The following is a 72,089-nucleotide window of genomic DNA, read 5'->3' as shown; positions in this document are numbered from 1 at the left end:
GAGGCATTATCTGTTAGGGAAAAACAAAGTACTCCAATGAAGCGTTCAAAATTGAGACATGTTGGAACCTTTGGTCGCTTAGAACCTCTCTGAAAACAATTCAAAGACAACATAATATTGTAAAGAGACCGCCTCTGTGACAGCTCCTCAGATATATAATTGAATCATCAATATGCTAAGATGGCTTCGGTTTTCAAAACTCCCAAAAGTAGTGGTTCGTACTTTAAAATGCGCATGTACATTCGTTTACTATAAACATGTAAATGTGTACAACATCCGGATTCAGTGTGCGGTATTCCCATTATTGAGTGCCTCCATTTGTCACTCAAGTCTCAACAATGCATTGGCAATCATGTTTTCAAGACCTGCCCCGTCACAATTTTCGAATTGAATGGCTGTTACAACAGGCTCCAAGTTAACAGTTCAGCACTTCTGTCCTTAAATGTCACCAAAAGATTCTCAGACACCTTGCTGGTAATCGCCTTCTGAACCTATGCCTGCTTTAGAGAATTATCCCTGTAAGAATGTTGCTTAAACGTAACTGCATCTTCTATTGCTACATTGTGCGCAATTAGGTTAGTACTTCCAAGTTAATATCTGCATATCCCCATGTAATAGTAATATCTCTTTCTAGTCATTTCAATTTTTCTCAGGAAGGTAACTCAATAATTTATCCCAATTTAGACAAAAACCTCATTGTCTACTTTAATTTGAGCAATATCCAATTTTAATCCTCTGAACTTGGTTCTTCCTTCAGTGCCGTAATCATTAACACCTTGTCTTCTTGCAATTCTTCCCTGTCAAAGTACATTTTGAGCCTATTCACATGACATACACTGTGAGATTTCTTTCTGTCTGGAGTCCTTATCAAGTAGTTGCTCTCATTCAATATCCTTTGTATTTGCTAAGCTCCACTAAACCTTACTTTTCAAGGTTCACCTATCCCTGGAAGTAACAGTAAAACCTTACACAGATTTTAAAATTGCAAAATTTTGACTTCCTGTCAGCTTCCTGTTTTATTGCATGTTGCATTACTTTTAAATGCTGTCTAGCCAACTCCCCAGCGCTATTAATTGTTCTCTAAAATTTCCGACCTAGTCCAAATGTGTGGCCTTTGCATTCTGATTTATTATTTTCTAATTAATCAATTATAATGGTCCTCTCACTTAATGCCCAGAACCTAATTTGAAATAGATTGAATTTGCTCTGGGTTAATTTGGTGCATTCGTGATCACATAAAGCATGAATGGGATTCCCTTACCCTAATCATCAGGATAACCCTGACCATAAACCCTCAACATGATCTTTAATGTTTAATGTCACCTTTGTAGCGATCCCTGCAATTTTGGATGGTACGCAGTCGATTTGAATTGCTTTATTCCTATGACAATATAGTGAGTAATTTGGATGTGAAGTTTGAACCTTGATCTCACTGTATCTCAATTAGTAGTCTGTATCTCTTTAAAAAGATTAATTCTTCTGCAATTCTTTCAGCTATGGCATCTTGGGATTGCCTCTGGAAATCTAGTTGAAGCGTCCATTACTGTTAACAAATACTGGCGTCCACTTTTTTTTTGTTTGAGGTCGGGGACCTAGTCAATCCGCAACACCTCCTTTCTGTACCCCATGGGCAATACGATTTGATGAAACTCTGCCCAATTATCATCTCCTTGAATATATGATCGTCTCTATTTCCTCATTCGGACATCATTTTTAAGGTAATAACACTCGAGGATACATGCAAAATTCCTAGTGGATGTAGTTTTTGATACAACTACTTAAACATTTTATCTTTCCACTGTAATCAATCAGCTTAGCTGAGCTAAAAATATTTGCATGATCACCTATTTGTTCCTGTTTTTTTTCAACTATCTGATGGAGCAAGTCTCTGTTAATGCCACTTAAGCTTCCTTATCTTTTCATTTTTGATCTCTCCTGTTTGAACTGGTGACATTGGGACCTTGTTACCCAACAATCAGGAAAGCTTCCACGATAAGACTCCTGCATTGCTTCAGTTGCCTGCGTCTCCACTGGCTTTTCAACCAGAGCAGGTAGCACTCGTACTAGTGAATCAGCTATATTTTTCGCAAGGACAAATTGTATTCCTGGAGCTGAGAGTTTGTCCAATTTTCCGACCACAATTTCTCCACACCTTTCTGGGCACTCTACCTTCGCTTTACATAATTTTGCACTTTTTCTCTCTCGGTGAATTTCCTTTAGCAGTACCTTTTTTTTCTGGAAATAGTCCTTCAGTCGTACATACCTCCTTATCTTTCAGCATCACAGTCTGAGAGGATACTGTGTCTCTTAATATTGCATCCTCTTTACCTGCCCTATGTGAATAAACATTCCATTTGCGGTATATTTTCAAAGCAGATCCGGCATTTCCAACATAACAAACCTCCAATCAGCTTGTACATGCTGATGCAGCTTTCTAGCTTCCACTGCGCCTTCTCTTACCACTCCAACAAAACTCCGAGGCTTATCCTCTTTTCCTGCATCTGTGTTTATTCCTGAACCTACCAACACGGTGATTCATATGATCTAATTTGTTGCAGTGAAAACACCACAACTTTTTAACTTCTTTGTCTCCTTCAAGTGTTTCCTTTTTTCCCTGTGGTAAGTTATCATTATGACCTTCACCGAGATCTACCTTTCCCTTTCCACGTGAAGATTTCTCTTTGCCTCAATTTCTATCCCTCAAGGACAGAAATTGATTCTGGAAGCTAAACAAAGTTTTAGAATGATTAATCACGAGACATACTCACATTCGTAAGCAACTTCATGTACATGCCTTGCAGTTTTAACTCTCTGCTCTTCCAAATGAGTTTGCAAAATGTCAATAAGTGAAGTTTTGAACTCCTTCAAATAAATTTTCACTCGAAGAACATCATAACTTTGCTCTCTTTTTAAAGCCTCTTATCCATCTATCAAAATTACTTTTTTGATCCTTTCAAACTCATTATGGGTTTGAACAGATTCGGCCTTAGATTCCTGAAACGTTGTCTGTAGGCTGCTGGCACAAGCTCATATGCACTTTTCCCCCTCGTCATACTCCCCAGATCTCTCCTTTAATAGTGTTGCGAATACCTCACTAGATCTACCCACAAGATCTGTTTCGATCAACACAACCCACATGCTCATTGGCCACTGCAATTGTTTAGCTACTTTTTTCAAGTGAAATGAAAAAGGTTTCCGTGAATATACCATGTATATCCTTTATTTTGGATATCCTGCTCTGTCTCCAGTGGTGCTTTTCCGTGAATATACCTAAAGTCTTTCTGTCCAGGCTTTCGACCACCATGGGTTTGCTCACCCTCACGCTGTTCCTCACTAAGCTTACCTACAGCCGTCATCTCCGTCCTTTTAAGCTGACTTTCCATTCTAAGTGTCCACCTCTAAAGCTCAAATGCTCCCTCTTTTCCTTTTTCTCCTACAAGAGCTATTTGTTATTTTTTTTTATATTTCCTTTGCTAAACCTATTCATTCTCTTTCTTTCTCTTCTGATAATGGTCATTACGTAAGCTGCTTCATCTGCGATTGAAGTTTAGTCATCTCTACAGATCCTGCTGGTGGTTCCAGCAAATTGGAATGGTGAGCCACTGTTGCAAGCATCTCATCTTTCCTCACGCAAGGAGATACCTTCAACTTCTGCTCGTCCACTAATTCCCGCAGCTTGGACTTAAAGTGCATTTTGTAAAAAGCCACAAAGTTAATTCTTCCACCTCCAAAACATACTTGGTGACTGCAAGAGCCATTGCTATCCGAAGCTCTGTTTACTCGACCAAATCAACACCCGAAGTAAGAGACACTAACACCTGCCACACGCCGACTAAATCCCACAAATGTCCCCAATCTGTGATGTACCAGGCCAGGCCCCCAAAAATATCTTTAAGCAGGTAGCCCACCAGTAATTCTGGTATTTTTTGATGTTTAGTCTATCATAGATATTCCCAGAGTGAAGTAACTGGTCAGAATGCTGGGTTTTAAGCAAACAGAATGTATTTACCAAATTACCGAATGAAAAACAAGGAACAAAATGGAATACCCGAATAACCTGTCCTATCCAAACTCGACAGGGTATCCCGACTTAAGGATACTGTTCCAAATGCTTGCAAATTCACAATAAACAAGCCCCTGAGCAAAAGGAGTAAATCTGATACAAAAAACTTACAGGTTATGCGGTCAGAAGGGCAGTAGAAGAGGGAGAGCATCCAGTTTCAACAGTTACCCTGACTCAACTAACCCCCAAACTGAACCAATCTGCCGAGCTAGAGAGATGACCGCATCCTCTTGATTATACAAGACATTTTTTACGACTTGAAAGCCCATTGCCTGAGGCATTACCTCCTAGGTATAAATAAAAGTGACCCAATGAACATTTCTAAATTCAAACATATTGGAATCTTGATTGTTTCGACCCTCTGTGACAAAAAAAAAATCAATGACTACATGACGTTGTAAAGGGACGGGCATTGTGACAACATGTCATATTTAACTTTGGACTGAATTCAAAAAATGTGAGTCTTATTCCTTTGAAGCCAATAAAGTGCATTAAAGTGTTTGTGAGTTTATATAAAATAGTGCTGACGCACATTGTGTGTTGAAGAAACAAAATTGCCTTATTAGAGCAATGAGAGTAAAGTCCAGGCAGATACACACTTCCTGAGTATGATCAGGGCAAATATGTCCACTGTAAATCTACAGATTGGTTCTAGTCCAGTAGGGATCAACATGATAACAACATCTAGATTGTGTTTTCTGGGGGTGGTGGGAGGTTCAGACAGTTACAACATTGCAAACAGACAAACACCGCAGAATAATCTTGCCTGTGATAAGAAAACAAGCATCATTCTCCCTCACAACGATCTTCACGAGATCAATTGGTGATGGGAGATGTGACCAATATCCAAGCGATACAAACATTCAATTCATTTCAGTTGTTATTGTGACATGAACTAACCACACTGAAAGGAGTAAACTGGATGTGTTTGTTCAGTGGCTGTAATTGATGTCAGTCTCCATGGATCCTAATTGTGTCACTTGATGGTTTCCTCTTCTATTAGTAAGGGGCTTCTTGCAATTTTTTGTCCCATTGTAGCAGCAGATGCACCACCTTCACATTAACAGGGATCAACAGCTGCAGAGACCGGTAGGGGAGAGATAAACATCTGAGAATAGTCTGGAATGTTCCATTAATGGATCAGAATCTGAGAACAGTAGACAGCAATGCTGTAACAATGGACAGGAGTTTATCCGATGGTCTTTTGTATCTTTCCTGGCCTTGGATGACAGTATCATATCGGATATACTGTGTACTTTTGATTCTCCAGGCAGGTTACTATCCCTTCCTCGCTATTGTTGGTGTTCCTGGTAAGTGTCCGCATCTCTATCAATTTATTAAGCCCATTAGCCATGGTGAAACCCATTGCTATTTCTGTTATCTATATCTGGCAAAGACGAAAACTATTGCCTTCAGTTTCAAATGTAACTTCTTTTCATTACCCACACATTTCAGAACCACCCACACCTCCAGCCTCACAAACATCTCAGAACAACACTGTTCACAATCCCGATGTATCGTTTTGTCCTGAATTAATTTATGTCTCAGTATTCTGTCCATCACTAAACCTATCCATGACCAGCTCGATTATACCTTGGTGTCAATGTTGATGTTTAATAAACCATTATCTATGCCTTGGTAAAATTCTGCCTTTATGGTTCCAACTCTCCTGTGAGCTTTCTTTCAGTTGCAAATATTTCGATAACCACCTTGTTCTTGTCTCAAACGTAACTCCACGATTACTACTACTGTGTCAGAGCAGTAATATTGCAAGAAATGTAATTTAGAGGCACAGGTTATTACACATAAAGACACTGTTTCATATGCTACCACAAATGATGTCAGAACATATATGTAAATGCAGGAATTGAAAATAAAAGCGAGTTTCACTAAGAACAACCATAACATCACCAACATTTTATCTATAATTTTATCTATTCACTGATATCCTTTGGTAAAGAAATCTAGCATTATTATCTGGTCTGACTCAATCCCACAGTAATGTGCTTGGCTCTATACTGCCTCAAAGAATGACATCAAAATAAAGGGCATTTGTGATGGTCAACAAATGCTGCCCTTGCCAGTGATGCAGGCATCCCATGTAATAACAACATTAACTAAAACAAAGCATGATGCTCAAGATCAGAAACAAAAACAACAAGAAATTTTCAGAGAAACTGAGGAGCATTAGCAGCTTCGGGTCGAGAGAAAAACAGAATTGACACTTCGAGTCCAATGATCACACATCAGAACTGAACATCGCTGGGAAATAGTGTAATTGATGTTGATGACAGGGACGTCTGTTGTGAAGGGCAGAAGGAGTGAGTTGAATAGATGTAGAAAGAGACACGTAGACAGAATGAAGAAAACAAATGAATTGTTGATGATCTGCTGGAATGGAAATATAAACAAGATTAACCTCATCTATTTTTCTCCTGTTTCCATATTACTGAAAATCATACCCATTTAGGGAATGCATCAAAGTCCCTGCGTAAAGTGAGTTATGTCCCTTTGTCTCTCTTTGGTAAAGTGTGATCATTTACTTTTCAATAATGGGATGTTGGTTCAGTATTAAATTCCCTTTCCTCATTATCCTTGAGAAGGTGTTGGTGAGCAACCTTTCTGACCCAATGCAGTCCGTGGACTGTAAGTTGATAGTGCTGAGGTCCATCCAGTTTCATTTATTTGAAACTTTGTAGTGAGTGATATAACTGAGTGCCTGGCTTGGCCAATGCAAACTTCAACTGAGAGTTAACCACATTGCTGTAGGTCTGGGGTCACACGTCAGCCAAACCAGGTGAAGATGGTAGATTTTCCTGAAGGGCACAAAGGTGATGATGTCGCCTATCCAGGGGACGAAACGTTTGCAACAAAAACGTTTCGGCGAACAGAACCACAACAACGAGCACCCGAGCTACAAATCTTCGCACAACTTTGGGCATAAAGGTGCCAGGTATGACAATCAACAATGGCTTCATCGTTTAATTTGATTCTTAATTCCTTATATATTATTGAATTCAAATTCCAAGATTTGCTGTGGTGGAATTCAAATCCGGGGTCTGGATCATTGTTTGGGTTCCTGGGTTAATATTCCAGAGAAAATACATCCTCCGTTGCCTCCTCAGCATTTCCAACCATCTACAATAGCAATAGTGATGTTGCTGTTGGTCTGGCTTTGCTTCATAGGGCAAAGAAATGATTTGGTAAAACATATCATCCTTCTCATTTTGTATTTATGAGAAGGTGAAATGGTCCTTGGTGATGAGTCACTGACAGAATTCATATGAAGCAGCAACTAATCAGCACAGTAAATGAGTGGTGTCCTTCATTACACAATGATTAAGTCTAAGAGTGAAGACACCATCCTGCAGTTGTAATGTATTTGGGGCACTGTGAACAGATTTTCTCTCCTTTATAATGAATGATCTCCTTGCTACAGACAGAGAGTGTAATGGAGTTTCACCAGACTCTCCTTGCAGTGGTGGTACCATGAGGAGACTGTGAAGGAAAGGACTGCTGAATCTGTATCGCTACAAAATAATAAAAACTGATTGCATTGAAACTTGAGTGTTATGAACTAACACTCAGTATTTCCAAAACCAAACGTTGATACCGTGAAATATAAAGTATTTTCTGCAATACACGTCTTCACGTTTGTACAAATATACAGATAGGAAACTTTGAGAAGGATATTGGCCAAGTGCAGGAAAACTGGGTGAGCATGGATGGACATTTTGGTCAGCATGGACCGTTTTAGGCTAATGGGGTTGTCTCCGTGGTGTTGGCCTCTATGATTCTATGTTAGTTTACATAGCTCTATGGACCCACATGTTGTTGGAGAGAGAGCTCCGGGTTCTGAATGAACTTGCACGGCCTCAATGTGCAGTTAGTTTGTGACCCTGCACTGAACGTCTTGTTGTTCACAAACCTGTCAGCAGTCACACTCTGATAGAGTTAGCCAATCCCACCAGCTTCTGACCTCCGTACAGAAAACTAGCCCGTCTTCTCTGTCACAGAGCTTTTTTTCTCAATGCTTTTCCTTGGCTCAAGGAGACTCTGTCCTTGATTGTTTTCAGAGGAGCATTAAAATGGGGCGTGACTCCGATCAGTCTGACCTCTTACAGACATGATATATGTAAGTAGATGTAACTTTCGGCCAAAGGGGTCATGTTTTAGGAGGGACGTGTATAATGAAAGGGGAGCGGTCAGATTTTGTTTTAGCTGAACGAGCTGAGCTGAGCTGAGCAGTTTTCAGTTACGTCTGGAACTGGGGAGTTCAACAGGGAACTGTGTGGAAACTCTCTCGCCTTTCTATCCTTCAACTTCAAACTGTAAGCATGTGTTCCATTTCTACTGGTTTTAAAAGGGGGCTTCATATTGGGACTATTGTGTATATTTGAAGCAGCATGATTAAGTCTAGCTGGATAGGTTGAGTTCGATAGGGGGTCCTCATTCTGTTCTTTGTGTTTCATTGTGTATTTTTGTGACTAAAGTATTTGTCTGTTTTAAAATTTAGTTGACAACCTCCCGATCTTACTCCTGCTAAACTTCATTGTACACTTACCGAAACAAATTGCAACGTCATGCCCTGGGCTGCCTGCTTAAGAATATTTTAAATGGTCTAGCTTAGTCTATAACAGATTGGGGGCTCTTTGCAGGATTTTAATCAGCAAGCGTCAGATGCTCGAATCTGTATTTCGGATTTTGGTTTTGGTGGGTAGACAAAGCTTGGCATAGCAATGGCTCTTTCAGTCGCTAAAAGTTTGTGGATGCAGTGATTGGAAGTTTTGAAGAAAATGAATAAGACCAAGTTGCATGAATTAGCAGAGAAGCTGGAATCAGAACTGCCTGCTTCTGTGTGGAAAGGAGAGTTAGTTGTAGTAGTAAGTCATCAATTAAACTTGCTAGAGAAACCATCAGAATCTATACAGATGGTAAGAATTCAATTGCAAAGGAAGCAGCTTGACTTAGCGGCGAAAGGTAGGTAATGAGCAGCAGAAATGAAACAGTTTCTGTTACGATTAAAAGCAGAACAGAGGGAAAATAGAAAGCAGAAGAAGAGAGAGAAAAAGAGAGAGCAGTAGAGGAGAAAGAAAGAGAAGCTTTTGAACAGCAAAAGCTGACACTTCAAAAGGAAAGTCAGCGTAGAAGGCAGGAGAGAAAGTTTGGGGTAGCGTTAGTGAGGAAGAGAGTGAGGATGAGCAAGCCCCAGTAGTCAGAAGCGTAGCCGATTACAAGCATTGTTTAAATTTGATGAGAAAGATGTGGAAGTCTTTTTCACTCATTTGAAAGGTGGCTAAACAAATTGCCTCTTATGGCCAGAGGCAATAAGAGTTTTGTTGATCCAAACGAAATTTGTAGGTAGGGCTAGTGAGGTATTCGCATCCCTATCAGAGGAGTTATCGGCGGAATATGAGGTGCTGGAAAAAGCCATTTTAACTGCATATGAGCTTGTACCAGAAGCCTATAGTAAACGTTTCAGGAATCGAACAGATACCCTGGTCAAACATATATTGAGTTTGAAAGGATCAAACAGAGTAATTTCGATAGAAGGATAAGAGCTTCAAAAAGCCAAGCAACCTATGATGCCTTTAGAGAGGTAATTATTTTGGAGTAATTCACAAATTCACTGCCTGAAGTTGTGCGAACTCATCTGGAAGAGCAGAGTGTGATAACATCAAGATTAGCAGCTGAAGTAACTGAGGAATATCAGCTGTTCCATAAACTCGGTTTGGCTTCCAGAATCAATTTCAGTCCATCACAAATACAAATTGGAGCAAAGAGATGTCCTCACGTGGAAAGGGAAAAGTAGATCTCAGTGAAGATCATAAGGCGAATTTACCACAAGGTCAAAAAACAACTTTTGAGGGGAACAAACAAGATAAAAGACACAAGCGTTTTCATTACAATAAAGTGAGCCACACAAAATCACAGAGTGGTTGTGCGAGGAGAAAACCAGCTGCAAGAAAACCAGAGAAGACTGTAATAAAAAGCTCAAGGGAAATTAGACAACTGCCTCAGAGTGTTCAAGATGGTCAGAGGTTGATCAAGGAGGACGTGCCAGATCTGCTTAAAATATCTACACGCAAGGGTAAAGTTTATTCACATCGACCACGAGTAATAGATATGGAGGTTCCAATATTAAGGGACACATGATCTTCTCAGTCTGTAATGCTGAGGGATGACGAGATATGTACTCCTGACAGACTATCGCCAGAAAATGTGCGGGTAGCAGGTTTCATGGTGAGACAAGAAATGCTCAGTTATGTAAAGTGAGGCTAGAGAGCCCAAAGAAGAGTGGAGAATGTGTGGTAGGAGTACTGGACCCCAAACCCTCAGCTCAAGGAATAACATTTGTCCTTGCAAATGATATAGCTGATTCAACAGTAGGCATGCTGCCTAATCTAATTGGAAGGCCAGTGGAGAACTGGAGAATGGTTATACAGGAAGTTTCCCTGATTGCGTGATCACAAGATCACAGATGCACAGTTTGAGGCAGGAGAGATCAAGAGGCACAGATAAGGGAGCTGACATAAAGTTATCCGAAACCATTTTTTTTTTTTACCAGTTAAGTGGAACAGAGAAGGAGCAAGTAAGAAAACATGCAAGTATTTTTAGCTCTGCTAGCTGAATGATTTGAAGCAGAAAGATGGGGAATTAAAACAGTAATATCAAAAGACATTTAGCAAAAAGAAAATGAATGTATTCCTGTGTGTTATTACTTAACAAATGATATCTTAATGCGGGTATGGAGATCAGCACACATTGAAGCAGATCAGACTTGGGAATAAATTCATCAAATGTTTTGCCTTTTGTGTATAGACAGGAGGTGTTGTGAGTGGCACATGAGCGACCACTTGGAGATCATTTCGGTGTGTTGGACAATGCAGATTGAGATACAAATATATTTTCACTGGCCTGGACTACACAAAGGTGTAGTTGAATTTTGCCAGACGTCTCAAACGTGTTACACAGGCAGTAATAAAACCTGCGACTTTAATAGCTATTCCAGCATTTGAGGAACCTTTCCCAAGTGTCTTGATAGATTGCGTAGCTCCCCTACATCAAACAAAAAGTGGGAACAGCAATTTATTAACAATAATGGGTGTGTCCACTAGATGTCCAGTGGCAATCCCATTATGCAGCATCACAGATAAAAGAATTATAGAAAACAATACTTACTTTTTTGACTAGATACGGACTGCCAATCGAGATCCAGGTAGATCAAGGATCAAACTCACATCCGAACTATTCAAGGCAGTGATGGATAACTTGGGAATTAAGCAATTCAAATCGACCAAATTCAGACTATTTGAATTATTTTTGGGGGCATGAAGTAAAAGGACCGTTAACATTGGTTAAGGAGCATTAATAAGTCAGAATTCAGAGACCACCCATTTGGATGATGTGTCAAATTTTAGGGAACGATTAAATAGGACTGGAGATTTGGGTTGACAGCATTTAAAAGTATCGCAGTATACAATGAAATAGGAAGTGGATCAGAAATCACAAATTCGGAATTTTGCAATTGAGAATAAGGTATTAGTGTTACTCTCAGTAACAATTAAGACTTTAAAAGCAAGTTTTAGTGTACCTTATCAAATTGGGAATAAATTCAATGAGGTAATTAACTTGATACGGACTCCAGACAGGAAGAGATCTCACAGTGTGTGTCATGTGAATATGCTCAAAAGGCATTTAGATAGGGAAGGAAAGCAAGACGATAAGATTTTAATGATTACAGCACAGAAGGAAGAACCAAGTTCAGAGGATTCTGAATTGGACATTCCTCAAATCAATTTGAACAATGAGGAAGTTGTCAAAAATTGGGATAAATTATTGAGTTACCTTCCACAAGAAAAGCAAAGCGAGCATTACTATCTCATGTGGAGATATGCGGAAATAAACTGAGAAGTACGAACGTAATTGTGCATGATTTAGATACAGGAGATGTTGTTCTGATTAAGCAACATTTTTATAGGCATGACCCTCCAAAATTGGCACAGGTTCAGAAGGAGTAGAGCGCATGCTCCAAGATGGCATAATTGATGTGAGTTACAATGACTGGACCTTGCCTATAGTCATGGTGCCAAAGCCAGATTTCACCCAACGGTCATGTGTGGACTATCACAAAGTCAACACTGTTACAAAGACTGATGCATATCCAATTCCATGTTTGGAGAACTGTGTCGAAAAAGTAGGAGAAGCTATTTATGTTACTAAGTTGGACTTGCTGAGAAGCTACTGGCAAGGACCTCTGTCAGAGAGAGCAAAGGCAATTTCGGCTTTCGTAATGCCAAATGGAGTATATCAGTTCACAGCCGTGGCATTTGCTATGGGAAACGATCCAGCCACATTTCAGAGACTGATAATAAGGTCATTGCCGAATTACCCAATTATGTGGTGTACATTGATTACCCGATGATTTTTAGTCACTCATGGAAGGAACATCTACAGCATTTTTCGGACTTTTTCCATCGACTTCAGAAGGCAGGTTTGGTGGTAAACTCAGCTACAAGTGAATTTGCGAAAGTCCAAGTCACGTTCCTGGGTCACGTTATTGGACTTGGACAAATGGACTCATGAGATACGAAAATAAACGTAGTTGGGAATGTTCCACACCGTCGACATATACAAAACACAGTACTACGGTTCCTGGGATTGACTGGATTCTACTGAAAATTTATGCCAAATGTTAAGCAGTGTGGCTGCTCCCCTCACTGAATTGTCAAGGGCAAAAGCTCTCAGTGGACAGAGAACTGTCAAATGGTAATTGACAGCCTAAAAACTGTGTTAACCATTGCCCCCAGTATGAGCTACACAGGATTACACGAAGCATTTCAAGGCGGCTATCGATGCCAGTAATGTGGGTGCCAGTCTGGTGTTCCTGCAGGAGGATGACGAGGGAATGGAAAGATCCATCGGGTGTTTTTCTAAGAAGTCGAACCTGTATCAACAGAAATGTTCAACGATGTAGAAAGAGACCTTAAGCTTGGTGTTGCCATTGAAACATCACAGTGTTTATATTACCAACAATGCATCCGAGACAATCATAGACATTGATCACAGCACATTGACGTTTGTGGAAAGATTCAAGGACAAAAATGCCAGACTGTTTAGATGTTGTTGCAGTCGTTCAATCTGACAATTGTGCATGTGGCAGGTCGCGAAAACATGTAAGCTGATGAGTTATTCAGACTGCAATGAGATACGGAGGCGTTCGGTGGAGGTCTGAATTTGCATGGGTTTGTGCATGTTTGCATGTTTAGTTAGTATAGTTTATATGTCTGGGTTTGAAGGGATAAAAATGCAACCATCTTTTTGTACCCGGGTTATTTTTTTCAAGGGAGGGGGAGATGTCACAAAGCTAGTCCCTTTTTTGTCCAAATATTGTTCCTTGTATCTGTCCTTGATGTTTTTCAGAGGGACAATAAAACGGTGCCGGGCTCGTTTATTATCGAGATGAAAAGGATTTTCAGAGGCCTTTTGTTTTTTGGAAACAGATGAGACTTCAGGCCGAAGTGGCCATGGTTTATTAGTGACCTGTATAATGAATGGGGAGGGGTGAGCTCTTTTCACTGTCCTAGCTGAGCTGAGCAGAGTAGTTTTCAGTTGAGTCGTGAACTGTAATTTTCAACAGACTGCTGTGTGGAAACTCTTTCTGTTTTATGACCTTAAACTTCAACCTAGAAGCATGTATTCCATTGATACTGGTTTTAATTAGGAGTTTGCTTATTGGAAGAGTTGTGTATATTCGGAACAGCGTAATTGAGTTGATCTGAATGGGTTGAATACTGTCGGGATTCTTTATTCTGTCCTTTGTGTTGCATTGTGTAATTTTATGAATAAAGTTTTTGTCTGCTTTAAAATCAAGTAGTCAATCAGCTAAATTACTCCTGGTAATTTTCGTGAAACACTTAGCGAAATAAATTGCCAAGTTATGCTCCGGGCAATTTGAGTGGTCTAGCCTAGTCCATAACATCTCGAAAATAGAAAATGCCTCCTTGGTACTTGATACAAACCAATCACGTTCTCTCCTCATGGTCAGCAAACCATGTTAATGTAACATGTGTGTACCATTAGCAATGGGACCAAGAGGAACAACATGGAGGAGCCTGCCTGTGCAGTTTCTGCTTCATTGATTTGTCGCCCCGCAGCATCAATGACATCCTCCTATTTCAGTGTAACAGTTTGGTGGGGTTGAATGGCCTCTTCCGTTCATGTGTCAGTGTCTCGAGGAACTGCATGTCTTCCTCCTGGCCCGAGGGTAGAGGTTTAAGGACTCCAATTGGCAACCCGTGCTTCCTGCTTACCGGCGTATTGTGCTGACTAGACTCTATCTTCCTGAGTTATAGGAGACAAACAAGAGGCTGAAAGAACACAACAAACCACGCAGCATCCTGCGGTGGGAAAGTCAACATTTCAGGTATAACACTTCTTCAGGACTGGGGGTGAGGGTAGGAAGCGCTGCAGGTAAAGAGGGAAAGGAGTGGTTGGGGTGGGGAGAGCAGCGGGATGGGAAGGTACAGTTACGTGGACACGTAGTTGGACGATGGGAGGGATTAATCCAGTTGGGAGCTGGAAGACATCGTCGTTAGGTGGAATGGAAGCGAGGGAGTTTGGCTGGAAAGGGAGAAGGGGCATGGGTAGGAATGTTATTTCAAATTGGAGAACAAAACGTTGCGTCCTCCAGGCTGTAGGCTTGACAGGCAGAAGATAAGGTCCAGATTAGAGTGATGCTGGAAAATAAACACAGCAGGTCAGGCAGCATCCGAGGAGCAGAAAAATCGATGTTTCGGGAAAACGCTATTCATCAGGAATAGAGGCAGGATGCCTGCATAGTGGAGAGATAAATGAGAGGGGGTGGGCGTGGATGGAAAGCAGCATAGAGCACAATAGGTGAATTGGGGTGTGGATGAAGGTGATAGATCAGAGAGAAGTTGGTGTAAGGTAGCAAAGAGTACAATGGGTGAATGGGAATCTGGAAGGCTTTTTTGGAGCCTTGGATGGACTTGAGGGAAGAGGTGTGGGCGCAGATTTTCCCATTCGTGCGGTGGCAGGGGTGGGTTCCAGGAAGGGAGGGTGGGTTGTTCGGGGGCATGCACCTGACCATTTAGTCAAGGAGGGAACGGTCTTTGCAGAAAACGGAACTGGATGCGGAGGAAAATATATCTCTGGTGGTGCGGTCCATTTGGAGGTGACAGAAATGTCTTCGGATGATGTGGTTTATGCGAAGGTTGGTAGGTTGGAAGGTGAACACCGGGGGCGTTTTGTCCTTGTTACGATTAGAGGGGTGGGGTTTGGGGGCGGAGGGGCGGGGTGTGGATGAGATGCATTGGAGGCCATCTTTAACCACGTGGGAACGGAAATTGCTCTCTCCAAAGAAGGAGGCCATCTAGTGTGTTCAATGGTGCGACTGAACCTCATGGGAGCAGATATGGCGGAGGCGGAGGAATTGGGAATACGGGATGGCATTTTTGCAGGAGGTAGAGGGCGAAGAGGTGTAATCCAGGTAGCTGTGGGAGTCGGTGGGTTTGTAAAAAATGTCAGCGTCAATTCGATCTTCATTAATAGACATGGAGAGGTCCAGGAAGGGGAGGAAGGTGTCAGAGATAGTCCAGGTGAATTTAAGGTCAGGATGGAATGTGTTGGTGAAGTTGATGAATTGCTCAGCCTCCTCGCGGGAGCACGAGGTGGCGCCAACACAGTCATCAATATTGTGAAGGAAGAGGTGTGGAGTGGTACTGGTGTAATTATGGAAGATGGACGGTTCTATGTAGCCAACAAAGAGACAGGCATAGCTGGGGCTCATACGGAGTCCCATGGCTACCCCTTTGGACTTGAGGAAGTGGGAGGATTTGAAGGAGAAATTGTTAAGGTGTGCACCAGTTCAGCCAAACGAATGAGAGTGTCAGTGGAAGGGTATTGTTGGGGATGTCGCGAGAAGAAGATATGGAGGGGTGGAGGCTGTGGTCGTTGTGGATAGACGTGCAGTGGGATTGGATATCCATGGTGAAGATCAGGCGTTGGGGGCCTGGGAAACAGATGTCGTGGAGGAGGTGAAGGGCGTGGGTGGTGTCTCGAATGTATATGGGGAGTTCCGGGATTGGGGGTATATGACAGTGTCAAAGTTGGTGGAGACGAGTTCGATGGGGCAGGAGCTTGCTGAGACAAAGGGTCGGCCAGAGTGCTCAAGTTTGTAGATCTTGAGAAGGAGGTATAAACGGGCAGTGTGGAGTTCCCGGACTATGAGTTTGGAAGCTGTGATTTGGAGATTTCCTGAGGCGATGAGGTTCTGTGTGGTCTGGGAAATGATGGTTTCGTGGTGAGAGTTGGGGTCATGTTCAAGGAGGCGGTAGGAGGAGGTGACTTCGAGTTGGCGTCTGGTTTCAGCAGTGTAGTAGTCAGTGTACTAAACTACCACTGCACACCCTTTATCTGCTGGTTTGATGATGAGGTTGGGATTGGAACAGAGGGAGTGGAGTTCTGAGCATTATGAGGTGAGAGGTTGGAGTGGGGGACGGGTTTAGACAGGTTGAAGCAGTTAATGTCTCGGCCGCAATTGGAAATGAGCTCACCTTCCACCCGACCAACCTTTGCATAAACCACATCATCTGAAGACATTTCTGTCACCTCCAAACGGACCCGACCACCAGGGATATATTTCCCTCCCCCACCCATTCCCGCTTTCCGCAAAGACGTTTCATCTGTGACTCCCTGGTCAGGTCCACGCCCCCTTCAACCCACCTTCCCTTCCTGGAACTCTCCCCTGCCACCGCAGGAATGGCAAAACCTGCGCCGAAACCTCCCCCCTCACCTCCAACCAAGGCCCCAATGGAGCCTTCCACATCCATCAACGTTTTCCCTGCACATCTATCGATATCATTTCTTGTATCCGTTGCTCCCGAAGCGATCTACTTTACATTGGGGAGACTGGATGCCTCCGAGTAGAGCACTTTAGGGAACATCTCCGGAACATCCGCACCAAATCACCCCAACGCCCTGTGGCCCAAAGTTTTAACTCCCCCGCCCATTCTGCCGAGGACATGGAGGTCCTGGGCCTCCTCCATCGACGCTCCCGCACCACCCGATGCCTGGAAGAAGAACGCTTCATCTTCCACCTTGGAACACTTGAACTCCATGAAATCAATGTCGACTTCGCCAGTTTCCTCATTTCCCCTTCCCCCACCTCGCCCCAGCTCCAAACTTCCAGCTCAGCTCCGCCCGCATGACCTGTCCTACCTGCCTATCTTCCTTTCCACCTATCCACTCCACCTTCCGTTCTGACCTATCACCTTCATCCCCACACACATTCACCCGTTGTTCTCTTTGCTACCTTCCCCCACCCTCCTCTCTGATCTATCACCTCCATCCCTACCCCATTCACCTATTGTACTCTATGCTACTTTGTCCCATCCCATTCCCCTCCCATTCATCTCTCCACTCTGCAGCCACCCTGCCTTTATTCCTAATGAAGGGCTTTTACCCAAAACGACGATTTCCCTGTGCCTCAGATGCTGCCTGACCTGCCATGCTTCTCCAGCACCACTCTAATCTAGACTCTGGTTTCCAGCATCTGCAGTCCTTGTTTTTACCTAGAAGATAATGCTTTGTTCCTCCAATTTGCAGTCTGCCTCACCATGGCAAAATAGGAGGCTAGGGATGGTTATGTCGGAAAGGGAGTGGGAAGGAAAATTCAAATGGGCGATGGCTGGGAGGTCAGGTCAGCCCCTGCAGGCCCAAGTGTGATGCTCGGTGAAATGTTTATATTCGGTCTCCGGAATACAGAGAACACCACATCAGGAGCACCTGATGAAGTATAGTAGGTTGGAAGAGAGGTAGGTTAACCTCTGTCTGAGCAGGAAGTACTGTTTAAAGCCCTATGAGGAGGTGGAGGAGGTGGTGTGCCAGCAACTTTTGCATCTTTTGAAGTTGTAGGAGAAGGTACCTGGGGCTAATTGTGTTGATTAGTCGGAGATGGGCCCGGTAGTGGGATCCAATCCGAATATACTGCATCTGGTGCATCCGATGTGGTCTTCTCTGCATTGGGAAGACCAAATGTAAATGAAGGGAATATTTTGCTGAGTATCTCAGTCGGGCTTGTCAGGGCTGACCTGACATCCTAGTCACTTCTTATTTCAATTCTCTCTCCCAATCCCTTTCAAGCATGGCCATCCTTGGCCTTCTCCATTGCCACAATGAACCAAACCATAAATTGGAGGAACAAGATCGTAACTGTCACCTGTGCAGCCTTAACCCCAGGGACTCAACATTAAATTCGACAATTTCAAATAACCTCCCTTTCAATCCCCTGACTCCCTTCCCAGGCCCTCCCCTACCTTCCATTCCTGTGAGCGACACTCTGTCCAGCTACCAATTGGATTCAGCCCTCCCATCACCAACCCGCTGATACCCTTTATCAGTGTTCACTTGTCCCGACCTCGCCACTCTACCTCCTGCTCTCTCACCTGCCCCTTTATCTATAGACCCCTTACTTCCACCCACAGTCCTGATGAAGGGTTGTATCCAAGGCGTTGACTTCTCAATGTCTTGAAGCTGATTTGCTTATTCTGTTCTTCCAGATTCCTGCTTGACTATTTTGGATTCCAACAACCGCTGTTTTTGTTTTTAAAAATATGTTCTTGCGCTAGTTATAGGGGACTCTCTAGTTAGAGGGACGGACAGGCGGTTCTGTGGACATGGGCGAGACTCACGGATGGTTTGTTGCCTCCCGGGTGCTAGGGTCCGAGACGTCTCAGACCGTGTCTTTAGAATCCTTAAGGGGGAGGGTGTGCAGCCAGAAGTCGTGGTACACATTGGCACCAACGACATAGGTAGGAAGAGGGGTGGGGAGGTCATTCAAGAGCTTAAGGAGTTAGGCTGGAAGCTAAAAGCTAGGACAGACAGAGTCGTCATCTCTGGGTTGTTGCCGGTGCCACGTGACAGTGAGGCAAAGAATAGGGAGAGAGTGCAGTTGAACACGTGGCTGCAAGGCTGGTGTAGGAGGGAGGGCTTCAGATATTTGGACAATTGGACTGCATTCTGGGGAAGGTGGGACCTGTACAAACAGGACGGGTTGCACCTGAACCAGAAAGGCACCAATATCCTGGGGGGTCGGTTTGCTAGCACTCTTCGGGGGGGGTTTAAACTAATTTGGCAGGGGGATGGGATCCGGACTTGTAGTCCAGCAAGTAAGCTAGCTGTGTGTCAGGATGCCCAAGACTGCAGGGAGGCTGTGGAGAAGGTAGCACTGACAGGGACTACTTGCGGACACAGAGATGGGCTCAAGTGCGTATATTTCAACGCAAGGAGTATCAGAAATAAGGTGGGTGAACTTAAGGCGTGGATCGGTACCTGGGACTACGATGTTGTGACCATCACGGAAACGTGGATAGATGAGGGACAGGAATGGCTGTTGGAGGTTCCTGGTTACAGGTGTTTCAGTAAGATTAGGGAGGGTGGGAAAAAAGGAGGGGGTTGGCATTGCTAATTAGAAATGGTATAACGGCTGCAGAAAGGAAGTTTGAGGGGGATCTGCCTCTGGAGGTTGTATGGGCTGAAGTCAGAAATAGGAAAGGTGCAGTCACCTTGTTGGATGTTTACTATAGGCCCCCCAATAGCAGCAGAGATGTGGAGAAACAGATTGGGAAACAGATTTTGGAAAGGTGCAGAAGCCACAGGGTCGTAGTCATGGGCGACTTCAACTTCCCAAATATTGATTGGAAGCTCTTTAGATCAAGTAGATTGGATGGGGCGGTGTTTGTGCAGTGTGTCCAGGAAGCTTTTCTAACGCAGTATGTAGATTGTCCAACCAGAGAGGAGGCGATATTGGATTTGGTGCTCGGTAATGAACCGGGACAAGTGGTGGGCTTGTTAGTGGGTGAACATTTTGGTGATGGTGACCACAATTCTGTGACTTTCACCTTGGTTATGCAGAGAGATAGGTGCGCACAACAAGGAAGATTTTATAATTGGGGGAAGGGAAATTACGATGCTGTAAGGCAGGATTTGAGGAGCATACGTTGGGAGCATAGGCTGTCAGGGAAGGATGTGGTGGAAATGTGGAACTTTTTCAAAGAGCAGATACGACGTGTCCATGATATGTATGTACCTATCAGGCAGGAAAGAAATGGTCGTGTGAGGGAGCCTTGGTTGACGAGAGAGGTTGAATGTCTGGTAAAGAGGAAGAAGGAGGCTTACATAAGGTTGAGGAAACAGGATTCAGACAGAGCAGTGGAGGGATACAGGATAGCCAGAAGGGACCTGAAGAAAGGGATTAGGAGAGCTAAGAGAGGGCATGAAAAATCGTTGGCGGATACGATCAAGGATAACCCCAAGGCATTTTATGCGTATGTGAGAAACCTGAGAATGACGAGAACGAGGGTAGGTCCGATCAAGGACAGTAGTGGGAGACTGTGTATTGAGTCGGAAGAGATAGGAGAGATCTTGAACAAGTACTTCTCTTCAGTATTTACGAACGAGAGGGACCGTATTGCAGAAGAGGAGAGTGTGAAATGGACTGGTAAGCTAGAAGAGATACCTGTTAGGAAGGAAGATGTGTTGGACATTTTGAACAACTTGAGGATAGACAAGTCCCCAGGCCTGACGGGATATATCCTAGGATTATGTGGGAAGCAAGAGAGGAAATTGCAGTACCGTTGGCAATGATCTTCTCGTGTTCACTGGCAACGGGGGTGGTACCAGGGGACTGGAGAGTAGCGAATGTTGTGCCCCTGTTCAAAAAAGGGAATAGGGATAACTCCGGGAATTACAGGCCTATTAGTCTTACTTCTGTGGTAGGCAAAGTAATGGAAAGGGTACTGAGGGATAGGCTTTATGAGTATCTGGAAAGACGCTGCTTGATTAGGGACAGCCAGCACGGATTTGTGAAGGGTAGGTCTTGTCTTACAAGTCTTATTGAATTCTTCGAGGAGGTGACCAAGCATGTGGATGAGGGTAGAGCAGTGGATGTAGTGTACATGGATTTTAGTAAGGCATTTGATAAGGTTCCCCATGGTAGGCTTATGCGGAAAGTCAGGAGGCATGGGATAGAGGGAAATTTGGCCAATTGGATAGAAAACTGGCTAACCGGTCGAAGGCAGAGAGTGGTGGTAGATGGTAAATATTCAGCCTGGAGCCCAGTTACAAGTGGAGTTCCGCAGGGATCAGTTCTGGGTCCTCTGCTGTTTGTAATTTTTATTAATGACTTAGATGAGGGAGTCGAAGGTTGGGTCAGTAAATTTGCAGATGATACGAAGATAGGTGGAGTTGTGGACAGTGAGGAGGGCTGTTGTCGGCTGCAGAGGGACTTAGATATGATGCAGAGCTGGGCTGAGGAGTGGCAGATGGAGTTCAATCCTGCCAAGTGTGAGGTTGTCCATTTTGGAAGAACAAATAAGAATGCGGAATACAGGGTTAATGGTAGGGTTCTTAGTCAGGTGGAGGAACAGAGGGATCTTGGGGTCTATGTACATAGATCTTTGAAGGTTGCCACTCAGGTGGATAGAGTTTGTAAGAAGGCCTATGGAGTATTCTCGTTCATTAGCAGAGGGATTGAATTCAAGATTCGTGAAGTGATGTTGCAGCTGTACAGGACTTTGGTTAGGCCACAGTTGGAGTACTGTGTGCAGTTCTGGTCGCCTCACTTTAGGAAAGATGTGGAAGCTTTGGAGAGGGTGCAGAGAAGATTTACCAGGATGTTGCCTGGAATGGAGAGGAAGTCATACGAGGATAGGTTGAGAGTTCTCGGCCTTTTCTCGTTGGAACGGCGAAGGATGAGGGGTGACTTGATAGAGGTTTATAAGATGATCAGAGGAATAGATAGAGTAGACAGTCAGAAACCTTTTCCCCGGGTACAACAGAGTGTTACAAGGGGACATAAATTTAAGGTGAAGTGTGGAAGGTATAGGGGAGATGTCAGGGGTGGGTTCTTTACCCAGAGAGTGGTGGGGGCATGGAATGCGCTGCCCGTGGGAGTGGTGGAGTCGGAATCATTGGCGACCTTTAAGCGGCATTTGGATAGGTACATGAATGGGTACTTAATCTAGGTTAGAAGTTCGGCACAACATCGTGGGCCGAAGGGCCTGTTCTGTGCTGTATTGTTCTATGTTCTATGTTCTAATAGGCAGGAGAGAGTGAATGTGTTGAGCCTCTTGTTATCCAATAGGTCTGATGGGCTGAATGACTTTCTTATATAACTGTAAAATAAGCTAGAGTTGCTAAAGAGGTTCCTCTTTTTATTAACAGTGAAAATATTTAGTGTCCAGCAGTGCTTTTCACTAACGTTACCTATGCATTAACAACACAAGCTTGAATGTTGTCCAGGTTTGATACTTTAATAACTTCGGTGTTGACTCATTGTTCTGAACATTACATAATCTTCACAGAACATCCCCACCTCTGATCGTATGACAGAGGGAAAGACATTAATGAAGCAGCTGAAGATGTTTGTGCCGAAGAAGCTACCCTGAGTATTCCCCACTGAGATATCCAGGGACTGGGAGGATTGATGTCCACCAGCCCCATTGTGTTCCGAATGATCCAACCAGTGGGGAGTTCACAACTGATTCCCATCAAGTTCAATTTTGCTCAGTCTCCTTCACACCTTGCTCAGTCAAATGCTGCCGTGATATCAGGGCCAATCACTCTCAAGTTGTGTTAGCATTTTTGTTCATGTCAATAGGCCAAGGTATATGTGTGGGGAGTGTTTCCTTCTCTCAGAGGGCAATGATGGTTGGGACCAGACAGTAAGGGGAGGCTACATCACTGAAATGTTGGGGGGTGGTAGTGGGTGTCAATGGATTTTCAACCGTTAGAAAGTCGAGGGCTACAAAGAATTGGGCATGAAAGAGAAATTGCAGCCGAATGCAGATCAGCCCCTACCTTACTAAATTTAAGGACGGGCCTGAGGGGCTATGTAACCTGCTGTTATTCCAGTATACCCTATAGACCTGTCATTTTGTGGCCTCTTCCATTTCCTGTGTTACTGACTTCATGTAGCTGAATAGACTAATCATGTTGCCGTGTAGCTGGACACTGGTGCTGCATGATCTACTCTAGGTGCAGTTTTACAGACCTTGAGGGCTGATTGGCCTCCTCCTGTAACAGGTAAGGACCGCGACATTTATCCACTTTCAAACATTCTAGTACGTCCAAAATCTCCTCTTGGCTGTTGTCCAAAACCTCTCGTGTCAAAGCCTTACTGCTTATTCTGCTACCAACGGCATGTCTCTCTACCCCTCCACATTTAGTTTTGGTCAGGGAAGGAAGGAGACACTACAGTAATGTAGTGTTTGGACCGTCAGCACTCCTTGATTCCTGGCCCCTGCTATCAAGGAAGGGCCACGTATGTTAACACAGGCCCCTGTGTTACTCTGCTCCCTAGTGCAGGTCGCTGCTTGGCCTTGGAGAGAGGCTTACTAAAATCTTCTTTCTGGAAGGGGTGACTGTATCGCTGCAAATCCTCACCCCGTCCGGCAATCTGTATCGTCGCAGTCCTCTGGTCCTTTCTGTCTATTAATATCGCGTTTCTGAATTCCTGGAATCCCTCGATTGCATTCCAAACTGTGTCTCACTCCATAGTGAGAGAAGTGGATGTTCTTGTGGATACAGGGCTATTGGAAAAGAACGCCATTAGACATAGGGGCAACAATATGTCTGTCCGCTCAATGAGTCTGCTTTTCCTTCGATTAGGTTATATTTATTTTGATAATGCCCCATTCCACTTTCCTGCAATTTCCCAGCAACACTTGTATAAAAATCTGTCTGTCTCAGACTTGAAGATATTTAATGATCCAGCTTCAACAGCCCTCTGAATTTTCTACAAGTGTTTCCCTCTCACTGATGTGAGACGTGGTGGTCTTTAATCTGGGTATGTGCCAAATCTTTATCTTGCATAAACTTCCAATTCTTCCTCAGCTCCTATATCAATTCGCTCACGGGTCACATAGTCAATCTCCCTGAATCCAGGAACTGCTTCTGTAATCTGAAGACCGATTCGTTGGATGTATATAACATATTCTCTGGCTCTGTGAATAGGCTGTCCCCTTGGTTCCTAGTACTCCCCATTCTTTCTCACGTTAACTTCTTCCCCTTAAGAAACAAAACAAAATGACGCTGGATTCTTGCTAATCTTACCCCCTACTATTTTATCACCACTACTTTTTAAGCTTAGCCCTACACTTTCTATATTCTTTTAAGACCCCCATTGACCTGCTCACTTGATACCTGCTTTAAGCTTTTCTTTCTTTTTTCTTTCTGTTCGGAATTTGTGTCGACATCTGAGGTTCTTTGGGCTTATTTTCCTAAATTTTATCTGCGATGTAACATGCTGGGCCGACACTGTCCTCAATTCCATTTTAATCAAATGATCCCCTCACCCCCCGCCCCACGCAGTTCTGCTACACTTTCACCCAGAAGCAACTACACTTTGGCCAGATCCTGTCATTTTTTTCCATAAAATCTGTCTCCCCAATCCAAAAAGATTTCATTTTTCAAATTTGTTGAGGGTCTTTTCCTTAGCAAACTCAAAATGTGTGATGTCACGGTCACTGGTTGTATAATGCTCTCCTACTTCTGGCTGGAACAGCTGACTGGCTTGGTTCCCCACAGTGAGGCCCAGAACTGCACTGCCCTTTGCTGCATCTGCTCGGTGTTAATGTAAGAAGCTCTCTGGAATATAGCTCAAAGCACCTGCCCTCTCTTAAAAAATGTTATCACTGCCCTAATGAATATTTGGAATTGAAATGCGTGAATATAATGATCATATTATTGTTTTAACACACCTCAATAACTTGGTTAATACCGTACTCTGTATATGCTCCCTAACTTTCATTATCTGGGAGTCTATAATATATCCATAGCAGTGTTTCTGTCATGGTTTTGATCCTGACCTCTAACCACCAAGCCTCATTCGAAGATCCTTTCAAGATATCGTCCCTTCTTACGCCAGTGACTGACTCCATAATTAATAAGGCAACACCACCTCCTTTGTTACCCTCTCTCCTGTCCTGACTATAGTTCTGGTACCACAGAATATTGAGTTGTCAGCCCTGACCTCCCTCAAACTCATCTCAGAAATGGTAAAAAAAACACTTCGACATGTCACCTTCTTTCTTTATCTATCTGTCTGTCTGTTAATATTATCAGCATTAAGGTAATGCACATCCAACCTGGAATATATCACCTGGAATACTCTGTATCTTGGAGATCTTCAGTCATTAATTGTTCGTTATCAACCTGTCCAATTCATGAACAAAAACTGTAACACAGTGACTTAATGAATATTTGTTGAATTTTAATTTCGCTTTTAGTAAATGTGTTCATCAAATGCAACTTTTCAGAACTGAATGAGTTTCGGCTGATTAGTTCCCTGCTCAGTGTGCAGGGGGGACAGCGCTCAGTAATGGAGAAAGTGAGGACTGCCGATCCTAGTGATCAGAGTCGAAAAGTGTGGCGCTGGAAAAGCACAGGCAGTCAGGCAACATCTGAGGAGCAGCAGAGTCAAAGCTTTGGACATCTGCCCTTCCCATGTTTTCCATTCCATAATACACAGGATATTAGGAACCATACATGCTCAGGAAAGCAGAACTGTACAGAGCCCTGAAATGGAAAGCAGTCAATCAGTTGGTGGGACGGGGAGTAAACAAGTTGAGGTGAAATACAGGCTGATTGAACATAAGGATAGAAAAATCACTCGGCCAGAAGGGAAACACCCGAGGTTACTACAGGAAGAGAGGCAAGAGAATTCTGTGCATTTGGCGATGATCTTTGTGTCTTCATTCTTTATTGGAGTAGCGTCGGATGATTGGAGAGTGGCAAATGTTACTCCCTTGGTCAGGCAAGGAAACAGGGATTGTCCTGAGAATGACAGACCAGTCAGTCTTACATCAGTATTGGGCAAAAGTATTGGAGAAGATTCTGAAAAATCATAGTTTGATTAGAAATAGTCAGCACTGCTTTGTGAGGGGCAGGTCATACCTCACAACTCTTATTGGATTCTTTGAGGATAGGATTAAGCACACTGAAGAAGGTAGAGCAGTGAATGCCGAGTGCATGGATTTTAACAAGGTGTTTGATAAGCTTCCCCTTGGTAGTTTCATTTAGAAAGTAAGGAGGCATGGCATACAGGGTGACCTATCTGCCTGGATACAGAATTGGCTAGCCCATAGAAGACAGAGGGTGGTGGTAAATGGGAAATATTGAGTCTGGAACTAGGTGACCAGGGGTGTTCCGTAAGGATCGGTTCTGTGACCTCTGCTCTTTGTGATTTTGATAAATGACTTGGATGACGAAGTGGACTTACAAAGGTAGGTTCGTAAGTTTTATGATGTAACACAGGTTGGTGGAACTGTGGATTGTGCGGAGGGCTGTGGTAGGTTGCAACAGGACATTGACTGGATGCAGGACTCGGCTGCTGAATGGCAGATGGTGTTCAATATTGAAAAGTGGGGTACGATTCGTTTTGGAAATTCGAATTTGAATGTAGAATACAGGGTTAAATGCAGGATTCTTACATTGTGGAGGAACAGGGTGAAATATATGGTCCATGGCATAGCTCCCACGAAGTTGCTACCCAGGTTTATACGGTTACTAATAAGGCATTTGATGTGTTCAGTATCCGAGGGATTGAGTTCAAAAGCTGCAAGGTTATGCTGCTACTCTATGGAGCCCTGTTGAGTCCACAATTAGAATATTGTGATCAGTTCTGGTTACCTCGTTATAAGAAAGACGTGGAAGCTTTGGTGAGGGTGCTGAGGAGATTTATCAAGATGCTGCCTGCACTAGCGGGCATGTCCTACAAAGAAAATTTGAGGGAGCTAAGGTGTTTTCTTCATTGGAACGAGGAAGAATGGAACGTGACTTGACAGGGGTGTACAAGATGATGAGAGGCATAGAGTGGACAGCCAGAGACGTTCTCCCAGGGTGGAAATGGCTATCTCGAGTGGGTATGATTTTAAAGTAATTGGAGGAAGGTTTAGAGGAGATGTCAAAGGTATGTTCTTTACACAGAGAGTGGTGGGTGTGTGCAATGAACAGCCAGCAGTTGTAGTAAAGTCAGCTCTATTAGGGATATTTAATTGGATAGACATATGAATGATAGTATAATGAGAAGTATGTAAGTTACTCTGAACTTAGACTAGGATAAAAGGGCGACAGAACTTCAAGGGCCGAAGGGCCTGCACTGTGCTGCACTGTTCTATGTTTCCAGTTTCACTCAGCTTGTGGATTCTCATCAATTGTTGAATTTGTGCGGGAGTGATATGTGTGAGAGCAGGAAGCTTTGGAGGGGTGAATGGCCAAACCTCCAGTTACGGTGTCCATTGTTACAGTCACCTGAAAGCCAGTATAATCTGTGTGGTTACTTAGCCCAGACAGAATCCACCAAGTTCAGTTATTAATGTGATTTGTGGATTGCTGTTTGCTGCTGGTTACTTCACATACATTCTACTGTGTGATCCATGTAGTAATCTCTGACCATTCATGGAGAGGTACAATTTTATTATGACACTGGAGAATGTGAAGGTGACATTTATTGGATATGGCTTTCGAGGTTTCTTTGTGAGACACAAGGCACTGCAACAGATTGTCAACTTGTTAAAGTCTTCACCCATGTCTGGTCCGGGGTGCAGAAGTATGGAGCCAGGGAGGTAGGTCAGATTTCATCACCATAGGTCACTTGCATGGTGAGATTCTGGCTCTCCAGATCAACACTGCTCTCTGGGTCAGTCTCTGACTGAAGTTGAATTTCAAAACCTGGTTGCTGGTCAGCCATTATTATTTAACCTGGACAATATTTGTATCTACACTGAGACCAGTGATAGTCTGTTGACGGGTTCTTCTCCTGCCCAAGGTGTATGCCAAATTATTTGTTTTGAAGTAATGTTTGATTGATTTCCCTGGACCAGGTTAACGCTCTCTGCACAGATTTTGGAACGGCCACTGTGTCTGTCTCTCTCCCAGGCAGCTATTAGGTACAATCGCACTGTAAATGATTTCAGATCTACTGGAAGCAATTTTAAGCGTAGCTCATTGCAAGGTGAGATTACTGACCAGAACAATAATCGGATGTTTGCTATATTTCATGAATTGGGCAAAACTAAGATGTGAACAATAATCATTCAACTGAACTATAATCTCTTAAATCAATTATGTTGATTCTGTATTTATGGAACTAAAATATACACTACTGTCAAGATTTTCTAACACAGAAATAAAACACGTATATTTTACTTAGCGAAAAAAGAACATAACTCTTGTGATTAGAATTAAATATTTAATGTCAGGATTCAAAGCAATTTTTGCCATTCCAATATTTTTAAGGTGGTTGGTTTCTGGATAATTCCATGTTCAGCGTGAGCAGAAGATTGAACATACAAATAGAATTAGCGTTCTTATTCATTTATATATAATCAATCAGTTTAATTTCTTACTGAAATGTACGATCTTCAGCTATTTACTAGTAATTTTAAAATGGCAACAATTCAACATAGACTGAATATTAAACTAAATAAAATATTTGTTATCAAATGTTAGTGAACAATAATTTGAAAACTTTCAATTTTTAGAATGAATGATGTTTAATATGAGATGTGGAGAGTGAAAACAAAAACAACGAAGATAATATCGTGTCAGGGAAAAGTCAGAACTTTCCAAAGTGTTTTGTGCCAAAGCAATGATGTATTTGTTTTAGGAATTGGAATACGACATGTAAACTTTTTATGCTCTGAGTAATAATTAGATTTCATAATGAAGCTGACCTTGCAATACTTGCATCTTAAATGCTTATGCTGCACCAAATAAACAGATATTTGCGAGCATTTACACTGTGAAATAATTGGATACTGACTTTTATTCACAGCTGACACTTGATAGAGTACAAATCTTTAAAGTACAGGAGGAGACAATTGGCCATTATGTTTGCATCAACTCCAGAAATGTCTCCCAACCTCCTCCCATTTGCCAGCCCTCTCTCTGTTGCTCGTTAAATTCATAATTTTCAAATATATATCCAGTTCTCTTTTGAATCTTCATCCACAAATTTCCCAGCCAGTCAATTCCAATTCGTTACAACTCTCTAAATAAAGACGTTTTTTCCCTATTTCACACCTAGCTCTTTTGCTGTCAACCTTGAAATTAGAATTCATTGAGGCTGTCATGCCAACTAACAGAGTATTTTTTTTTACTGAGCAACTTTTTTCATACTTTTGAGCACCGCAATAAATTCACATCTTTGTCTGTTCTGCTCCAGGAGCAACAAGCCTTGCAAGAACTGTAACATACACTACAACGGAAAACAAGCAGAAAACTAGTCACCAGGATATATGAACATCAACTAGCCACAAGACCCCAATCTTAATTTCTTACGAACTGATGAGGAAGTACGTCACTTTGACTAGGTCTGCATATCCTTCCTAAGACATGCCAAACAGAGACAAGAACAATAATTCCTGGAAACATGGCATTCCAGCCGGAACTACATCAACCAACACATGAATCTTGACTCCATCGATGACTCTCTGAGAAAAAGAGCTGGAAATGACATCATCGACACAGGAAATTACAGTACCAACTTAAGGAAACCGAAACACTTAAAGAGAAAGTGGAAGATAACACCAGCACTTCACTGGAGGCTCACTTACTGAGTACAGTAAATGGAACAAACCAGCAACTACCATTACCTATTGCTTCAGAATATATCAGAGTGTTTATGGCTGCCACCACATAGAATCATTGAATGAACCTGCGAGCCTGCACGACCAAGGCTTTTTAGACAGTTTGTGAGATTACCTGCTCAAGGGTTTGGCACCTTCCACTGGAAATTTAGCCTTTTGTGTGGTACTGTTCTTTGTAACAATAGTCAGAACTGAAGAAATTTTTCATCTGCAGGATGGACACAGACTCATTGCTTGAATCAGCTAATGTGATGAGGATAAATATTCAATTAAATTCTATGTTATGGACAAACTGCAGGAGATCAAATCATATTCTTATGTCTACCTTGAATTGGAAGCAAATACATACTGTTAAAAAATTCAAAAATGTTCAGACACCATACCAGGGGAGAAAAAACACGTGATCTGCATTTGATGGAGATACAGAAATATAGAGTGAAAAGAAACAGAAGTACATCAAATCTTAATTTTCAATGGAACAACATCCCAATTTTCTTGAACAGTCATGTTTTTCACCCAATCTCACTTTTGCTAAGGCAAGTTTTTCCCAGTCACTAAAACTTCATTAGCCATTTTCCTCCGCCTTCATACTCGTTTTTGACACTCCTACTTCCCTTGCATTATCCCTTCTGCTGCTACATACTCTTCCACTAATGATATCTTTTCACATCTTTCCTCTGCCACTCCCACTGTAAGTTACACCAGTTCCCAAGTTACTCCCACTTCCACTGGCCATTCCTTTCCTTTTTTGCTTTTCAACTGGGGTGATGGGAACTGCTGGCTTCTGTGCTGCTATTGGTCATCAGTGAATTATGAGATTTGGATGATCAATGTTTAGTTAGGAACAGACAATAGTGTGTGTCTGTCACTGTCCAATGCACTCTGAAGAGGGTGGTTTTGTTCCACATACAGAGTGGAACTTTTTTCTTCTGTCTCTGTGTCACAGTGCGTAACAAAACAGCCTCATCACAAATAGGATGAATCTCTCCTCAGAATCAGAAGTTCATGCATCAGTTTTTCCTTAAACCTTGTGAGGACATGCACCACAGTGTTCAAACAACCCGTGTTCTATCATTTTGCTCTTTACCATTTTAACTGATTTTCCAATTTCATTTGAGGGTGATATCAGAGTAACTTCCCTTGTATCAAAGTAATATTTGACTCATGTAGCATCATCCACCCTCAGCAAACTGTGGTTAATGGAAATCAGAGGAAATTCTGTGCTGGTAATTTCCTCAATGAATAATGACACCTTCCCGAGAGCTATTGGGAATGACAAATAAACTCAACTCTTGATAGTGCCTTCTAAAACCATGGATGGACTTGTCTTATTAATAACATCGGGTACATCTGTTTTCACAGTTTGGTCTAAAGTCTCAGAAAAGTAAGACCTTGCTGGTTGAGTGTCACCCCAATGAAATCAGAGCATTACAATAAGATAGCGATTCCAATTTTCAGTCCGTTACTTTCTGAGGATTGACCGTGCGATGTCAGTGCCACTGAGACCAACATTTTCTCTGTCCAACAGCATCACATCACATTGGCTCAAGGTTGCACCATTCCCAAATTCTACTTCATTCTCCAGCTCATTTGCCATGCTCACCAGATATAAGAGGCCCACAAGACAGAATAACTCAGAGATGACTATGAGCCTCTGGAACCTGCCATCCCACCCATGCCCTGCAATCTGAGTCCATCCCCTCCCCCAAGCCAACCTCCTGTCGTGTATTCACCATCCCTCCTAACCTTCCACGCTCTAATGCTGAATGTTCTGTACTCAGCAATGGTCACAGCTTTATCCCTCTGTGCCCCACTTTAATGAATTTCAGGAACGACATAATGCTGTACTTCTCTTCCACCGTCTTCTCCTCCGTGTCCATTTCTTTGGGCAAGAATCCACTCTCCATCCCATAGCCCCTTCGCCCAGCTCCAACACTCTCCCATTCCTCTGGCGTTTACTTGAACTCAATCTGTTCATTGAGAACGCTCCACGGGAGTTTGGTTGTCTTAACTTCTCTGTATCCCGTCATTCTTTCCAACCTATCACCATTCAACAGACTGTACGCTGTATGCTTTGATCCAACCCTGACTATGTTACTCAGCCTGTGCCGATAAGGGTGGTGCTGCTGTAGTCTGGTGGACTCACCTCTACATTTCAGAGGCTGATTGCCAGCTTACAGATACCTCCACACGTCATCTGCTGTTCTATAACCCTTTTATCTGGAGATTCCCAGCCACTCCCCCCCCCACCCCACTCACCCCCACCTAAAAGTCCCGAGGCTGATGGTCCTCTGATATCAGAGTTCGCTTTTATCTCCTGCTGAAAATCCACAAACAGAACTGCCCATGCAAGTCCATTGCTTCAGCCTGCTCCTGCCATACAGAGGGGGTGCATGGAGACATACGTGGGCCCATGTTATACCTGCTCCTTCGTGTGGTACGTGGACCATTCCTTGTTCCAGTTCTATTCCATCCCCCATCCACAACTCTTTCTCCGATACGACGATGATATCATCGCTGCTGCTCCTCTCTTTTGTCCAGAATTAGAAAAGTTCATCGTTTCCAATTTGCACCCCTCTCTCACTTTCACACTTTCTAGTTCGATTCCTCCCTTCCTTTCCTCGAAATATCTGTTTCTATTTCTGGGGATAGACCTGTCACTGATATCCAGTATTAACCTACCTACTTCCACAGATACCTAGAGTATACATCCTCACACACTGTTTCCTGCAAAGACTCAATTCCATTCACCCAGTTCCTCCGTCTCCACGACATTGGTTCTGATGATGACAATTTCAAAAATGTGGCCTCTGAAATGTCCACTTTCTTCATCAACCAGAATTCCCCATCACTCTTCTCGACAGGGGCCTCAACCAGTTTTGACCCACCTCCTGCACTTCTACGCTCACCCTCTGTCCTCCCTCCTGCAACGGTGTTAGAGTTCTCCTTGTCCTTACCTACCATCGCACCAGCATTCACATGCAGAAGATCATCAGTCTGCATTCCCCCACCTCCAGCGAGATGCTACCACCAGACACATATTTTCCTCCTCTCCCTTTTCCGCCCTCTGAAGTGACCGTTTCATCCAGGACACCCTGGTCGGCTCGTTATTCACTGCCCACACCTCCCTCCCATCACCTCCCCCAGCCCCCACCACAGGTACAACTCACTTTCCCCTGGCGGAGGTGTTCCACTTTCCCATTTACCTCCTCCCTTGTCACTATCCATTCCCACAATCAGTTCTACTGCGTTTGCTGCTCACATTGTTATCTGCTCTCCATTGGGGAAACTAAAGGTAGACTGGGTGACCACTCCACAGAATATCCAAGGTTTTCCCAAGCAAATAACCCTGAGTTTCCAGTTTCTTGCCAGTTTAATACTCCATCCTGTTCCCTGGCCAATATCTCTGTGTCAGGCTTGCTGCAGTGTTCCAGGACATTTCAACACAAGCTGGAAGAACAACACTTCATTTTCCGCGGGCGAACCCTGCAGCCAATCAAACTCAAAACAATGTTCAATAATTTTAAGGACTGAACTCCTCAATGCCCCATTCCCATACACCAGGCCTAGTTCTCACGTGGCTTCCCATTACTCATCCCCTATTGTTAGCGACTAACAGTCTCCATTAACGGCTATTCAGCCTCTTCGGTATATTAATCAGCAGTTTCAGGGCTACCATCCGTTTTGATGAAGGGCCACTGAACTAGAAACGTTAATTCTGATTTCTCTGCACAGAAGCTTTTGCAGCAAATTCGGTTTTTGCTTCAACAATGTCTCTCAATGTACTTGTATCACAATGCAATACGTCATGGATATTTGGAGCTCTGTCAAACATAGGAACTTTGTAATTTCTCATTTAATGTGCATAAACAAATATTCGAGATTCAATTGAGGGAGCAGCTTTGCTTATATCATTCAGATCAGTCAATTTGTCATAGTTCAGAAAGAAAAAGAAATCGATAGAGGGAAACTCAGCCGGTCTGGCACCTTCTGAGCAGAGATACACAGAATTAACCTTTGATTTCAATATGACTTTTTCAGAACAGTGTCACATCATATTCGATATGTTAACTCTGTTTCCCTCTGCCGATACTTACTCATCTGTTGCGCTTCTACCATCAATTTCTGTTTGTATTTCATGTTTCTGTATCACTATATTTCATGTTTCCGGACAGGGTTACATGCTGGATTTAGTTATATATTGACAATGTAGTCCTTTCCTGTTCCTATTATAGTTGGCGTGTCTGTGACACCTGTGTTACGACAGAAATCTGTTTCTTCTTTAAGACTCAAAGGGAAAAAAAAGAATATTTTTCTGATTATCCTGTAAATCTCAGGAACTCCACTTTGTTTGAAAAGACATTTTAGAGGCAGCTGAAATTTCATGAGATATTAGGAATAGATTATTGATGATGGAGCACTCTGTGACCTTCGTTAAACTAGCTTGTCTACCCCCTCTCTAAAGGCTTTCATTATATATCACAGAATTATTTACAGCAAAAGTAGGGGAAACTCAGTCCATCGTCTCTTCAATTTGGAATGACTATATCTCTACTGTTAGACTCCTGTATTGTCCCCATTGCCTTTCACATCTTGTTACGAGTGTCTGCTTTTAATTGTAAGTACTCTGCCAGATATGAACAACATGATAAATCTCAAATATAAAGCTCAGGAAGTCTGGCAGTATCTGTGAAGAGAAATCAAAGTGAATGTTTCAGGTCCGGTGACGCTACTCGATCTGTATTCCCAATGATTAAATGGTATGTATATAAAGTATAGTTCACTTTATCACATTGAATAATATCCTTTTAGTTCACAATGTCATTCAGTATTGCATCTCCCAAATGTTGGCTATTTCCTTGTTATGCATTAGATTTAATTCTGTGTGTCAGAAAGAGGGATGATGAATGGGGAATATCATTGTACTCCCCTTGCAGTCTCCACAGCCACTGCTCCCATTCTGCCCTATCTCCCAGCCAATAACATGTTCATTCGAACCTGCCTCATTAATTCATACGTCTAAATATATACCGTTCATTATAATTGTCACTTTTAGTGTTGTGTTGGACTGAAGACAAAATGCATAAAAAAGTCTGGTTTACAGCAAATGAAACTGCATTAAGAAGTCTGTCAATTTTTATAAATAAATTACTGAAGCATGTTCTCTATGGAAGTTCCAAAGTTGCCTTATTCGAGTAGTGAGAGGAACATTCAGAGAAGTCCACACTTCCTGTCTATGTTCATGGCGACTGTGCCCAATGACAGTCTCTTCGCTGGTGTTTGCTCCGGTGGAGGAGAGATCAGCACAGTCACAACATCCTGACTGTGATTCTTTTGGAGGGTGGAGGGATTTTTGGAAAGATGGTTACGCCATAGTAAACGGACAACAGAGCAGAATCATGTAGCCTACAAAAAGAAAATATTTTTATTCTCCCTCACAATTGAAGTCACAACAGCAATTGGTGATTGGAGATGTGACCAATAGCGAGCAATGTCAACATATAATCCAGTCCAGATATATTGTGAACGAATGTGCTGTATTGAAAGTTTTATTGTTCTGACTGTGATTGATATCGGTCTCCATGCAATGCAACTGTGTCACGGAGGGTTTCCCTCTCCTATTAGTAAGAGGCTTCATTCAGTACGCTATCCCACTGTATTAACAGATGTATCAGCTCCAACAGTAACAGAGATCAACAGCTGCACAGGTCTGAGTCTGAGAATAGCGGACTGGAGCATTATTACAATGGAGAGGAGGTTTTCCTTGAGTTTTTTCAAGATTTCCCTATCTTGGGGATTTCTACCATATCGGATATCAGCAATGCTGATGATTATTCTGGGTGGGGTGGAGGGTGTGCTACTCACCTATTCTCGCTATTGTTGGTGTTCTCTACCTCTGTCCATTCATTAATCCCGCAAACAAGTTTGAACTTCTTTGCAATTTCTGTTATCTATATTTGTCAGAGAAAGAAACTATTGTCTTCAGTTTCAATTGCAGTCTCCATTCATTACCCATGAATTGTAGACCATTCCCTCTCAAACATCTGCAAACAAAACTGTGCACAACCTCGCGATCCCTTTTTGCCCTGAATTGATTTATGTCTCTTTTTCTCTCTGTCACCAAACCTGTCCACTCGCAGCTGCTCATATCCACCATCTTCATCTCTGTGTCAGTATTGTTACTGAACAAACCATTGGCTGCACGTTGGTAAAATTCAGACTTAATGTTTCAAGCTCTCTTCTGACCAATTTTTCAATTCCAAATATTTCAATCATAAAATTGTTCTTGCCTCGGAAGTTACTTCATGATTAGGACAATTTATAAATGTAGGAATGTCACTGGATGTAATTCAGAAACTAAGCTTATTAAACGAAAAATAGTGTTTCAAGTCCACCACAGCTGATGACAGAACTTAAATAAAAATGATAAGATTTGGAACAAAAGTGAATTTCAAGAAAAACAAACATAAATGCAACATTTTGTCTGAAAACCTTCATCTTTCACTGATCACCTTCGGTAAAGAAATCTAATGTTATTACCCGGTCTGGGTTAATTGTGACTTGAGACCCATGACAATGTGCTTTACTTTATATTGGCTTGTGGAATGGCCCCATAATTAGAGCAATTAGTGATGGTAACCGAATGCTGCCCTTCCCACAAATGCCAACATCCCACAAATTAACAAAATTGAAGGTGAAATCAAATGTAGCTGAAATTCTGAAATTATAGAAATGCAAAGAAACAAACAGAAAGTGCTGGGAAACTTTTCTGAACTGAAAGCAGCTGGAAAGAAGTGTGATTAATACCATTGACAAGGAAGTCTGCTTTGAAGGGGAGGAGGAATCAATAGAGAGAGAGAGATACAGAAGAAGATATAGAGATATAGAAGAAAAACAGCAAACAAAGAGAATGATGATCAGCTGGGCTGGAAATAAAATGTAAGATTCACCTCATTTATTTTTCGCCTTTCCCATCTTCCTGAACATCATGCCCTTGTAAACACAGGGATCCCACACTTTTCAAAAGTTCGTTTTTCGCCACTTCCCTTTTCGAATGACTTACATCAGGACATTGTTTCGCTAACCAAAAGAAATCCGAACAGGATTTCCACTTTTACGAAAAAAGCCGAAAATTTCCCCTTACAAATCAGTGCTACTGCACTTTACACCATATCTGCTTGTGAATGGTTTTGTAGGAACACTCTACTTACAAATAGTGAGGGGAAACTGGATATATCTAAGATCATGTTTAAAGCGATTTGATTCCCTCTGTCTGTCCTTCCTAAGTGTGGTCATCTTCTTATATTCATTAATTAGATATGCGTGTCTCTGACTGGGGCAGCATTAGTTCATTTTTCCAGTTGCCCTTGAGAAGACCTGGAGCCTCTGCAGTCCACGTGTTTGATCTGATTTGGTTTCGTTTATTTCAATCAAATGTACAATCAAAAGGTTTGTTTATATTGTAGTGCAGGCACATGACTCTAACCAAGAAAACAGAGATCACAGGGTCTTTGGACAGAGTGAGGCATACAAAGTTACAGCTTCACAGGAGGTGTGAAAAGTAAGATCGACATTAGTATGATTAGTATTATTTGAAAAGTGAGAGATGTAAATTTGTCAGTCTAATAATGGTAGAGAAGGAAGTGTTCCTGAGCATGCTGGTTCATGTTTTCAAGCCTCTGTGTCTCCTCCCTGTTGGAAGAGGTTTTAGGAGATCATTACTGGTTTGGGAGAGATCTTTAATGTTGCCAGCCTTTCTGCGACAATGACAAGTATAAATGGACGAAAGGTTGTCTTCGGTGATGGTCTGGACTGTGCCCACAACCGTCTGTAGTTTCTTATGGTCCTAGGCAGAGCAGTTACCATATCAGGTCATTATGCACCCGAAAAGAATGCTTTGATTTGCCAGTATACAGAGCACTGGGAGACGAGCGGTCTCAAAATAGTTAGATGTAACAATTGGCTGTTAAATGGACACCCACGTTCCGGTTGCTGTTTTGACAACAATTGAAATTTAACTGATAATTTTAAATTATGTCCTCTACACTAAAACCTTATTGAGTGTATTGTGTTGCCAACATCGAACCAATGAGCCAACATCGAACCTGCTTCAAACGAATAGAGAAGCCATCAACATCACAACGAAAGATAAAGAGACAGAAACAAAGGGAAGGAAAGAGAGAGAACACAGCGAAGGGTACAGATGGACAGGAAACAAAACAAGGAAACAAACAGTCGCATGTGCAGGGAGCAGGGAAGATAATAGGTTCATGGAAAGAAACAGAAGACAGGGAAAAAGAAAACACAGGGAAATAGGCAGTGTGAGAGAAACATTGAGAGACAAATGTCAAAGGGAGCTGGGGATGGGGTCAAGGGGAGCTGGGGAGAAATGTGAGGAGCTGGGTTTGAGGACTGGAGAGACCTGGGCGTGAGCACTGGTGGGAACTGGGGGCAGGTTGGTGAGGATTTATTTTGTCCTGTGCCAAGATGTCCACGAAGATCATGGTAAACATGGATGTACTGAACGATGGCTGTAAAACATGTCTGAGAGACATTTGGGTTACGCTGCACAGGGCGTGCGCTAGGCGTGATCAATATGAACAAAATCAGCATTACCTGAGATTAGAGAGTCCATTCATCAGTTTAATAACAGCTAGGAAGTAGCTGTTCCTGAACTTACTGCTCTGTGTGTTCAAGCGTCTGTACCTTTTAGCCTGATGGAAGAGGTTATGGGATATCTTTACAGGTATATGATGGGACTTTGGCAATGTTAGAACAAAGAACATTCCAGTACAGGAACAGGCCATTCGGGGGTCCAAGCCTGTGCCGATCCAAATCCTCCATTTCAACCTGTCTCCTATTTTCTAAAGGTCTGTATCCCTATGCTCCCTGCCCATTCATGAATATTTCCCGAAACATCTTAAATGGAGCACTAATGATCACAGTTCTCCATGTTGAGAAACTCGGTTCCCCTACTACGCTCTTTCCCCTGTTGCCAAGCCAGTTCTTCCTCCATGCATCTAGCACAACCTGAATACCATGTGCCTTCACTTTCCCCATAACCCGACCATGGGAAATCTTATCAAACGTCTTCCTGAAGTTCATGTAGATGACATCAACAGCCCCTCGCTCATCATTCAACTTTGTCACTTCCTCAAATAATTCTATTAACTTGGAAAGACATGAACTTCCCTGCACTAAACCATGTTGCCTCTCACTGATAATACCATTTTCATCCAAATGAGAATAGATCCGATCCCTCGGTATCTTCTCTCGCAGCTTCCCTACCACAAACGTCAGGTTCACCTGTCTATAATTAACTAGGTTATTCATGCTACCCTTCTTAAACAAGGGGATTAGAAACTTTCCAGTCCTCCGGGACCTTAGTTGTGTTCAAGGATGTTACAAAGATATCTGTTAAGGCCCTAGCTATTTCCTCTCTCTATTCCCTCAGTAATCTTGAATAGATGTTGGCAGCCTTTCTGTGGCAACGAGCCGTGTAAATGGTTGGGAGATTGGAGTCCGTCATCGTCTGGGCTGTGAACACAATCTTCTGTAGTTTCTGATGTTCCTGGGCAGAGTGTGGGCCATTATGCATCCGGACAGTACGTTCACAATAGTGCATCTGCAGAAGTAGTACATGCTAAATATCCTGAGACAAGTGAGGAAGGAGAGACGTTTTTGAACCAGTTTGACTGTCACACCTATGTGAGAAGTCCAGGGTAGGTTGCCAGTTATCAGAACTCCGAGGGACTTGACTCTCTGCACTGTCTCGACCGTTGATGTAGATAGTGGCTTGTTCCCCTCATTGCGTTCTAAAGTCAATGATCAGTTCTTTACTTTTGGCGAATTTATCATTCCACCATGCCTCCAAACCCAATGACTCCTTTCTGTGTTCAGACTCATCGTTGTTTGATATCCCTCTTGCTTTGGTGATGTCATCAGCAAACTTACAGTCGGCATTGTTTGGAATTTGGCAACACAGCCACGTGTGTACAGGGAGGACAGTAGGGGGCTGAGGACACAGCCGTGTGTGTACCGGAGTACAGTAGGGGACTGAGGACACAGCCGCGTGTGTACCGGAGTACAGTAGGGGGCTGAGGACACAGCCGTGTGTGTACAGGAAGTACACTAGGGGGCTGAGGGACACAACCGTGTGTGTACAGGGAGTGCAGTAGGGGGCTGAGGACACAGCCGTGTGTGCACAGGGAGTGCAGTAGGTGGCTGAGGGATACTGCCGTGGGTGTACAGGGAGTACAGTAGGGGGCTGAGGACACATCCTCCAGGAACTCCAGTGTTGAGTGGTGTATGGCAGAGGTGCAGACACCTATCTTCACTAATTGTGGTCTGTGGTTCGGAAACCGGGGCCTCCAGTTGCAGACGGTGGAGCCGTGACAAAGGTCACGGAATTTTGAGATCAGTCTGGAGGGGACAATGATGTTTAAGGTGGAGTTGTCGTCAATCTGCAGGAGTCTGGTGTAGGTGTCTTCGTTGTCCAGATGTCCTAGGGATGAGTGCAGGGCTTCGGACATGGCATCTGTTGTGGACCCGTTATATCAGTTGGCATATTATAGGGGATCAAGTCAGACTGGGAGATTGGAGGTGATGTGGGCCATAACCAGCCTTTCAAATCACTCCATATTTATTGAGGTTGGAGCTACTGGGAGGTAATCATTAAGTCATTAAAGCATGAGCTTTCTCACTTACAGATTTGGAGGTGCTAGTGTTGGACTGGGGTGTACAAAGTTAAAAATCACACAACACCGGGTTATAGTCCAACAGGTTTAATTGGAAGCACAATGATGAAGGTTGATGTTGGTCTTCTTGAAGCAGATTGTGACTTCAGCTTGTGGGAGGGAAAGGCTGAATACGTCTGTCAGTTGGTCCTCCCAGGATCTGAGTGCTTAGCCGGGAACACTATCCAGTCCTGGCGCTTTCCTTGATTTGACCTGCAGGAAGACTGATCATGACTGCAGCGGTGACAGCGGAGACAGGTACATCCGAGGTTGTCGGGGCAGGTTTCAGCCTGGCAGTCACACAGTTATTCATCATAGACATCCCTTCGCTGACCTCCCTCCATCATCATCAATACACAGTGACATGGTTGGTGTGAGTACAACTCAGTTAGTGTTGAGAGGGAGTGACATCAATAGACTGGGATTGTGCGCCATAATGAAGTAAACTCACAACAAAAGGAGGTAGGGTGTGCTTCCACTGAGAGTCAGTGGTGCAGGGAGTGAAGACTTTACAGGTGCAGTTCAATCAAGCCACTGCTTCAACCTGAATGGAGTCAAGCACCTTGAGTGTTGTGCCTTGTAGATGGTGGACGATCCTTAGGGAGCCAGGAAATATATTACATATGAACAAACTGAACAAAGGACTTGAGGGCAGTTTTGCTCAGTTTACAGATGACATTGAGGAAGTAGGGAAGTTGCAGAAAAGCTTGAACAGTTTAGGACTGTGGGAAAACACGTGGCTGATGGAACACAATATGGGAACGTGTGAGAATATGTACTTTGGTAGGCGGAATAGAGGAGACATTTGTTCTAATAGGATCCATTAAATCTGAAGCACAAAAGGATTTTGAAGCACTCGTCCTCTCTTATGGTTAATGTGCATGTTCAGTTGGCAGTTAGGAAATCAAAAGCAATGTTCGCATTCATTTCAAGAGAGCAAGAATGCAAGATGGGAGACATACTGCAGAGAATGTAATGGGCTATGGACAGACGGCATTTGGCCAGTTGTGAGCTGTTTTGGACACTATCTCTGGAGAAAGATCTGCTGGTGTTGGAGGTGATCCCTCCGGGTGATGACGACTTGTCATATGAACGGCAGTGTGTGTACTCGATGGAATTTAGAAGAATTGTGGGGGGTTGGGGTTTCTGATTGAAACTAATGGATTACTGCAAAGATTGATACAGTCAGTATGGAGAAGATATTTCCACTCTTCATAGCGACAATAACAAAATGGCACATTATCAGAGTGAAGGAATGGGCTGAATGGCCTAAATCTATTGCTATATCCCATGCCGTTTAGGTCATAGTGTCTATTATTCAGTATCGACTTGTAAGTCTCTGACCTGCTCTTGTAACGCTTGTATTTGTATGTTGATTTGACTTCACGTTCTGTTCAATGGTAACCCCTGTGATATGGACGGTGGGAAGATTCAGTGTCAGCCAGTATTCCATTAACATTTCTGAAATGGATCATCCATTTATAATTTCTGACTGAAGATTGCAACGAAAGTTTCAGCCTTATCTTTTGCACTGATGTGCTGGGCTCTTCCGTCATTGAGGTTGAGGATATTTGTGGAGACTCCTACTTCGGTGAGTTGTTTAATCGTCCGCCACCATTCACGATCGGATTAGCAGGACAGCAGAGTTTAATTCTGATGCATTGGTTCTGTGATCGCTAAGCTCTGTCTGTCCCTTGCTGTTTATGCTATCGAGCACGCAAGTATTTCTGTTTGGAAGCTTCAGCAGATGAACATTTTATCTTTATATATTCCTGGTTCTGCTCCTGGCATGGCCTCCTGCATTCTCCATTGAACCAGGGTTAATCCTCTGGATTGATGGTAATGATTGAGTGGGGGACATGCTGGGCTGCTAGATCTTCTGTGCCATTTAGCATGGTATTAGTGCCATAATAGAGTATATGGATACAATAGACTTTGTCTCCACAAGGACAGTGTGGTGGTCACTTTTACTGATGCTGTAATGGACATATACAACTGCAATTGGTAGATTGGTAAGGATGAGGTCAGGTATGCTTTTTTACTCTCTCGTTCATTCCGTCACCACCTTCTGCAGACCCAATCTAGTAGCTATATCCTTAGGAGCCGACCAGCATGATCAGTAGTACTGCTGCCAAACCACTTTTGACAGTCGACTTTGAAATCCCCCAGCCAGAATACACTTTGTGCCCTTGCCACAGTTAATGCTTTCTCCAAGTGTTGTTTAACATGGAGGAGGACTGATTCAGCTGAGGAACGACGTTACGTGGTAATCAGTAAGACACTCCTTTGTCCATGTTTAATTTCTGTTATTTCTGTAAGGTATGATTCCGTGAGTATGGCTATGTCAGGCTGTTGCTTAACTAGTCTGTCAGGCAGTTGTTCCAATGTTGGCACTCGACCTCAGATGTTAGTAAGGAAGACTTTGCACGTGCTACAGTGATGTTTGTAATGTTGACTTTTCCAGTGCCCATTTCGATGCCAGGTGGTCCATCCGGTATCATTTGTTTGTAACTTTGTAGCGATTGGTACAACTGAATGACTCATTAGACGATTTCAGGGGGCGATAAGGAGTCAATGACATTGCTTTGGGTCCGGAGTTACATGTCAGCCAGACCAGGTGAGGATGGAAGATTCCTTCATTGCAGTATATTGGTGAAACAGATGGATTTTTCTGACAATCGGCAATGATTGCATTGTCATCAGTAGATTCTTAATTCCACGGATATTTTTACATTATTGAATTTAATTTCCACCATCTGCAGTGGCGGGATTCAACCTGGGTCCACAGAACAGGAGCTGATTTTTCTGGATTGATAATCTATTGGTAATAACATGAGACCTATTTGGAACCACATGTTTTTCATTCATTGCTTATGTTATTCTGGAATCTCATCCTTCATTAAATCCTGATTGAAATATACACTCATGAACGTCTTCTCGACTGCTCGAATTTTATTCAGTCTGTTTTGTTTGAACAGACATTTCAAGGCAGCCGTACACGAGAGAAGAGCTGGAAAAGATAATGGGTGATTGTGCACTGTACCTGTCAACGGGCCGGCAGGTCTGTCCAGGCAGCATTTATTGTGGGTCAGAGAACCTCAATTATTATGGCATGGATAGAGGCCATTCAGCCCATTGTGGAGTCACAACCTCTCCAACTGCACAATTGGAGATGCAGAGAGTGTGTGAAGAGAGATTGTGTGAGAGAGAAATAAACAGAGAGAAAGCAAGTGAAGGGAGATAAACTGAGAGAGGATTGAAAGGGGAGCGACTGACTGAGTGTGAGAGGAAAGGTGTTAGATGAGGGTGAAGTCTGATAGATCAGAAGAGTGAATAACGGGAGATAAATATGAACAGACAAAAGTTTAAAGCTTTGTTTAGAAATTCCTCTGGACGGCAAGCCCTTTGTCTGGGCTCCATACATTGTGAGCACTGTGCTGATACTGTGCTGATACTCCCAATTTTTTTATTTCCAACAATATCACAGAGCTGGGTTTCTGACAGCTAAACAGAACCCATTAGGCCAAGAGATTGGTTCCATGGAGAAAGCAAAGGTTTTAAATAGACTGTACCAAGAGCAGCAGGAAATGATAACCACTACCCCGCCTCCACGACCCCCCCTCCCGCCCACACCGATACTGTACGAGAGAATAGGCCAGAGAATCTCATTGAGGGGATTCACTGACAGAGGTGAAATCACGATCTTAGCTTTGGGTCAAATAATGATTGATAAAGTTTGCATACCACTTTCCTCGTTATGTAATTCACATTTCAATTTATATAGCTCAATATCAGGAGTGTATTTTAACAACCTTATCTCTTTGTACTTTGCATATAATGGTGTGTACAGAAAATCATTTTGTTCCTGTATTTTTACTGCATAAACACATTTAATTAATATTGTATCTGCTAATTCCTCATCGTAGATGTATTCTTGAATCTGTTCTTCATATGAGTTATAAAGAGTAACATTCCAATTCTGGTAAATGGGGAACGTCACTGTCCCTCCATCCAGCCTAATCAGCTATGTCCCCCAGTCCTCTCCGTCTTCTGTCTTTTCCCCAATATCATAATCACAATGTAATCGAAGCCCATTAAATGTCACTTCATGACAGTTTCTTAACATCGATAACATCAACAGCATGACCCACAGCTGCCCTCTCTGATCCTGGAATAACAATCTGAACTGTGTTTGCCATGTGCAATTCTCTGTTAACGTATCCATGCCGTTTGTCTGTTGTAACCCAGGGCTTTTTTGGCACATTTTGCGATCACATCATGGATGATAGTTGTTTTCTCAATGTTTTACAGATATTGCAATAACTGATCAGTAGTTACGGGATTTATTTCTGTATTTATGAACAGAGAAGCATGGTTATGTTCCATTAAACTTCTGGCATTACTTCCATATCCAAGGCTGACTGAATGATTACACACATTCAATCTGCCATCTTCAACATTCCTTCCTTCAGTCACACTCGCATATCACAACCAGAATGCATAAATGTTCAAAGTTATTTTGAATTTTAATAAAGTAGCATTGAATTCAAAGGGATTAACTGGAGCTATTTGTAATTATGTCAGTCTCCATGGATCGTATGCATCCCAAGGGTGTTTCACTCTTCTATCAATAAGGGAATGGTTTCAGTGTTTTATCCCGTAGTGTGAGCGGGAGCATGTCCAACAGCAATAAGAGGGATTAGCAGCTTCAGAGAGAAGGGCAGGAGAGATGGAAATCTGGGAAAATTAGACTGGAATGTTCCAACATTGGATAGGAGTTTATCTTACGGTCTTTACTGGCTTTCCCAGGCTTGGATATCATTAGCATCGCGGACTGAAGATGTACTGCTGGTTATTCAAGCTGGCTACTATCCTATCCTTGCTATAGTTGGTGTTTCTGGTAAGTCACTCTGTCTGTTTAGTGAAACGGTATGAACTGATTCGATGGTCATGATGTGCAGATTTTGGAAAGATGCAAGCCAACGTTTACAGCTCCAATCAAAGATTCCATTCCTTAAGAATTACAACTAGCAAACTATTATTTACAAATTACTCACAAATATGCGAGGGTAAAACACACTGTTCTCAACCTGTTTGATTCGTTTTCTCCTGCAAAGTGTACATCTCCATATCCTCCCCACATACCAATCCTGTCCAGTACCACCATGAAGACGTCCCAGTCTCCTCCTCAGCCTCAGTTCAATTCCTGAATAAACCATCGTTTGTTCTTTGTTAATTCCAGATACATCAGTTTCAAGTCCCTTCTAACCACGTGTCCATTGCAAAATAATTGCACTTAAGCTGTTTAACTTGTTCTCTGGACAAAATCTGAAAGATGGGCAGACAGTATATGGTGGGTCACGTCATTGGTTCGTATTCTAGAACCACAAAATAATAATCTGTTGATATCCGCTTGCCTTATGCACATTAGAGAAAGCAGTGGGTCATCCTTCTCGGGTCAAGTCTCTGTTTAACTGCAAACCCACGGCAATTTGTTTTACTATTTCTTGTCCTGTGGAACAGCTGAACAAGCCACTCAGTTCAAGATCATAACATGCTGGCCTGACCATGGCTGCACACATCCCGTGAGGGCAGAACAAAAGGAAAGGTAGCTCCCTTCCTCTGCCTGCATCCCATATTGCAACGGCTCATTCCCATTCAGGTAGGTAGCCATTCACTGATTTGGATGTATTCTTTGTGATTGACTCTCTTCCAAGAGTGATGTCCATCTCCATGGGCACCTCTGATGCTGGCTTTATTGATGCTGACCTACAGATGTGAGGATGTTTTTAAATTCTACATCAGTGGCAGTGCATTGTAAATGAATTGGTCCCTGTGTCACATGAAAGAAATGGAGCCAGATAAGTGAGGGAAATGAATTATTGTGATCAAACCTGAAAGTGTTGTTGAGGCAGTATTTGGGAGATTATGGACAGATTTTTTTCCTTTATATAGAGTTATCTCCTTAGCAAAGGGAGAGTGAAGATGAGTTCCACCAGATTAATCCCTGGGATGATGGCACCATGAGGAGTGAGTGAAGGTTGATCTGTAGCGGTGTAAGAGAATAAGCGGTGATTCCATTGAACCCTGAGAGGGATGGATAATCACTCCTTTTATTCGAAACAGACAATGGGAAGCTGATAAATTCCATGAGTGCTATTTCACTCAGGATGCATGATTCGTGATAGTGTAAGTCCCTGGGCAGATGTTACGCCCACCCCCCCAACCCCTACTCCCCATTGAGAGAGAGAGAGAGACGGAGAGGTCCAAGTTTTGAATAAACTCTCTCCACATTAATACAGTGCAGTTGGTGTGTGATCCTGCATTGAATGCTATATTATCCATCACCCCGACAGCAGCCACAGTCCCTTCATTCTAAAACAGTTAACTATTCCTAACATCTGCTGACCTTCATGAAGAACATGAATCCATATTCTCGGAGATGCAAGGTGCCTCCTTAAGGTTTAGACCATAAGACTATGAGACATAGGAGCATAAATTAAGACAGTTAGCCCATCGGGTCTGCTCCGTCATTCAATCATTGCTGATAGATTTCTCAAACCCTATCTCCGACCTTCTCCCCATAACCCTTCATCCCCTGGATAATCAACAACTATCTATCTCCGTGTCAAATATATTCAATGACCTGACCCCACCGCCTACTGTGGCAATAAATTTCAAAGATTCACCATTCTATGGTTAAATAACTTCCTCCTTATCACTGTTCTAAAAAGTGTTCCCTTTCATTTAAGGCTGTGCCCTCGGATTCTCATCCAATGGAAACATCTTATCAACATCCACTCTCTCCAGGTCATTCAGTATCCTGTCTATTTCAATTACATTCCCTCTCCTCCTTTCAAACTTCATCAAGTATAAACCCAGAGTACTCAAACATTCCTCATGCAATAAGCTTTTCATTCCTATGACCATTCTCATGAAAATCTTCTGAACACGCTCCAGGACCAGTACATTCTTCCTGAGGTATGGAGCTCAAAAATGAGCACAATACTCCAAATGTCGTCTGAGCAGAGCCGTATACAGTCAGTTCTTATATTCAATTCTTCTCGTAGTAAATGCTCCCAATCATAATTGCAATTGCCCTCCTAACTACTGCCTCAACCTGCAAGCTGATCTTGAGAGAACCCTGCACTGAAACTCCCAATTCCCTTTACAGTCCAGATTTCTGAATTTTCTCGCCATTTAGAAAATAGACCATGCCTCTATTCTTCGTGCCAAACTGCATGACCTCACACTTTCCAACGTTGGAATGCATCTGACGTTCTCTTTACCTGTCCAAATCCTTGTTCAGCCTCTCCACTTCCTCAACACGACCTGACCATCTCCCTGTCGTTGTATAGTCTGCAAACCAAACCAGAGTGCCCCCAATTCCCTCATCTGGATTCGTTAATGTAACAAGTAAAAAGTTATGATTCCACACTGAGCATTCTGGATCACCACTTGTTCCCGGCTGCTATCCTGCAAGTTCTCTTTTATCTCCATTCTCTGCTTTCTGCCAGACAGACAAGACAGACATGCCACTACCTTGCCTCTAACACCACGGACCCTAATAATACTCAGTAATCTCCTGTGTGACACCTTGTCAAAGGCCTTCTTGAATTCCAGGTGGATAACACCCATTAGCTGTGCTTGGTCGAGCTGCTCATTTCCGTTTCAAAGAATTCAAAGAATTCCAATAGATTTGTCAGGCATTAACTTGCCTTGATGAAAGCATGTCGACTTTGCCTTATTTTACCAAACAGTTTCAAATATTCAGAAACCTCATCCTTCACAATGGATTCCCATGACAGAGGATAAACTATTCGTGTTTTTTTTTGTCTTTTTCTTTGCTCCCTTGTTAAAAAGGGGTGTCACGTTCGTGGATTTCCAGTGCTCTGGGATCGTTCCTTACCCTCGTGATTTTTTTTCTACATATTCTCCATGGTGGGGGCCATCATCCTCACCTTTGGCCTCTCAATCTCTTGAATGTTTAAGGTATTACTCGTAGCTTCCACCATGAAAGCTGATGTAAAGTAATTATTGAGTTCCTTGGCCATATTCTCGTTCCCCACTGCGACCTCTCCAATATCATTTTCCAGCATTCCAATGTTCACTTTTGCCGCTCTTCTATACTTTATATATTGAAAGAAACTGTTACAGTATTCCTTTATATTACTGCCTAGCTTACCCCCATATTTAATAATCTCCCTCCTTATTTTTTTTTTATTTGCTCTCTGTTTTGTCTTTGTCAGATTTCCAATCCTCAGGTTTCCCACTGCACTTTGCCACATTATATCATTTCTCTTTTGCTTCTATGTTGTACCTGACTTCCCTAGTCAGATATGGCTATCCCATCCTCCCTATACAAGCCTCTTTTTCCTTAGGATAAATCTCTGATGTATCCTGAATTACTCCAAAAATCTCTTGCCATTGCTGTTGTATTGTCTTTCCTGTTGGGCCCGTCTCTCAGTCAATTCCACCCAGCTCCTCACTCATATCTGTGTAATTGCCTTTATTCAGCTGTAACACCGTTACTTCTGATTATAACTTCTCCACCTGAAATTGCAGAGTAAATTCAATCATGTTATGATGACTGTCACTTTCAGCTCCACTCATCTAGTCTGCCTGCACAAGCTGCTCCAAAAGCCATCTCGTAGACATTCCACAAATTCATTTTCCTGCCAACCATTATCAATCTGAATTCCTCGTCCATCTGTATAATAAAATCCCACATGATCACTGTAACTTTACCTTTCCTGCAGATCTTTCTAGCCCCTGGCATATCTTACACCCCAGCTCCCTGTATATAAATCCATCTGCATTTTTCCACCTTTTGGATTCCTCAATTTTACCGACACAGATTCTACACCATCTGACCTTATTTCATTTCTTATTATTGATTATTGATTCAAATCCATTCTTAATACTGAGACAACTCTATCTCTCTGCCCAACTGCCTATTTTTTCGACAGGATGAATATCCTTGAATATACAGCTCCGAATCCTGATGCTTTTGCAGCGATGTCACTGTAAATGTAATGCCCACTATGTCGTACCTGCCAATTTATGGATGAGTCACAATTTCGTTTACCTTATTCCTTATACTGCATGCATTCCCTGTGTAATAGTTCAGTCCTGTATTACCCGTCGCTCTTCTCATTGTCATTTGTTTGTCCAGCTGTTGGTACATACACGGAACCTGACCACTGGATCATTCCCCTCCCGCTCCAAGTTCTGCAACCCAGATGATATATCCCAAACCCGAGCACCATGTAGGCAACACAACCTTCAGAACTCTTAATCCCGAACACGGAGAGCAGTATATATGCTTTTAACTATACTATCCCCTATTATCCAGCATTGGCCAGCCTGGTGACACAGCAATGCTGCTCACAGTGCTAGGGATTTGTGTTCATTTCCAATCTCTGGACCCTGTCTGTGTGGACTTTGTACATTCTTCCCGTGTCTGAATTGTGAGCATTAACTCCTTTCTCTCTCCACAGTACGTCTCTGTGTTTGCTACAGATTTATACAATCTACAGTATATTTGCTTTTGTTCGATGGAAAACTGCAGCAAATGTGATAGGTTTTTGTAAAAGCAGCCGTTTCCTCTGGGTGTTTAGGAATCTTGCCCGGCCACTTGTCTGAGTACAGTGTCCCTGGATGCCCATTCCATCTCTCTCAATTCCCTCAGTCTATCGTCACTACATGCAGCCTTTTATTGTGCCACCCAGGGATTCCCCACAACCCATTGCCTGGCACTGGATACTCTCTTCGCAGGACTGTGCACAAAACGACACTGGGAACTTTCTGAACGCTGGGCATGCTGGGTAAAGACCCCGCCATTGAAAGGAACAAAATAACTAGAATCCAATTGAATAGCAAAGCTGAGTAAGTAGGTTTAGTTACATCCATCTGCTCTGACATTTTCTACTCTTCTGTTTACCCTCGTCCATCTGCAAATAGATGGCCCATATTTATGCCTTGTCAAACAGGTTTGGTGGCGGGGATAGATATCAGATCCGGTGGTCATTGGACTGATTCACTGGTCTCAATTTCCTGACGTCACACTTAAGTGTTTATTATCAAGTCTATCTTGATTAAAGAAAAGGCCTTGCTGGAGTTGTGTGGAAAGGGTATTTGAATTTTGGAGACATTAGAATATGTCACGTGCGAGTGAGGTGAGGAATCGTAAGTTAGCACAGTTAAATACACGATCAAAGAGCTGGTCGAAGAGGCAATACTTCCGATATGTGGAAATTGGGATTCACGAGTCGGTAGGATATACACAAAAAGGACGGTATGAACCTGAACTGGCAGCAATTTACGATATGTGGATTATTGGGATTCGCAGGTCAGTAGGATACACACAGAAAGGACGGGATGCACATGAACTGATAACAATCTCCGATATATGGATCATTGGGATTCCCGGGTAGGTAGGATATAAACAAGATGGACGGGATGGACTTGAACTGGCAGAAATCTCCTGGCAGGCAGGTTTGCTATTGTCCTTTACGAGGGTTTAAACTAGTGTGTGGCGGCGGTGGGGGAGGAGTGTATGGAGCTACAGCAATAGATCCACAGGTACAGTGACTGAGGAGGAGTTGAGACTAATCCCAGTACAGCTAAGACCAAAATAACAAAACAGAGGCCACTGTGTTCAGTGGCCTGGCAGTCTGAAGTGTGCTGATTGTAACATGAGGAATCTGTTTGTATAACAGATATTTCGATGTCGCTGCATGTCAGAAAATAGGAAGAGATAATGGTTAATTGTCCACTGTGTCCTTCACTGGACTAGCTTGTCTGTGCAGGCACCAAAACTTGTGACTGTGGGTCAGAGAACTTCAGAATTAATACAACACAGGAGGAGGCCATTCAGCCCACCATGCGTCCATGAGCTCTCCAACTTAACAACTTGAAATAGAGGGAATGATCGGACCTAGACTGAAAGAGAGAGAAATAAACAGAAAGAAAGATAGCGAAGTGAGATAAACAGAGTGAAAAAAAGGAGAGACAGAATGAATGAGAGCAAGGGGTGTCAGACGAATGTGAAGTTAGATCAGGAGACAGCATGAGGAGAAATGCACAGAAAATTTTCTTAGGAACTCCAACAGACTGTAAGCGCTTTGTCTGGTGCCATACCCTGTGAGCACCATGCTGATACTGGCTGTCATCCCAGATCGCCAATAACATCCCAGAGGTGAGTTGCTGACAGCTAAACACAATCCAATAGACCAATAGATTGGTTTCAGGGAGAAGGTGGATTAATTTAAATATTCTGGGCCAACAGGAACTTGTCGCCCCTCTCGACACTGCGTGAGGGGCAGGGTGGAGTCTTAGTGAAGGGACTCACTGGCAGAGGTAAAATCAGGATCTCAGCTCTGGGTCAAATAATGATTGATAAAGTCTGCACACCACTTCCATGGTTTTGTAATTCACATTTCAATTTATATAGCTCCACATAGTAAGTGTATTTTAACAATATTGTCTTTTTGTAGTTTTCATATTTTGATATGTACAGAAAAGCTTTTTTATCCTTGCATTTTGGGTTGAAAAACACATTTTATTACTGAGGAAGAAAGGACCTGCTCCGATGGGACAGTCGTCATCTGAACCGCGCTGGGAGCAGAATCCGAGTGAATCCTAACCAGGGCTGGAGACAGAGCTTTAAACTGATTAGGGGAGTGTGTGTGTGTGTGTGTGTGTGTGTGTGTGTGTGTGTGTGTTGGAGAGTATGTGTGTGAGTGTGTGTGTGTGTGTGTGTGTGTGTATGTGTGTATGTGTGTGAGTGTGTGTGTATCTGTGTGTGTGTCTGTGTGTGTGTCTGTGTGTGTGCGTGTTGGAGAGTATGTGTGTGAGTGTGAGTGTGTGTGTGTGTGCGTGTGTGTGTGTGTGTCTGTGTGTGTGTGTGTGTATGTGTGTGTGTCTGTATGTGTGTCTGTCTGTGTGTGTGTGAGTATGTGTGTGAGTGTGAGTGTGTGTGTGTGTGTGTGGGTGTGTGTGTGTGTTTGTGTGCCTGTGTGCGTGTGTGTGTATGTGTATGTGTGTGTGTCTGTGTGTGTCTGTCTGTGTGTGTGTGTGTGCGGGTGTGTGTGTGTTTGTGAGTCTGTGTGTGTGTATGTGTGAGTGTGTGTGTGCTCGGGGTGGGGGTGCATTTCTAGGGTTTAATTAGAAAAGCCGAATTAAAAGAGGAGTTAAGAGTACCGAACTCAGGAGAGGTTACTAAAATCTCCAGCACTGACACAAATAGGATAGAGCATCTGGAAATGTTTAACCTATCACACTTCAAGCTCACTGCACAAATGAATGTCAATGAGAAGAGGGATGGTTAATGCAGGACTGAAGGGGTTACAACTGAACGCATGCTGTATAAGGACTAAGGTAAATGAGCTTGTGGCGCAGAATTAAATTGACAGGTATGAAGCGATGGGCATCACGGAGATGTGGCTACAATGCGATCTGAATATTTAAGGATATTTATCCTATCGAAAAGATTGGCAGTTGGGCAGAGGGCGTGGATTTGCATTGCTAGTAAGAAATGAAATTCAATCAATAGTAAGAAAGGAAGTAAGGTCAGATGGTGTAGAATGTGCGTGGGTAGAATTGAGAAACGACAAAGGCAAGACAACCACAGTTGGAGTCTTGTGCAGGGCTCCAAAGAATAGTCAGGAGCTGGGGCACAAGATACGCCATGACCTAGAAAATATGTGTCAGAAAGGCTAAGTTCAGTAATCATCGGTGAATTCAGTATGCAGAGGAACTGGAAACATTAGATTGGTAGTGGTTCGCAATAAAATGAATTTTAGGAATATTTATGTGATGTCGTTTTGGACCAACTTCTGGTGGAGCCCACTCGGGAGCAGATGATATTGGATTTAATGACGCAGGATTCGTAAGGGAGATTAGGGTGAATGTAAACTTCGGAAGCAATGATCAGAACATGGACGGATTTATTCTGCAATTTGAGAGAGAGAAGATAGAATCAGAGGTAACAGTATTTCAGCTGAATGAAGGCAACTGCAGAGGCATAAGGGAGAAGCTGGGTAGAATTGACTGGGAGAGGGGTCAAGCATGAAAGACAGGGGGACAGCAATGGCAGCAGATTCCAAGGTTAATTCAGGAGACACAGCAGAGACTCTTGCCGAGGAATAGAGACATGGTACAGGGAGGATGAGACAGCCAGGGCTGACGACGGAAGTCAGGCATTGCATACAAGCAAAAGAGCAAGCGTATAATGTGGTGAGGGGCAGTGGGAAACTAGAGAATTGGGAAACTTACAAAGACTAACAGAGGGCAAAAAAGGACAGAGAAGATTAGATATGGGGGTAAGCTAACCAGTAATAGAAAGGAGATTGTAAGAGGTTCTTTAGATATATAAAGTGCAAAAGAGAGGAAGACGTGAATATGGACCACTGGAAAATGATGCTGGAGAAACAGTAGCAGAAAACAAAGAAATGAATGAGGAACTGTGTATCAACGTTCATGGTGAAAGACACGAGCAATTTCCAAAAATTGAAGAGAGTGAGAGGGCAGAGCTGAGTATGGTGGTCATCACCAAGAAGAACATGCTAGAAAACCGAATGGCCTGAATTTGGATAAATCACCTGAACCATATGGACTACACCCCAGCATTGTAAGGGAGATAACTGAAGAGGTAGTGAAAGTGAAAGTGGTAATCTTTCAGGAATGACTAAAATCAGGAAAGGCTGGAAAATTACTAATGTGACACTCCATTTAATAAGGGATTTAGGCAGAAGATGGAAAATTACAGACTGATTAGCCTAACCTTGGTTGTGGGTAACATCCTGGAATCCATCGTGAAGGATGGGATTTCTGAATACTTGAAAGTATTTAGTAAAATACTGCAAAGTCAGCATTGTTTGATCAATGGGAGGTCATGCCTGACAAACCTGCTGGAATACTTTGAGGGAGTAACGAGCAGATTTGACCAAGGAGAACCAGTAGATGTCATCCACCTGCTTCTCTAAATCCCTTTGATAAGTTGCCACGCAGGAGGCTATTGAGAAAGATTAGGGACCCTGGTGTTTCTGGCAAGGTGCGAGCTTGGAGTGATGCATGGCTGTATGACAGTGGGGATAAAAGTGTCCTGCTCAGGATGGTATCCAGAGACAAGTGGTTTTCCTCAAGACTCAGTGTTGGGACCACAAAATTCGCTTGGTGCATTAATGGTCTACATGAAGGCACTGACGGAATTCCGGCTAAGTTTGCAAACAGTGCAAAGATGGAATAGAGGGATAAGTAGCATCGAAGAGGTGGTTCGGCTGCATGAAGGTGCAGTAGCACCCCACTGATGCTCGCCTTCCAGGCCACCAACCTCAGGATACAACGCATCATCCTCTGCCACCAACAGTCAGACCACACCACCAAAGATATGCGTCCCTCCCCACCCCATCAGTATTCTGCAGAAACCATTCCCTTCATGATTGCCTCGTTAGGTTCACACGTCGCCCCTCCCACACCCCAACAAGCCATCTTCCAATCCCTTGCCATTGTAAGGCGTATGAAACCTGTGCCAACAACTTCCTCCTCAACTCCATCCAAGGCCCCAAAGGATCCTTCAATCAGGCAGAGAATATCGTGTGAATCCAAACACCTCATATACTCTGTCCATTGCTCCTGGTCTCCTCTACACTGGGGAGACTGGAAGTCAACTTGCAGAAAGGTTCAGGGAATACTCTCTGTCACACACCCAACAACCCCACTTCCCTGTGGCTGAATACTTCGCCTCCCCCTACCACTCCTCCAAGGACATGCAAGTTCTTGGCCTCCTCCACTGTCACATTCTAGCCACCAGACGTCTGGAGGAAGACTGCATCGTCTTCCACCTTAGGACACTTCAACCTCACGGTATCCAGCGCAATGTCACCAGTTTCCTCATCTCCCCTCCCTCTACCTTATCCCAGATCTAACCCTCCAACTGAGCACTGCCTGTTGAACTGTCCTACATGTCTATCTTCCTTCCCATCTATCTACTCCACCTTCCATTTTCACCACTCACCTTCATTTAGCCATTCCCTTCCAAGCTATCTTCCTCCCAGCCCCTCCCATTCATCTCTCAACCCCATTCCGCCCACCCACTTCATTCCTGATAAAGGCTTTATGACTGAAACGTCGCATATCCTGCTCCTCGGAGTCCACCTGACTGGCTGTGCTTTTCTAGCACCACACTTTTTCACTCTGATCACCAGCATCTGCCGTCCTCGCTTTCTCCTGCTGAAGGATTTGCACAGGTTATGGGATTGAGAAAAGAAGTGGCAGGTGGAGTATAACGTGGGCAAGTGTGAGGTCATGCAGTTTGCCGGGAAAAATAAAGGTATGGACTATCTTCTAAATCGCGAGCAAGTTCAGAAGACTTGGCGGGAGGGGGGGGGGGGAGTGTTCTAGTCCAAGGATCTTGAAAGGTAAATATGCAGGTTGTCAGCAGTTGGGAAGGCAAATAAAATGATTCCACTCATTTAAAAAGGGCTTGAATATAAATGCAGGGATATATTTCTGAGGCTTTATAAGATTTTGGTTAGGCTACATTTGGATTTTTGAGCTGGATCTAGAACATTTTCCGATAAGTTTCACGAAAGTGATCCCAGGAATGCAAAGCTTAACATATGAAGAACATCTGAGGGCTCTGGGTCTATATTTGATAGAGTTCAGAAGGATGTTAGAAGGTCTAATTGAAACTTACAGAATATTGAATGACCTGGACAACGTGGACTTTGGGAAGATATTTCCAATGGATGGGAGACTAGGACCCGAAGGGACAGAGTAAAGAGAAGACCTTTTCAAACACAGATAAAGACGAAACTCTTCAGCCAGAGAGTGGTGAATCTAGGGAATTCACTACTACAGAAGGCTGTCGAGGCCAGTTAATTGAGTATGTTTAAAACAGATACCCTCTTGATTGTAAAAAGGATGAAACGTTACAGATAGAAAGCGGAAGAATGGGGTTGAGAAGCTTAACAACCATCATTGAATGGCGGAGTCAGCTCAATGGGCTGAAAGGCCACATTTCTGCTCCAATGTCTTCTGTTCGTATGGCTAATATTGGCTCTCCTCATTCCTCATTGGAGATGTATCCTGGAATTTGACCTTCTTATGCTTAATAAAGAGTAACATCCCAATACTGATGACTGGGAAATATCATGTTCCCTCCCTCCAGTCTCTGCAGCCATGTCCCCAATATCATAATCACACTCAAATTGAAAACCAGTGCATGGTACTTAATCACAGTTGATTGACACCGACAATATTAACAGCATGACTTTCACCTGCCCTCTCTGATCCTCGACTAACCATCTGAATTGTGTGTCGCATCATATTCTCTGTAACATATACATTCCATTTGTCTGTTATAACTCATGTTGTCGTAGGCACATTTGCCTGACAGATTATGGGCTAGAAAAGTTGTCTCCATATTATACTGACACTATAATCACTGATCAGTAGTTACAGTCTGTATGTTTCCATTTATAAACGGAGAAACTTGGTTATCCTGACAATCCTTTGACGTTACTCCCATATCAAAGGCAGAATGAATGATTACACGCAATCCATCTACCATCTCCAATATTCCTTCCCTCAGCCACCCCCAATATATCCTAAGTTAAATGAGTAAATTTTAAACGTTCTTTTGAATTTTAGTAAAATAAATATTCAACTTAAAGGGCTTAAATGAAGCTATTTGTTCAGTGACTGTGATTAATGTCCATCTCCGTGGATCCTAATTATCCCAGTGGAGAATTTCTATCGTTGAAAGATAAGTGGGCTCTATTCAATGTGTTATCCCATAGTTTGAGTGGGAACATCACTGACAGCACTAACAGGGATGAGCAGCTCGAGAGGGGGGGGGGGGGGGGGGAGGAGAGATTAGAATCTGAGAACATTAGACGGGAACGTTACAATAATTGTTCATAATCTGAGGCCATGTATTGGAATGTTCCAACAATGGATCAGAATCTGATAACATTAGAATGAAATATTCCAACAATGGACAGGAGTTTATCCTTGGGTCTTTACTGGCTTTCTCAGCCCTGGATATCATTAGCATATCGGATCCAGAATAGACTTTGGATTATTCAAGGTGGTTACTATCCCATCCTCACAATAGTTGGTGTTCCTGGTAAGTCACTATGTTTGTCTACTAAACCGGGTTAAACTGATTTTTTGCGCATGATATGTGCATTTTGGAAAGTGCAAGTCAATATCTTCAGTTCCAAACCAAAATTCATTTCTTTATATATTATAACTATCAAACTACGATTTATAAGTTACCCAGTGATATGCGAGAAGGGACCAGATTCTTCTCAAACTCCATAATCCATTTTGTCCTTCACAGATTTACATCTCCATGTCCTCGCCAATCACCAATTCTGTCCAATATCACCATCATGATATCCCAGTCTCGTCCTCAGTCTCAGTGCAATATCTGAATAAACCATTTGTGCCTTCGTTCAATCCGGATGCAACAGTTTCACGTTCCTAGTAACCATGTCCGTCACTAAATAATTGCTCTTGAGAATGTTTAACTTCTTCTCTGCACATAAAGGAAGACAGTTTATGGTGGTCAAGGCATGTACTCATAATCGAAAGCCACAGAATAATAGTCTGTTGATATCTTATGAAGGAAGTTGGAGAGTTTAAAAGCAAACTTTATCATTTGTTATATAAAAAAACAATCCGCTTGCCTCAAGTCCTTTCGGGAAGTCAAAGTGTCATGCTTCCATCGTCAGGTTTCCTTGTGACTTCTGTGATGAACACGTGGGTGTACTGTACCATTGAGAGAATGAAAAACCAACAATAACTACCTGACAGCACCAAACGTTCTGAAAAATAGATATAATGTAACATTTTGTCAAACAACCCGATTAGCTCATTGTCTCAAAACAAATTCAGCAAAACATTTTAAATTATACCCCAAAATACCCACCTCCAACCGAGTTTCAATTTATTATATTGACAATCTTAACAGCCAATGATGCAATCCAATAGTTTGGCAGTACAAGACCATGGAAAATTGAACAGTTCAGAGGAGAACTGCCAAGCTACCAGCATCCTAAGACTGCCTGAGAAATACCTCTCCTATCGGTACCTTTATTGAAGAGTAACTGGTGAAGCAGAGTCCCCAAGAAGAAAATAAGACAGGAATATGGAGAAGAACCGAAAGCTTCCTGGTTTTGAGATAAGAATTTTTGTTTCGTAAATCTTAATTAGGAGTCTTATCGGACTAGTATTGTGGCAGGGGAAGTTAAATGACAGTTTAGAGGAAGAAGTTGTAAATAGTCGTTCGTTTATTATTCTCTGTCATACTTTTAGAAATAAAGTTGTTAATTTTTACTTTAAATATATTTGGACTCTAGAATTATCAGAGATTACCGCATGGGATAAGTCTTTTCTCTGTTGCTGGTTTTAAATAGGCAGGAAGATTTACCTGTGTTGCAACGCTACAAACCCATAGCAATGTGTTTTACTCTTTACGGTACTGTGAAACAGCTGAATCAGCCACTCAGTTCAAGATCTGCATAACATGCTGCCCTGTCCAGGGCTTCATACATCCTGTGCGAGAAGAACAAAGGTAAAGATAGTTCCCTTTCTCTGCCTGTTTTCTGACTTGCTACATCTCATTTCCATTCAGGTACGTGATCATCCCCTATTTTAGGATCAATCTCATTAAAATTCTCCCCGAGAGTGATACACATCTCCATAGGTATCTCTGGTGCTAGCTTTATTGATGCGCCGTACAGATGTAAGGGACTTATACATTCCATGTCAGTCGTAGTGCATAGAAAAGGAATGGTTTTTTGTGGCACAGGAAAGAAATGGCGATGTCTAAGCGAGAGAAAAGATGTTTTTTGACAATCCCTGAGAGTGTTGTTGAGGCAGCATTTGGGATACTGTGGTTAGATTTTATCTCAAGTTTCACCAGACTAATCCCTGGGATGATGGAACCATGAGCAGTGAGTGAAACTCAGTGAGAGAATAAGAGGTGATTGCATTGAACCTTAAGTGTGATGGACAATCATTCATGATGTTCTAAACATACACTGATACAGTGATAAGTTTCATGACTTTTTTCACTCAGATTGCATGATTCTCGATAGTTTAAGAGCGTCTGAGGAACGTTCCCCAACCACGCCCACTCCCTATTTCAACTGAGACAGAGAGAGAAAGAGAGGAGAAAGAGAGAAGAGAAGAGAGAGAGAGAGGGAGAGAGAGAGAGAAAGAGCGAGCGAGAGAGAGACAGGTTCAGGCTTTTGAATAAACTCTCCCAACATTAATGCATTTCAATTGGTGCGTGATCCTGCCATGAACGTCATGTTATCCATAATCCCGACAGCAGGAACAGTACCTTCATTATAAATGTGTTAACTCTTTCCAGCATTATAGAGAGAAGGAAATTCTTTCTATGCTACAGGAAAGAAACGGAGATGTTTCGGAGGAAAAAGAGTTATTGTGGTCATCGCTGTGAGTGTTGTTGAGGCAGTATTTGGGATATTGTGGACAGACTTTCTCTCCTTTGTAAGGAATGATCGCCTTGCCACAGACTGAGTGCAATGGAGTTTTACCAGACTAATCCATGTGATAATGGTACCGTGAGGAGAAAGTGAAGATAAATCTCTGGTGTTGTGAAAGAATGAGAGGCGATTGCATTGAAACTTGAGGGGGAGGACAGTCACTCACAATGTTCTAAATAGACACTGATACGGTGAAAATTTCCATGGCTTCTTTTTTACTCGGGTTGCATGATTGTCGATAGTTTAAGAGCCTCTGAGAATATTCCCCTCACTCCACACCCAATCCCCATGTCGCATGAGGGAGACAGAGGACCAGCCTTTGAATAAACTCTCCCCACATTAATACAGTGCATTTGGTGTATGGGTCCTGCACTGAAAGTCTCGTTATCCGCAATCCCTACAGCAGCCACAATACCTTCATGCCAAAACAGTTAACTATTCCCACCAGATTCTGACCTCCATGGAGAAGATGGGTGTGTCTTCTCGGTGATGGAAAATGCCTCCTTGAGACTTGGCACAAATCATTTGGCTTCCCTCATCATTGCCAGCAAACTATGTTAAAGCAGCACACGTTCTACAAACAATGGAACCAAGATTAACATCATGGAGTCCTCTATCAGTGCAGTCTCGGTTTCATTGGTTTGTCATGTTGGAATATCGGTGATCCCCTCTTGTTCCTGTATAACTATCTCGTGGGGCTGAATAGCCTCCTCCTGGTCTCATGGAACTGGTTTAAGGGTCTGATTGGGCTCTACCTGTTTCTGTTTAACAGCTCGATGCACTGAACAGACGACTCTTCTTCATGTGTCATAGGCAAGCGTATTGAATGTGCTGTCACTCTTCCTGTTCCTGAATGATAGCTCATACCCGTATGCATCCAGCTTGAGATGATGAATGATCTCCTCTTTTAACTGTGGAAATGTGCAGTGTCTGGCTGTGCTGTTTCATAAATGTTGCCGACACTTTATCAGCACAAACCGGAATGCTGTCCGGGTCTTGTTGCTCATAGACACAGAATCGTTCAGGAGCTGATGGGGGAAAAAATGTTCTGAACATTCTGAGATCTTCAGTCATCATACCTACTTCAGATCTTATGATAGAGAATTACATTGATGGACCAGCTGAAGATGTTTGTGCTGAGGAGTCTCACCTGAGGATCTCCTGCAGAGTTGTCTGGGGACTGAGAGGATTGTTGGCAACTGACCCCAAACCTCTTTATTTGTGTTCTGAAAGACCCCGTCCAGTGGGAAGGTTACACCTGATCCACATTCAGATATAACAAGTAGGTGCTCCCGATGCCATCCTCAGTCAAATACTGTCTTGATATGAAAGCCATTCGCTCTTCCCTGACCCCCTGTGTTCACCTCTTGTTCATATCAATAGGTGAGGTGTATGTGTCGGGAGGGTTTTCCTCTCACAGAAAGTAATCACTGTCAGGAATTATCTGGGCGAGAGAGCTAGGTGAGATTTATCACTAAAAACATCTAAGGAGTTGTTAGATAGATTTTTCACATGCCAAAGAGCTAAGGGGTGAAGAATTGGGCTTAAAAAAGAGGAGTTACTGTCAAAGTTGATCAGCCATGATGGTATACAATGGCTTGATCGTCCAAATTGCCTGATCCTGTTCCTGTTGTGCTCATATTCAGTAATTGCAATGTTAATGGTTGTAATTTTCCTCATTGTTCTATTATTGAACGTTGCAATCAGAGAGAGTAAAGTATTTTGTGAGTCATCACTGGTTGAGGTATGGGGACTGTATTCACGGTGAATCTGGCTCGATAATATCACCAACAAATGAACCACGTGTTGCAGAGAGGAAACACTCTGTAAAGAGACCAGAGGCGTCTGTCGAAACAAATAACATTTTCCAAACGACAGCAAACCATGTGTGACAGTCTTGAGTGACTGAATGAGATCCTGCATTACTGTTGACCAGATATTTGGAGCAAGTGGCCTCCATCTGCTCCTTGCAGGAGATGTGAGGGGTTGAATAGAATACAGCAACACAGGACTGAGGAGCAGGAGTGGGCTATGAGATACTTTGTCACCGCTTCATGTGCTTTTGCTCAAAGCAACACGTTTCTGTCTGTATATCATTTTACTACATATCAAAAACAAATTTGAATAAATGCAAACATCCAGGCACCACAATCCTCTGGGGAAGGGAATTTCCACTTGATCAACCCTTTGAGAATTTCTCATTTGAGTTCCAACAAATGTTGGAGGGTCACTATGTCCTTTTCCAGTCCTACTTCTCCACTGGTTACACCCATCATAAATGCAGACAGTTTAGAGAGGTGGCCAATGATTTAGGTCTCAGACTCCGCCATTTTCTAGAAAAATGTGAGACACAGAATGTTGAACTCATAACAAATGGTAAAATTATAGAGTTCCCCAAAATGTTCTTCTGCCATTGAAGTTATTCTGCTCACACAAGCTACTGGTAGTGGGATTTCTTTCTGGAACAGTGGGATTTGGCTGAATTCCCTTCCTTTCAGGCAGTGGAGAGATTCCAATGAATCCTCACCAGGAATCCTTCACAAGTGTTAAAGATGACGCAAGGATTTTATGGTCTCACATTTTGTTATCTGGCGGAACAAAGTAAGAGAGAGGGATCAATCGGCTGCTGCCTCTCAGACAGGGAACATTTTTCTACCTCTCTGTGTTGGAACATACAATTTTGTCACTGAACACCAAACTGGACCATGTGCGATCTCCTGGAACATTCTCTGGAAAACTCGATTATGGATTATATGCAGGTGCGTCATTGCTCTTGTACGCAATTCCTTCCAATCGCAAAAAAATGTCCCCACTTTATAATTTGAAGACATGCTTACATGTGTCTGTGTAATTTGTAAAAATTGGTAGGTGTCTTCATAGTATGTGTGCTAATATCAATGCATCTTTTTCTTAAAATTTATTCTCTAACTTTAGTCTACCTGACAGGAGATAATATGCATCCAGCTGATACATTTTTCAGAAAGTCATGGATGGTTCAATACAATTTCTCAGCTAAGATCAAAACTGATAAGGCCCCATAACAAAAGGCCAGCATTCCAGGAATGAGGAAAGGGAAACCTCTTTGAAAATCTTCGAAAATAATTATATTTTTATTTTAGTTTCGGAGATCAATCCTGCACACAGTACATCATGTGTGGTCTCAGCAATGCCCTGTACAGATACAGTAAAACATTCCTGCAATTAAACCTGATACCTTTTGACAAAAACAGCATAATTCCACTTGCTGCATCTGACTTCATATTATTCATGTCGCAAGAACATGGAAACCTCCTGTATCACAGAGTTCGGCAATCTCTCTGCACTTAAATTATTTACCATTGTTTCAACCTTCATACCAAAATAGACAACTTACGTTATGTTATTTCTGCTGAAGGTTTGCTCACTAACCTTCCCTGCCTGCATCACATTGCAGACTCACTACCTCCATTTGACGACACATCGAATGACCATCTTGGTGTACGAGCTAATTGACCTCCAAGCCATTCCCACCCCTTCCTCCAGATGTTTGATACAGATTGTTGATCATTGATGTCCCCACAGTGATCTCTGCGGCACTCCATCAGTTGCAGCTTTGCAGCCTGCAAATAAACATTTATCTCTACTTTCTATTTCCTGTAAGCAACAGCTTCCCTGTTCCTGTGTAGCAGCTCAGGTGGGTTGAATGGCCTCCTCCTGGGCTGTGTAATGTACTGAACGAGCTGAATTACTTCATTCTATATTCCTGTGTAATTCCTTAGAGGGGCAGAATGGTCTCCTCCTGTGTCAGTGTAACGATCCTGTCTGACAGAATGGAGCGGTCCCCAACCCTGTAACAGCATCGAGGGTGGATTGAGGGAACACCACATGGGATGGGGCAGCAATTGCCCATTCGGCTGCACCATTCACAATGTTCATGGCTGATCCGATTGTGTCTGACCATCCATATCCTGTCTTTTCCCAATAAACACTGACCCTTCTGTCCAGTAAAGATCAGTCGAGCTCAGCCTTGAATACTTTCAATAACCGAGTCTTCACTGCTCACTGAGGATGAGGACACCACAGGTAGCACAACACGAAAGGGGAAGGGAAGTCTTTATATCACTGGGGGAACTGTTATTTTAAAACAATGTTAACCGAACATAAAATCACCACCTCTTTTCAGAGATAAGGACAGAACAATTCGGTATACTTAGGGACATAATCCATTCCGGACTCCAAACCTATCCCACATTCCCTCTGATCCTTTCCAATCAAATATGTATCGCACTCAGCCTCTGCTGCTGTCTCAGGAAGAGAATGCCTGATAGCATAATACTGCAGGAGCATTAAGGAAATGAGCAGATTGAGGCCATTCAGCCTATCGAATCGGAAATTCCGTTCAATAATTTCTTATATGTATCTCGAAATCATTCTTCTGCCTTCTCCCTCGAATCCTTGATCCCCTTACAAATCAAAAACAAATCGATTTGTGTCTTAATGACACTAGCGTCTGTGACTCTGTGTGTCTGAATGTTAGTAAGTGTTTGTGCGTGTCTGTGTGTTTATTTGTGCATCTGTTTGTCTGTGTCTGTGCCTGTGTCTGTGCGTGTGTGTCCATGTGCTTGTTATCTGTGTGTTTGTGTGTCTACATCTGTCAGTCTGTGTTTCAGCCTATGTTTCGATCTGTATTTATGTCGATTTGTATGTCATTGTATATGTATTTGTGTTTATACGTGAATGTATACCTATCTCCTTGTAAGTAGTTTGTGTGTTCGTCTGTGTATGTCTGCGTCTACGTCCCTGTGCAGTGAGGTATCTGTGTTTTTTTTTGGAAGTGCAAGGCCTATTGTTGGAACTGCCAGTGGGTTTAAAGTGAGAATTGTCTTTTACTGAACATTGCTCCGTAACTGGTCAGCAGGACGTGGATGTTTCAGATTCTCCACACGAGGCGTCCTGGTCCTCTCCAGCTATTTAAGAGTCCTCCCCACATGACGGTGGGAGGGGAGTGAAGGAATGGATATCGGGCACTCCACTACCCGGCTTGTCCCTTTTTATCCTATTCAGGCTGTTTCTTCTGGAATGGGAGAAAGGGGTGGAGGGAGAGTGGGAATGGGTGACCCGGCTGTATGTGCTGGTGTAGGGGGGGGGGGTGTTGTGAGGTGTCTTGACAGTTTTGAATCAATATAATATGATTAGTTGCTGAATTCAATAGTGAGAGTGGTAGTACCTGGGCTTTATTTGGAGACAGAGCGTGAACCTTGTTCGAGGTTAGGTGCTATAACAGATATACAGTGAGTGTGAGGGAGCAGAGAGTATATGGTAACTCTTATCCTAACAGAGCGAGGAGGATATTGTTGCTTGCCCAGTATTGTGGGACATTTCTTCAGATCATCTCAGCGTCGAGGTGAGCCTATCCGAATGTCTTGTCCAAGTCGGTCACTAATAACTACACAGACCTGTCCCTCAGCTTCCACAGAATCAGTTCAGGTAGAGCTTACAGATAGCAAGGAGAAGCACATATTGGTGTGTTATATATCGAAACCAAAACGGTAGCAGAAAGTCTAAGCATCATATGCTCTGGAAATTAGATAGGCAAGTATTGTGGATACTGCAGTCTTATTGGATGGTCTCAAGTTGTATCCAAACTGCGTTAACTATGGCAGCTGAAGCTGTGAAAGATAAGTTCCGTACGTGTATATGAGGTGGGTGGAAGAGTATGTTGTGAAGCAAACTAGAGAGCAGGTTATTTCAGATTTGGTGTTGTGTGGTCAGAAGGACGAATTATTAACCTTGGTCTGAAGCAGCTTTTAAGGAATAATGGCATTTATAAGATGCATTTTACAAGGTGTCTGTATACATTATAGAATGCTTGAATATTCCAGTCAAACATCATGGAAGACTGGAGGCTAGAGTTTCAAGATATCTTCAGGGAATTTGGAAAGTACAATGTAACATTCAGTGGGAGACAAGCAATGATTGTTTGAGTCATAGAGTCCGACAGCACAGACACAGGCCCTTCGGCCCAAACTGGTCCATTCCGACCAAAATGCCTATCCACGCTGACCCCATTTCCCTGCCATTGCCCCGTATCTTTCTAATCCTTTACAATCCGTGTATTTGTTCAAATGCCTTTTGAATGTTGTTAATGTATCCGCCTCAATAACTTCTCATTCTATGTGTGTAACAGCCCGTATTAAAACGTTGTTCCTCAGCTTCCCTTTAATTCTGTCCCCTCTGACCTTAAACTGATGCCCTCTAGTCTGTGATTGCCGAACCCTGGGAAAAAAGACTTGGTGCATTCACTCTATCCATGCCTGACTTGATTATATAAACTTCAATATGATCCTCCCTCAGTCTCATGCACACAAAAGTAAAAACTCCGAGCTTGTCCAACCTCTTTCTATAACTCAGATCATTGAGACCTTGGCAACATCCTTGTAAATTTTTTCTGCACTCTTTCCAGTTTAATAACATCCTTCCGACAGCAAAGTGAACAAAACTGAACATAACGCTACCAATATGGCCGCACCAGCATCCTGCATAACTGCAACATAACTCCCTAATTTCGATACTCAGTGATACAAACCGATTAAGGCCAGTGTGCCAAAAGCTTTCTTCACTGTCTACCTCTGAATCAACTTCCAGAGATCCATGCACCTGAATTCCAAGGTACCTCTGTTCGACTACACTCCTTAGGATCCAACCATTCGCCATGAAACTCCAACCTTGATTTGACTTTCTAAAATGCAAGAACTTACATTAATCTATAGTAAAATCCATTTGCCATTTCTCAGCCCACTTCTCCAGCTGATCAAGATACTGCTGTAATTTCTGAAATTTTTTGATAACCTTCCTCCCTTTCCATGATGCCGCCTGATTTAGTGCCGTCTTCCAACTTACAAATCATGCCTGTATATTTTCATGTAAATCATAGATACATGTAATATGTAATGGTCCCAGCATCAACCCCTGAGGCATTCCATTATTCACAGGTCTCCAGTCTTATCAGCATGTTTACACTATTGCTCTCTGCTTCCTATCATCAAGGCAATTTTGTACCTAATTTGCCAGCTCTCCCTCAATTCCATGCAATCCAACCTTCCAGAGCGGCGTCCCATGTGAAACCTTATTGAAGACCTTACTGGAATTCATCCAGACTACGTATACCACCCGGACCTCCTCAACGTTGCTGGTCACTTCAGCAAAGAACTCCAATAAAATTCTGAGTCATGATCTCCCTTGCATAAACTCCCATGCTGAATTTGATGAAGGGCTTTTGCCCGAAACATCGATTTTCCTGTTCCTCGGATGCTGTCTGACCTGCTCTGCTTTTCCAGCACCATTCTAATCTTACTCCGCAACACACCCTGTCTTTCCAAATGCATGTATATCCAATCTCTCCGAATCTTCTAAAGGAACCTACCCACTCACTTTTAGGATTGCTGGTCTTTAGTTCCCAGATCTGTCTCTGTAGCATTTCTTGAATACGGGCTCAGCATTCGCTATATTCCAGTTGTCCAGGACCTCATTCGTTGGCCAGCGATGATAGAAAATAGGCAAGCAATGATCCCGCAATTTCTTCTCTATCCTCCTATCCTCCTGTGGTGTTCCTGAATATATCTGGTCAGGACCAGGAGCTTTTAGAAATACTGCAAAGTCTGAAACATATGTACAAACACCAAAGAGTGAGAAAGTGATTCAATGATGGTTAACTTAACAAATTAGAAAATACGTTAATCAGAGGAAGTGACTTCAGAAGAATTCCAGCTATTGTGGAAACCTGAGAATTCTCAGAAATTAACGATCCAAAAATGAAAGGCCATGAAACTGAAAAGGAAATCAAAACGAGAACATACATGCTAACAAACAGGAACACAAAGACTGCACCAATCTGCATCTATATTTCAAAGGAAACAAATTAAATGCAAGGTCAAATGTGGAAATTTCTAATCGGGAGAGGAGAGGTCATTTGGAGAACTGGGAAATGGCCAAGAAAACAACCAGTTACTTTGCATCTGTCTTCATGGAGGAAGATCCAGAAAATCACCCAGTAATACAAAGTAATCATATTGGCCTTCTGGAGCTAAAGACATAACGTCATTTTATATCAGTAACAAGGTAGTACTTGAACATGGTGCTGGACTGAGCATTGCTAAGACTGGCGAAACAGATGTACTTCCTGTCAAAATGTCGGAAATAAATCACCAATAGAAGTATTAATTACACTGTCGATGACTGTGTTTTATTTTCCTGTACATTCTGCAGAGACCGGAAAATATTGTGGATAAATGTGAAACAAGCATTAGATTTATAGTGAAACTGTAGGAAGCTATTACACAGGATGACAATTTAGAAATAAACAGCAACAATGGAGAGAATCCGCATGCATTTCTGATAGAAAAATCGTACTTGATAAACTTCGGAATTGTTTGAAGTTGTTTCTAACAGCATAGATAATGGGGAACCAGTAGAAGTGGCATATATTGGATTTTCGGAAGGGTTTCTATAAGGTCTCAGGGAGTTCGTAAATGCAATGAATGTGAAGGTTATTTGGAGGAATATATGTAAGTGGTAAGTTAAAGTTTGGTTCGCTTTTATTTAAGGGAGTCAGAACATTGATGTAAAGACATGTTGAAGCAGTTTCACTGCGTCTTAATGGGACTGTACCTGGAGTATTGTATACAGTTTTGGTGACCCAATCTCAGAAAGAATATACTGACCTGAGAGGAAATGCAGTGGACATTCTCCTGATTAATCCCTCAGATGGTGAGATTGCCTGATGAGGAAACTCGGCTTGTGTTCTCTAGAGTTTCAAAGAATGAGAGGTGGGTCACAGTGAAATTTAGAAAATTCACAAAACATCTGACAAGTTGGAAATTAACAGAACGCTTCCCTGGCTGTCTATTCCACATTCAAGGCAAATAATGGCAGGATCTGGGATAGGACAGTTAAGACTGCAATAAGGTGAACATTTTTCACATGGAGGGGACTAACTAACACAGGGGCATGGAAACCTACTGGCAGGGCAAGATTGGTGAGAATCTACAGATATTCTCCAAGTGTGTCCAGCGGAACAGAATAACCAGGGAACAGGTAGGGCTCATTCGTGACTTGCCAAGTTGCATCCAAATCAACTTTAGTGGTAGGGAACAGGCGGTGGTGGTAGAAGGCTGTTTGTGTGATTGGAGGCTAGTGTCCAATGGTCTACCACGGGGATCAGTGCTGTTTCTCTGAATATTTGTGATTCGGAGGTGTTGGTGTTGGACTGGGGTGGACAAAGCTAAAAAGCGCATAATACCAGGTTATACTCCGAAAGGTACATTCGGTGGCACGAGCTTTCGAAGTGCTTCATTAAAGTGCACTACCACCTGATGAAAAACCAGTGCTTCGAAAGCTCGTGCCTCCGAATAAACCTGTTGGACTATAAGCTGATGTTTCCTGATTTTTAAACCTTATCATAAAGGATGCAGCTGTGAATATCGACAAGAGTTGGGGGTGTCATAAGTAAGTTTGTGTTTGATATAAAGATTGGCCGGGTAGTTGGCAGTGAGGAGGAAGGCCTTATGTTACTGGAAGACACAGAAGGAATGGTAAGATGGTCACGTCAATGGCAGATGGAATGTAACCAGGATAAATATGGCGTCATGCACTTTGGAAGAAGGAACAAGGCAGGCAAGGACTCAATGAATGACAGCACACTCGGAAGCTGAGAGGGTGCTTCTCCACATATCCCTGAATGTGGCTAGACAGGGTAACACACAATTTGAGAATGCGTACGCGAGCATAAACACAACCTTCACACATCGAAGCATAGATTATAAGAGCTATGCGGAACTTTCAGTAGGCCAAGATGGAAAACTGTGTGTAGTTCTGGGAGCTCCATTACAAGAACGATGTAATTGCACTGGAGGGGTGCAGAGGAGATTCACCAGGACGTTCCCTGGGATGGAGAGAAGCTGGATAAGCTCGGGTTGTTTAGTTTGGATCAGAGAAGGCTAAGAGGGAAATGAATCAGGAGGAGAAGATTACGAGGGATATGGACGGGGTGGATAGACAGCAGCTGGTCCTTTTACTCAAAGGGACACACTTTTAAAGTAAAGGGTTTGACGCTTAGTGAGAATTGGAGGACTGTTTTTCACCCAAAGTACGTTGGGGTCTGGGATGCACTTCGTGAGAGGGGAATTGTCATGGTAACCTCAAAACCATTAGAAAATACATGGTTGTGCACTTGAAATGCCATAAGATTCACAGCGACAGGTTTTGTGTTGAAAAGTGGGGTTAATGTAGACCGTGCTGTATTTATGATAGTACAGAGTCTGTGTTTCTGCGATTGTATGGCTGTGGAAGGTCAATCATTCAGTAGCTTAAGATAGGAATTGATGGGTTTCTGAAGAATATTTTGTCAAAGTGTTTCTGAGTGAACGTGTAATATCTTCTGAAAATACGTCAATGGAAAAATAAAGAGAAAAATGTGCAGTTTCCTTCCAGTCTGATACCAGATAATTGAGGACAGGGAAATACCAGATTAATGGAGCAAGTGCTTCAGTTATGCCTTCACAGAAGAAAAAAACAAAAATAAAATTTCCTCGCAATACGAGGGAACTTTAGTCTGGTGAGAAAAAGGGAATAGAATGAAATTAGCAACTAAAACGTTTTAGAGAAAAGATTGGACTGAAATTAATTAGCATAGACAAAGTCAACTGAGGTTTATGAAATAAGAATCATATTTGAGAAAGTGGCTGTTAGGAGAAGGTATCAACGCAATACGATTGAATCTCAGAAAGATTTTTGATAAAGCCCTAAGCCTTTTGAGCAAATTCGAATCCTGTGGGACTGCGGCTAATGCTTTGTTAATGTTTTAGTATGGCAGGAAACATTGAGTATGAATAAAACCATGTTTTTTTTTAATGGAAGGCTCGGCATCCAGCTATTCCCAATAAACATCATATCTTTGGTTGAGGGGCTCAATTGCAATATTACCAAGTCTGCTGACAGCACTAAACGATGTCAGCTTGTGAGTGGATGAGGAGGATGTAAAAAAAAGGCTCCACGGTGATTGAGACAAGTGGAGTGACTGGGCAAATACCTGACAGATGGAGAGCAATAGCAGAGATGAGAGATTGTGTACTTTGATAAGATCAATTGAATGGCAGCCTATCATTTGAAAAGGGATTGGTTGAAAAATGTTGATCTATAAATGAAATTAAGCTGCATTTTTGTTTATTCCTGCGCAGCCTTCTGAGTCCATGTAGGGCAGTGAGTTCTGAGCACAGAAATCAATACTAGGAATGGCATTAGCACGCTGTATACAGCCTACATAGGACCAGCAAGTGGGAGCTGTAACATTGAACGAATCTGGATCTCCCTGTACACCAGTCACTGAAAGCAATATTGCAGGAGCAGAAAACAGGTAGGAAGATAAATGGTTTATTCACCTTCATTTCAGGGGGATTTGGAGTACAGGAGTAAGGGTCATGTGAAGGGCCTTCGTGAGACCCCATTCCCAACAGAATGCAATGTTGTGTGCAGTTCTGGTGTCTTTACCTAATAAAGGCCAAACCTGACATTGAGGGAATGCAGTGAAGGATGACCAGACTGATCTCCGGGGTGACAGGTTAGTTGTGGGAGAGGAGTTTGGGGTGACTGGGCCTCTATTCTATGGGCTTTAGGAAAATGTGTGAAGATGTCAGTGAGGTATATAAAACTCTGACAGGTTGGGACAGATTTGAAGCAGGGATGATAGTTCACATTATAGAAAACGGTTCACGAATTGCATTGCAGTCAAATCGTACTTAATAAACACGTGTTATCAGAGAATTCCCTATATATTGATGGGCCGAAGGCACTATATTTTATAATGCTTAAACATATTTTGGGATATGAACATTGTGTGGGGTAAATTGCATTGAGGAGCTGTTCGTCCATGAAATAGCACGGGAAAAGCTCAATGTTCTGAATGACCTCCTCCTCTCCCGATGTTTCTGTGCAGTCTGTGTGAAAGCTCTGCAAATGTTGTCACAAGCTCTCAGATGTTAGAAAAAATGTCTATGCAGAGTCAACAGGATTGTGTTTCCCATTCCCTTTTCTGATAACGAGGTTGATGCCGGGTGTT

The sequence above is a fragment of the Chiloscyllium plagiosum genome, unplaced genomic scaffold (assembly GCF_037043375.1).
Source record: "Chiloscyllium plagiosum isolate Xiang-an unplaced genomic scaffold, Cpla_swu_hap1 HiC_scaffold_14, whole genome shotgun sequence".
NCBI lineage: Eukaryota > Metazoa > Chordata > Chondrichthyes > Orectolobiformes > Hemiscylliidae > Chiloscyllium > Chiloscyllium plagiosum.
This window is presented reverse-complemented; position numbering follows the sequence as displayed.